The 72089-nt window shown below is 38.8% G+C and overlaps 2 protein-coding genes across 4 annotated transcripts in view; both read left to right on the top strand.

Moving 5' to 3' along the window:
* NFIL3 (nuclear factor, interleukin 3 regulated) overlaps positions 1-403 on the top strand; it is a 15272-nt gene extending 14869 nt beyond the window's left edge. For all 3 annotated transcript variants that reach the window (XM_061368678.1, XM_061368677.1, XM_061368679.1), the window contains one exon: positions 1-403. This exon is cut by the window's left edge and continues 3571 nt beyond it. The gene's annotated coding sequence lies outside the window, so the exon portion shown is untranslated.
* Positions 404-27452: 27049 nt separating this feature from the next.
* AUH (AU RNA binding methylglutaconyl-CoA hydratase) lies at positions 27453-69229 on the top strand. The gene is made up of 5 exons (XM_061368683.1): positions 27453-27724; positions 32714-32781; positions 32879-32966; positions 60250-60336; positions 68659-69229. The coding sequence occupies exons 1-5, from the start codon at positions 27511-27513 to the stop codon at positions 68667-68669; spliced, it is 468 nt and encodes a 155-aa protein (XP_061224667.1). The 5' UTR covers positions 27453-27510; the 3' UTR covers positions 68670-69229.
* The last annotated feature ends 2860 nt before the right edge of the window (positions 69230-72089 follow it).

Raw genomic sequence — 72089 nt, 5'->3', positions numbered from 1 at the left:
CTTGCTTGCTAAGTATCTTCTCTAAGCAACAATAAAATTCTTTAAATATTTTGCATATTATTTATCACATGTAATGTGTTCAAGGAGAGGACTTAAAACTCTCAGTGTTGCCATCTGTGTAAGCGTAGATCTGTTGGGTTTTTTTCCATTTCTTGTTCGAGTTGTTTGTCATAATGGAAGAATGTTGTCCTCTTTCTAGCTCATTATATATTTTGTGTATCTGTTTTGTGCAATTAATACTTAACAGTAATGATGTAGTTAATTTGTTGAAGGATGTCATTGCAAGAAAGTTATAGCATGGAGCTTAGGAGCACAATCAGATGTTATTTATACTCCCTTTATACCTTAGTGTTATGCTTCATTTGAAGAAAGAAATAAATAATTTGTCTTTTGTTCAAAACCAGATGTAATGAAACATGTTTTTGTGTTATGCTCATCATCCTAATCCAACACGAGGTGTTAGCTACAGTTAATGACAAATCTCCCTGTGCTGAAGTTACTGTTTCTGCAGCTAATAGTTGGTGTATCTTCCACAGATGATGTGAAGTGGCACAATGTGGGAGTGTGGGTGGTAGATGCCAAGCCCCATTCCTGGCTGCAGTTGCAAACTGGCCAGATGATACTCTCAGCTGCAGTAAATGCAGTGTTGGTAGCCTGCTCACCCAGAGACCCTGGCCCTCCTCACCCTGGCTTCAGGGTATGGTACTCCTCTAGTTGGAGGCCTGTATCTAGTGGAGTGCCTCAAGGGTCGGTACTGGGACCAGTATTATTTAATATATTCATCAATGATTTAGATGAGGGAATTGAGTGTACTATCAGCAAGTTTGCTGATGACACTAAGCTGGGAGGGGTGGCCGACACGCCAGAAGGCTGTGCTGCCATCCAGAGAGACCTGGACAGGCTGGAGAGTTGGGCGGGGAATAACTTGATGAAATATAACAAGGGAAAGTGTAGAGTCCTGCATCTGGGCAGGAACAACCCCAGGTTCCAGTATAGATTGGGGAACGACCTGTTAGAGAGCAGTGTAGGGGAGAGGGACCTGGGGGTCCTGGTGGATGACAGGGTGACCATGAGCTGACACTGTGCCCTTGTGGCCAAGAAGGCCAATGGCATCCTGGGGTGTATTAGAAGGGGGTGGTTAGTAGGTCAAGAGAGGTCCTCCTTCCCCTCTACTCTGCCCTGGTGAGACCTCATCTGGAATATTGTGTCCAGTTCTGGGCCCCTCAGTTTAAGAAGGACAGGGACCTGCTGGAGAGAGTCCAGCGCAGGGCAACTAAGATAATTAAGGGAGTGGAGCATCTCCCTTATGAGGAAAGACTGAGGGAGCTGGGTCTCTATAGTTTGGAGAAGAGGAGACTGAGGGGTGACCTTATTAGTGTATATAAATATATAAAGGGGGAGTGTCACGAGGATGGAGCCAGGCTCTTCTCAGTGGCAAACAATGATAGGACAAGGGGAAATGGGTACAAACTGGAACACAAGAGGTTCCACTTAAACTTGAGAAGAAACTTCTTCTCAGTGAGGGTGATGGAACACTGGAACAGGCTGCCCAGGGAGGTTGTGGAGTCTCCTTCTCTGGAGACGTTCAAAACCCGCCTGGACACGTTCCTGTGTAACCTTATCTAGGTGCTCCTGCTCCGGCAGGGGGATTGGACTAGATGATCTTTTGAGGTCCCTTCAAATCTCTAACATACTGTGATACTGTGAAAGATAGTCACACTGAGTGGGGGAAGGGAGAGAAGCCAGTGGGACTCTGTATGTGTAAGATGGGAGATTGGGAATTGGATATTCATGTCCTCCCAGCTTGCCTTCCCTGCTCTGCAAGAAATAGTAAGCCTCTGTGAAAAGAATCCCCTTCGCTGGTCTCCTGGTCTCTCTCCTGGAGACTGGAGAATTGATTTGAGTACAAAGTGGGTATCACATCCTCCAAGTTATAAAAACTCTTGTAAGCTCAGTGATTAACTGACAAAACAACATAAAACATAAAGTCCTCAATCATGGAAAGTGCTACAGAGCAACAGCTAAAACATCAGTGTGTAACCAGCTTTGTTCCCAGACTAAAGCCAAAACACAGCACTGCACCAGCATGATTGAAGAAAAATAACTCTACCCTAGCTGAAACTAGGACACTGCTGGACTAGGCTGGCTAGTCCTGAACGTATATACCTGTGATATTTGTTGGTATGAAGGGCTCCATAGAGAGTTTTAAGAAAAGTCCATGGCAAGTAACTGTTCATTAGCTGGGTAAGTTTTTTCCTAGTGACATCAACCAGTGACTAAACGATGTGAAGAGTGTTTATCAGGTCCTCTTAAATCTGCCCAACCTTACGTGTAAACACAGTAATATGTCCTCAACGTTCTATCATCACCTGGATTTTGGCAGGTATAATGGATGTGGATATGCCATCGCATATATTGATTCATTTTCTGAGTCCCCTCGACTTTCTGCCTTCAGAAAAATTTACATACGGTGTGGGACATACTTAAATTTTCTTAATATTCTGTACAGCCAAATATCCCCTTGTTCATGCTGAAAATAGTGCAGAAAACTTACAGAGAATACAATTATTAACACCTGATTGTTTTAAAAATAATTTTACAGTTTGTTGCACAATAAGAGCTTGGAAACAACAATTTTTTTGTATTTATTGCATGAGTAGCATATATTGCTCCATTACAGTGCCAAATTTAAAGTTAAAAATACTAGGCCAATTCCTAAGGCTTTGACTCAGTGATAGACACTGCTTTTCTTATGAAGTGGACTTTCTATGTGTGCTGTAAGAAATTTATTCAAGATGAGTAACATTACCAAGACATAATCTTTTCACTTATGGCACAGACTCCTACTGATTTTCCCATCTCTAATTCCCTTCTGACACAACAGTGATAGTCACTTTATTCGTGTCACTGGAGTTCATGTACAAAAGAGATGGCAGCCAAATACTTAGCTATTGTTGATTCAATGGCAGGTTTAACAGGACTTGGTGAATTTTAAGCAAAATCTCAGAGTAGCGGTACAAGTGTTTATTTGCATGAAAGAGAAAGCATCAGAAGACATTTGGTTTTAGGAATTAAAAAAAAATACCAGGAATGCATCTACACTTTTTATTATTTGAGGAGCTATTGCCTGTGTGCCAATGGCTCTGACTAATGTTATGGTAATTTCTCCTCCTTAAACACTGGAACTCCACAGGATTACAAACAGAAGTGCTCAGAAGAACCACATTCAGGGCCTGCAACACTGCCTTGATCCTCTTGTAGGTTTTAATCTCCTGCATGCAAGCACCATTACTGCTTATACTGCATTTGAGACAGATGTGATCCGAGAGAGCCTGCATCAGTCCAAAAGTTCTGGGAACATATATGGCCATCAAATGCTACTGACATTCAGATAACATTGTCAATTTTTCCTCCACTGTCCCTTCTTCCCCCCACAAATGGAGGCACAACTTAAAATGTCAGACAGTTGTTACACTTTTCTGTGCTATTCATTCAGATTCTTGGATGTGCAAGAATCGGATGCCTCAAAGGGCATCAAAGTTAATAACTTACGTATGTAAATAAAATCAGTCTACCCTGGTGTCTGTCTGTGCCAGACTGGCACATACTATGTCTACATTTTTGACGCTTGATTCTAAACATGTTTCTTTCTAACAATTTGGGCCTCTAAAAATGCTCTTAAGTTTTGTATATAAGTATACCAAGGGTATATTGCATTGATTTCAGTGCAATTTGTGCTATGCAGCCCTAAAAGCCAGGATATTAATGGTTTGTGTAACAATCAGAAAATACCAAGGCATAATACTGTACCACAGAAAATAGCTGAAAAGATGATAACATACGAGGGTCACTTTAGCAGAACGCACTGTCCCTTTCTCTGGGCCTTGTTCCCATTAAAGATTTGGAAATACTGGAGGGAGTTCAGAGGAGAACAAAAGTACAATAACAAACTCTCAAGGAGTAATCTGTGACTTAAAAATAGACAGAAAGCTAGAAGTCCACACCGCACACATCAGTAGCCAATATATGTGCACAATTTATTTAGTACCCATTCCCAGCTCTTGATGACACATCTGTTTTTAAAAGGCTGCTGGGGTAATGTAGAGAGCAGCATCAAGATGCAGAGAGCCCCTGGCTGGAAATATCTGCCCTTCCATCAGCTAGAGAGAAGCAGTGGTGGAGCTGGGCAGCTGCTCTGATGGCCCAGCTGACGGCCCTGTCTGGGTTTGCCTGTCCTCCGAGGCACCCTTCAGGCTCACAGACGTGGTGGTGGCCTCTTCTTGGCCAAAGGGGTTTCATGGCTGCTGGTCTTCCTTTTAGGGGGTCGGCGTCCCCTCCCAGTGGAGTGCTGGCAGTGCCTGCTGGGAGCGGAGGGCCCGCGTGGCCTCCTCTGGCTGCTGCTGGGGCTTTTCTTGCTCCACAGGGGTGGCACTGGGAGCAGAGGGGTGGCTGCTGGGACGTCCACCAATGGGGCAGCAGATGAGGTGCTGGGAAGCTCATCCCTCGTGGATCTTGACAGGCTGCTGGAGGTCGCTGGGCTGGGGGTGAGATGCCCCTCTTGGGTGCCCTCCTGCTCTCTGGCAGCACGGGTGCCCTGCCTGTCCAGGCGATGGTTGGTCTCTCTGCTGTGTCTGACATCTCCTCCAGATCGCGAGGACCACAAGGTCAGGAAGCGCATCAGCTCATGCGGTAGAAAACGCAGCCAGTTTGGGATCCAGAAGCTGACCATGGAACCCGTTGGCACCACTTCTGCAGCCCGCCGCTGGAAGTCACGGGTGGGTGGGCGTCTGGCAGCTCTCCTCACCTGGTGGACAGTGGCTGAAGATGCTTCAGATGGTGTGATGACATGCTCTACATAGTCATCATCAGCCCGCACCGAGTGCAAGATGGACTGGATCCTCCCCTTGCAGAGGGGGCACTCAGGCTTGGTCTCAGCCCACTGCAGGATGCACGGGTAACAAAACAGGTGGAGGCATGGCATCACATAGCTCATGTCTTCCCAGCTGCCCAGGCAGATGGGACAGCAGTCCTCGAGTGCCATAGCCATGCTCTCCACAGGCTGCAGCGGGTTGGAGGGAGCTGGTGATGTTGAGCTGCTCCCTGTCTCTGGTGCTGCAGAAGCAGGTCTTGTGCTAGGAAGAGAAGAGAGGCCACAGTCATTGGCTGGGCTGGGAAGGAGGGAAGAAATGCCCAGGTCCTTCAAGAAGGAAACCCTCCCACCTCCCCAGGGTGAGGTGTCCCTGCACAGCTCACCTCTGCTGCTGCAAGCTCAGCTCTGGGGTGTCCTGGCTGCCTGAATCTGGCAGGGCCACAGAAAATCCTTCAATAGCTCTAGAGCTGAGCCCTGAGAGCTGCAAGTTGCAACTCACAGAGCACAGCTCCAGGACCAAACCGCTGCTCAGCACACCAAGCCTCGTGAAGTCACTCAGCTGGTAGTGTAAGCATCTGCTGGCTGGGAGACTTGGTACCCACTTACATGCAGTGGGGGCATCTGGTCACAATCCATCGCTAGGTGACATCAGTCCGTCCCTTGGAAACAGCTCAGTTCATTCCTCGGTGACAACAGAACCCATTGCTTGGGGATGTCACTGGCCATTGCTCAGTGATGTCACAACATCCATCCAACCCCATGCATCTGGGGTTACCACAGCACCAAGGCCTACTTCTTACCCCATGTCTTGTGTGCTAAGAATTGATGTTTCATGCCAGACACTGCGGGTGTGTGTGGCTGGGGATGGTTCAGTGTCCTGGGTTTAGCAGTAGCAGTCATTTTTCTCCTTCTTGGTAGCTGGTGCAGTGCTGTGTTTTGACTTTCAGCTGGGAACAGAGCTGAAAAACAATGATGTTTTGGTTTGGCCAAGGACTTTGTGGGTCTCATGCTCTGCCAGGGAGGAGGGAAGCCGGGAGGAAGCAGAGACAGGACACCTGACCCAAACTGACCATAGAGGTGTTCCATACCACAGCACGTCATGCCCAGAAGGTAACTGGGGGAGTTACCGGGAAGGGCTAGGTGGACTGCAGGGTTGGAGGAGGTATCGGTCGATGCTTGGTCGAGCTGGGGGGGCAAGTTATTGGTCGCCTGGTGATGGGGTGTTGTATTCTCTTCCCTTGTTATTTCCTTTATTGTTACTATTATTGGTGGTAGCAGTAGTGATTTGTATTATACCTTAGTTACTAAACTGTTCTTATCTCAACCCGTGGGAGTTGCATTCTTTCTGATTCTCCTCTCCGTCCCTCCAGGAGTAGGGGGAGGGCAAGAAAGGGGGGGAGTGAGTGGGTGCACAAGCTGTCTGGGTGGGGTTAAACCACAACATTCAGCATAGAGCAGAGACGGTGTTGGGGCACCTCAGAGCATATCCTGGTCTCTATGGCTTAGGCATCAAAGTGCTGGGGATAGGCTTTGCCCAGCACTGCCTGGTGGGAGGGTGAGAGATAATGGCAGCTCCTGAAACAAGAGGTTCAGGCTGGACATATGGAATCAAAACCAAAATCCATGTGAGAAAAACGAAGCACTGGAGTGGGCTGTCCAGAGATGTCGTGGCATCCCTATACTGGGAGGTTTTCAAGAAATGAGCGGCCACAGCAGAGAGCACAAGTGTCATGAGTCTGAAGGGATGCTTGCTCCCTAGGTCGCAGTGTCCCTGCCCAGCTCACCTCTATCACACGGTATCATATGGCAGTTCTACTCGGAAAGGACCCACATCAACTTTAGTTCAACTCCCTGACAAGTTCAGGGCTGTCCAACAGTTAAAGTCTCTTATGAAGGGCATTGTCCAAATGCCCCTTTTGAAGGCATTGATGGGCACAGGGAATCAAACACCTCTCTAGGACACCTGTTGCAGTGCCTGACCACATTCTTGGTAAGGAAATGCTTCCTAATGTTCACAGGCCAGTTCTTCTCCCAGCTCAGTTTGCACATGCTCATTTCACAGCTGAACAGCTTGTCATGAAGGATGCTGTGTGGGACAGTATCAAAAGACTCAATAAAACGCAGAAATGCCACATCCAGTGCCTCCACCCACTGGCTGAGTGACCCTATCATAGAAGCATCTTAGGCTGGTGACACACAGCTTTCCTTTGTGAACCCATGCTGACTGGGACTGATGATGGTATTATCCCTCAAATACTGTTCAGAAGCATCCAGTAGGATCTTCTCCATTTTTCCACATACTGAGGCTCAACTGTGAAGTGTGTAGTTTTGTACCTCTTCCTCATGCTTTTCCTATAAATTGGAATAATGACGGCTGGCTTCCAGTCAGTGGGGACCTCCACATACTCCACAGACCTTTGGCAGATTTTTGAGAGGGGCCCTGCCCTAATATCTGCTACCTCTTTCAATGCTCTGGGATTAACCCAACCAAGGCCCCATGGACTTAGGAACATTCAGCTGATAGGACTGGCCTCTTACAATTTCCATGTCCACAGGTGGAAGGTCACTGATCCCACAGTTGTGGTCTTCCAACTCAACGGACCAGACAGCACAAGGTCTATCATTAATATTAAGGACTGAGGCAAAAAAAACCATTGTGTGCCTCTGCTTTTTTGCATACTTATTTGCCAGGGGACCATCTTCGTCAAGCATGGGTCCAGTGTTTTCCTTGGACCTCCTCTTGCTATTAACATGAATAATAAAATCTTTTCTTGCTTTCTGGCAAACAAGAGCCAGTTTTAACTCTAGATGAGCTTTGGCCTTTCATGTCATCTCCCTGCACTCACTAACCAGAACTCTGTAATCTCCCTGTGAAGCGTGGATCATCCAATCTCTTTTTTCTCCTGAGTTCCAAGACAAATTCCATGTTGAGCCAAGCTGGTCTTCTGCCTCACTCGATTGACTTGAGACATAATGGGATGGACTGCTCCTGTGCTTTGAAACAGTGGTTTTTCAAGACTGACCAGCACTTGTGGAACCCTAAGCCCTCAAAAGCAGATTGCCTGGGGACACTGAGGTAGCTCCCTGAGTAGCTTAGATTTTGCTCTCTTGAAATACAGCATAGCAACTGTGGTGAACTTTTTTCTCACAACAGTGAAAATCTTAAACCATTTTGTGATCACTGTGGCCAAGAAAACCTCTACCGTCACATCTCCCATGAGTCCTATCTGTTCACAAATTACGTGTTTAGGAGGGCACCCATCCTAGTTGGCTCACTGAGTACTTGTGACAGTAAATTATCTTCAATCAACTCCAGGAATTTCCTAGACTTGCTCATCACAGTAGTATGGTGTTTCCATGGGAAGTTGAAATCTTCTGTAGGGACAAGGGCTACCAATCTGGAGGTGTCTCTTAATTGTCTATAGAATAAACCATCAGTGCTAGTGTTTACAGGTATGGAAGTGAGGTACAGTCTTTTGGTTTACGCAATAATCTACCTCAATTTCTGGAACAACAAAAAAAATTAATTGCAAATCTTAGCAACACAGTGAGAAATACATGGAAATTAAAAAGCATGTCTTGTATCTGGGAGTCCACTATGGAAATTTCTATGTCTATACTGAGTCCCTGGTATGTAGTTTATGTAATAGCTAGGCACTAGTCTCTTCAGCTATGGAAAAAAATCAAAGTCTGCCCTGTAGATGACATGCAGAGGGAACAATAACTCATCTGCAGTCTGAATTCCTTATAAACAACTCTGTTTTGACAGAAGTTTCTCATTTTCAGAAGAAGTGCAAAATTACGGTTGAGAAGGAAACAGTCTTCCCTACCTAAAAAAAAATGCTACAAGCTCCTCACTTTTATGTATTACGATCATGCTTGATGTGATAAACAGGTAAGTAGCATGTCAGATTGTACAAAGTCAGCTAGCTCTCAGAAGATTACGAATAGGAAATGATATAATGAATTTGAGTAGGAAGAAAAGCCTGATTGCCTCCTGGAGCCATTTTATCACTATCTATTACAATCAGCCCATGTGACTTTGCTAATCTGATGCTTTCATTTGCTTGCTTTCATGAAAGTCTGCAGCATTTGTTCATGTTTTTCTTCTGATAATCCTGCTCACGTTAAACTCATGCAAGAATGCTCCTTAATGAAGACAGTCTTTCTGTTCACATGTGCCTCAAGGGATTATAGAGACTCCATGACAGAGTTTCCTCTCTCTACATCACATCTTTATAATGTGGCTGGCAGCACACTTCTTTGCTAAAAGAGCATTGGAAGGTATCAGGATGACAATGGCCCAGAACAGACTGCTGCTCAACAGTGATTCCTGCACGTTCTAGCAGCCATCTAGTTGAAGCTGTTTCTTTTTCCCATCTATTGCAGTTAGCTCAGATTCCAGATGCTCAAATTTTCTATAAGATGCTGAAGCTATCTGCTGAAATAGGGAGATAATGGGGTCATTAATTCTATCTCATGAGCAACCTTGGACTAGTATCTTAAACTAGCCAGTTCTCTTGACTTTGGCATTCTTGTTTAGTTTGAAACCTTTCTTTTTTCAGTTACCTGCACCTTTATTGTGTCTATCTGTATCTCCTCAAAAAGCATTTATGGGTATCCAAGCATAAATGGGTAATCCTAACTAAATAAAAAAAAAATATAAAAATTTAGAACTGAACCTAAAGAAACTTGACCTCCTTGTTTACTGCTGCCCTCCAGACTGTATCTCTCAATATCAATCCAGATATTATGTTTTTTCTTGTATACACAAAATAATTTCCATCTGATTTTTTTTTTTTCTGAATCCTGTATAGTGAGATAATCTCAGTTCTACTACCCTACTGTGGCCTTAGTTTGGCATAAATTTTCTGGCAACGTTGGGTTTTTTTGTATATTTACATCAGATGAAGGAAAGAGGATCCAGCCTTCAACAATGATCTCATCTGGTTACGGCAGGATCTTTTTGTGCAATGTAATAGAGGTGCTGGCAATAGAGAGAACGTAAAAAGGCAAAGCAACAAGAATGTATTCTTCATCATGTAACTGTGGTTTGATAGCTCAGACCATAGTTGTTATCTATTATACAAGTCTTTCCTGTATAATAAATGTGCTATAATAACTAGCTTTCAGCATTATTTTCTTGGATTGTCTGGCTCAGCTTTGTTAATATTTTCTGCACCATCTCTGAAAATGCTTGGCTCCCAAAACTAGTTAATTACGTTGTCGTTACTTCATAGGAAAAGACCTTTTTGTTGTCACTTGAATCCTTTAGAACAGGAATCAAACATGTTCCTTAGAGAGGTTCCCAAGTGTTGGGACAAAAGACAATTTGGTTGGATTTTTTTTTTTAAGACCACATAGATGCACTTGTTTTCCTCACTGTCTTTCCAAGTACCCTTGATTCAGCTGAAGCCACAGTCCTAAAATATCCAAAGAGCAGCATACGCCTGCATATGGCAAAATGCTGATTTTCCTGAACTGCAGGAGATTGTCTCATTAGAATTTCAACTAGGACCATTTGTGGTTATTAAGGCATTTAGGTAAAGGAAAGAAGAAATAAAACTACAGTTGCCCATAATTTTTATTTAAATTCAAGGATGACAAGAAGTCAGAGGACAATCTGCAACTCAGTAAAAAGATTCCCAAATCTGAGATATGAAAAGAGGGACAGGTTGCTGGAATATAAAATGTTTTTCTTGGAAATGATATGGTATGTGTTTGCCTGTCTATTTATAACATGAAACATGACCCAAGCACATTTTTCCTGTGCAACATGTGAAGTGTTGCACAGGTTTTGAATACATATGTAATGATGAAATACACTCAAATGGTGAAATACACTCAAATGCTGTTATGAACTGACCCAGTTTTCTCTCAAAACATGTCAAAACCCCTCAGGAAACAGCACTCATAATTAACAAACAGGTTTGTATAACAGGTTTAAAAACTCGGTTGAAAATAAAATGTTTTGCTTATGGTGCTGAGCAATTTTTGTAGCACTGAAAGTGCATTTCTGTAGCACTCCAAGACATTTTTTTTTGTTTGTTGCAGGAGACTGTGTCTGTTCAAAGCTTCTGCTAAATTTATGACTTAGTACATTTCTGAAGGATTCACTAGAGAAATGGGAGCTCTTCTGTTCTTGTCTGTAACCATTTTACGACTCAAAGGTTATGGGAAAGAACATTAAAATGGGGTAAAGAGCAAAGAATATCCAATGAAATCAAAAGAATTTCTCTCAGTGCAGCTGATAAATACAGCATCAGGCAGAAAGTTAAGTAAACATACAGTTGTAGAAAAAAAATCCAACACTTGGGGAAAGACTCCTTTGGTTCTTCTTATAAGAAGAAGAATTGCTAGATGGCAAGACTAATGCTCACAAGAACTTTGTTGCAACTTTGTACTCAACATTTGGAGCTTATCCTGTCCAGCAGAAAGTACAACCACATGCAGCATGAGAGAAACATTTCAGTTTGTATGACAAATGTCACTGGAAAATGGGCTTTGCTTTTAATTGTAAACACATCAGGAGAAACTAGTTTTTGATCATTTGCCAAATATTGCACAAGTATTTAGACTAATAAATAGACTTCTGTAACAGGAAGTGTACTGTATATTTTATGTGTTCCCACAATTTTTAAGAGAAAGTCTCATCCCTTCTGTTTCACAGATGTTTCTAAAGAAAACTATATAAAATAGCATATATTATTATAAAAAAAACCATTTCAATCACCAGCTAAAGATTTAGGGAACATTAACAGTACGTTGTAAACACGATTATACTTTAATTAGAGGATTTTGCTCACTGATTAGTCTTTCAGACCTCAGGTTAAAGTCATGCCTTACTGAATAATATATGAGTTATAGTTAAGAAAATAATCATGGGGTCTATCATCTCATTTTCATTGTGTAAATTACAAAGTAAGGCATATTCCAGCTGTTAGGAAAACCAACTGGTCTAGTTTCCTACAACATTATTAAACCAGGTGGATCAGATCTATGAATGCACAATGTAGCAAATATTTTGTCTCTTGCTGTTATCAAAGCTATGATATGCACCAAGATCTAAGAGTTTTGTTCCATAAACTTAGCGCTGGAGTCTCCCTTTTGTATCCAAAATGTTGCAGGAAGGAAGCAAGCCCAAACAACATTCACGCCTTTTAGGCACTGCAAAAGCTCTCTTAGTAATGTTCCCTTATCATCCTGCTTGACAGACTGACAGCATGGAACAAGCAAATATAGTTCCAAACATGGAAAGAATAATTCTGCTTCTAACCCTCCGAATAAACTGCATGGGGGGTGGGTGGGGTGGGGGTGGTACGTTAGATCAAGGAATGAATAATTATCTTTATTTGGGTTTTCACAGGAGAAAGATGTTCTGTGGTTAACAGAGGTAACTTCAACTGAATTCCGCAGAAATTTGGTGTGACTCTGGGGAAGGTAGGGGACAGTACACAGACTGCTCAGTAGGTTCTTGCAATGAGTTAGTAATAACACTTTGATGCACACATCCAAGTATGCAGATGGTGGAAGATTCTTCAAAATTGGTTTCTAACCAATGAGTCTGAGAATGTTGAGAGAGTGCAAAGTGGGACAGAGTGACCATGACATGAGAGCTTTTAAAAAGAGATCACTTTTAAAAAGAGATTGAGCAGTGCAAAAGAAAACCAACAGACTGAAAAAATGCAGTAATCAGGAAGACAAGTCAAAAACCTAGGTGCTTTAGGAGAAGCAGCAATGAAGTGACATTAAGGACACAAAGTAGGGGAATGCAGAAAGGGAGCGGTTTGCTTAATTATGGGTTTCACTGGCACCAAGCATAAGCCAATATACAGACGGTGGAAACTAGGTTCAGTTAAGTAGTATGAAGGTCTGAGGTAAAGATGCGCTGGATACATCAACAGGAACAAGAAGCATATATGCACACCAGCACTGTAAGACTGAGACAGGAATTGCTGCTCTGCTACAGGAGAAAAAAGGAGGAACAAATCATAGATAATGCACACAAAATGTAAAGGTTTAGTATGTTTGGATTAGCACTCTCTAATAGAGTTAATGCAAGCATATGGCCAAGATAGTACCTGTATAGGACAGCATAAAAATACTTCAGCGAGTGGAATACTTTCAAATTTGCAGAGAACAAAAGAGTTTTAACTTCAGATTCTTAACAAATTCAAAGTAAGGATTTGTGAGATTCTTCCTTAACAATCTTCTGAAACTATCTCAGATATTGTAGTAGCTGTTCTTGAGAAATTGGACTATTTCTCCAGGGATGCTCTGGGGCAAAAAAAAGGAAATACATGGCTTCTTTTAAAAATGGGACGCAAACTGAAAAATTATGGATCAATCTATTTTTAAACACTTCAAAGTTAGTGAGGAAACAAGTGAGAACAAACAGGAGTTCACAATGAACACATTAAGCTATCTTATTCTACCACAGGGGCACAGGCCAGGGAAAGAGATGGTATATATCTTGACTACTGTAAGGGTCTTCTGTCTCACGTAGCAGATGCATAGTCAGCTAGAGAAGTGTGATCAAGATGAAATTGCTAAAATGAGGATGCAAAGGCAGTAGTAGGACAATACCTCATCATGAGTTGACTGTTTCATTGCTAAACAAAAGCTAGACCAAGTGGGATTTTGCAGTAGCCTGTGCCCAGTTTTATGTGTTAAATATTTCCATTAAAACTATGAAAATGTAATAATGTATTTATTAAATTTGCAGATAATTTGGAGCTGAAAGAGACTGTCTGTAAAATGGAAGACAGGTCTAAGATTCAAATGATGCTTAGTGTGGTCCCCCTGCCCATGGCAGGGGGGTTGGAACTAGATGATCCTAAGGTCCTTTCCAACCCTAACTATTCTATGATTCTATGTTGGCAAAATTGGAGAAAGGATATGCAAACGAATGGATGATATTGAACAGTAAATGAAAGACAACATATTCAGACAAAAATGTTCAATCCCACAATTGCATGATGAGCAGCAGCTGACACAACAGGCTCACTACAGACCTCCATGCGGAGGGCATGTGACTTGTAATAGATTACCTGTTGATCATGATGCCCAGTTACTATGCTGCTGGTAAAAAACCCAAACATATTGGGATATATAAACAGGAGAATGGTTTACAATATGCAGATAGAAATTCTGCATTATTAAGGCTTTGGGTGCTTTCAGTTTTGAACATCAACTTCAAGAAGAACATGAAGCAAAATCTAGAATCAAACTATCATTCCTTACTATGAGAGGGTAAGGTGGTTGTATTATTGTCTGACTTTCATTAGATGTTTTACTCTTCTCCCCAACTCCATTCCATCAAATATTTTATCTATTGCAGCTTATCACTGCCATTACAAATAAAAGCTTACAAAGTGAAGTTTAATATAATTGGATGACATGTTTTCTTTTATGCAAAAATGGGGACGTAGCCATTATGATTTGCCCTGCATCTGACTTCAACCACTACTGAAAACTTGATTATACATGAAAACAACTATACATGAAAATGTCAGGTAGTAGTTTAGCTATCTTTGCTCATCAAACGCTTTTTTGAATTATGGGTCTACTTAAGAAATATGTGCTTATTATAATCACACTTTTTTTTGAAGGGATTATTTCACTTACAAATTATTTTCATTATCTTTTAGAATCACTATCACATTTTGACCTGTTTCCAGTTCCTATCTAATTAAACACTTCATCACCTCAATTCTTTTTTAAAATGTCAAATTATTACTACTACTACTATTTTATTGCATAGCAGTAAGAATTATATTGATAAGAAGACTCAATGCTGTCTTGAAAAAGCTTTAGCTCACTGGATTAAGATCTGCACACAGATCTAACTAGGAACTTGATTTAGTTCAAAAAATGCTGGTAAACATTTCACATTTATAATGTGAAAAAGCTGTACAATCCAGTAAAAATGTCTTTGAAACTTATTAGCTAGGCTGTAGTAGTAAAAAATGTGTGAATTTTGAAAAATGTAATTCTTAAGGAATTTGAAAGTCCTTTGACTGGACACTACTTTTTTTTTTTTTTTTTTTTTTTTTCTGAGCCTTTTCTGTACTTTGATTTCAGACAATGAATCACAGACACTACAGTTGGAAAAATCTAGTTAAGTCACATCTACCATCACTGCAAAAGAACATGTTCTTCACTGTTTTTCCAGGCTAAATTAAAAAACTGTCAAATTGTTGGATTTTTAGTAGTAGTAGTTCTTTTACTTATAAGAATTCCCTGTTCTCGTTATATGAATCAATTCATTTTCCTGATCCAACTTAAATACAAGTTTTCTCTTCCTAACTGTACCATGTACCACCATAAACTGATCTGTCATAGATTCAGTACCTTTACATTTCTTGCCACTTTTACATCTGTTACCACTTTTCAGTTGCCTTACCTTTTGAGGAGCATGGCTTTCTCAGAGTGAGGAAATGAAATCTAAAAATGAATCAGCTACAAATCCATAGTCACTTTCAAAAGGAGGAGACTGGAATTGCAGGAATTGCATTGTGTATTTCTAGTAACAAAGTTTATGAGAGAATAATCAAGCAGAAAGGCAGAGGAGGCAGAAGAAATATTCAGAATTCTGATTAAATGAAACACAAAAACCTAAGGAAACACTTTATTTTTTTTAGGACAAAATAAAATCCTGGACGTAATACTGTTAAAAGGAATATATCCGCTGAGTTCAGTCGTACCAGCATTTTACTGTTTATCTTGAAACATATTCAATACTTTTATCTGAAGACACTATAGAGGTCTTCTACTACTTTGTCATAAAGCAGAATGAATAAAAATTTAGTTTGTATGAATTGCCCCCAAATAATCCAATCACCTGCTTTGATTAGAAAGCCCAAATTAATATATTTACAGTGTTCTGTAGTAAAAATTTTCAATGTACATAAAAACTGGATATTTATTTTCTGTTTAGCCAGTTAAAGGATAGCCTTTTTTTTTTTTTTTTCCCCAAAAAATGTTGTTTTATTGCTCATCTGCCAAGTCTTGTAAAAAGAGTTATTTTCCTCGGAAATCTTTGGAAACTCCTCAGTGTATAAAATAAAACAGTTCAGTAGCATTACAGCATAACAAAAAATATGCCCAGCAACGTTCAGGCGTAACTGGGGGACTGAATATGAGCATGCTAGGAAACCATTTAAGGGAAAAAAGCATTAGCAAATGCATGTCATTTTGCTTGTGTAATTTGTCATTAAGAGAAAAATATGTAGGGCAGAGGTGAATGTTTAATTTTACAGAAAGTTCTTTTCTGTATTATTAGTACTTACTAGAAGGAAGAACTGCAGGTCCTACAAGCTCTTTTGGAATTTTCCTGCAAGAGGATGAAAAAGTATCCATTCCTTTGCAGTAACAGTCTTGCAGGGGTATTGGGAGTTGTTGAAATTAGATGGCATTTACTTCTTTCCATTTGACTTCATGGAAACCCTGTTACCTATGATTCCTGTACCCAAGGTTTTCCTAGAGATGCAGTCTAAGGCAGACAACAAGGTCACCTACAAGCTCCCTGAGAAATTTATGACTGAAAAGCCCAGCATTGCAAAGAATTAATTGATCTTGCACCTTACCACTTGAAAATTTTCATGGGGTGAGTTTGAACAACGCAAATCAAGAGTCTGAGTAAGTTTCCAAATTCTTTTCCCTCCATCCTTGGTGTCTCCATATGGATAGCCATCTCACAAACGAGATTCTTTCCATGTGAAGAAATGACCTGATCATACAATGCTGTTCACAATGTTTTTGAGAATCTTGCACAACTACATGAATGACCTGTTACTTCAGAGAAGTTCATTGCTCCACCAAGAGCAAAAAAAGCAGCAGTGTATAAGGGCAGTACTTCGGTTTGATTGTTATAGACACTGTACACAAAATGTAGCATTAAAAGTGGTTCCAAACAGAGCAGAAAAAAAAAATTCAAAAGATTTTTCAATAGATTTAATGCCTTCTATGACACTGCTTCCATATGAACATATGGAACCGCTTTTATCCAGGTATCTTGTCTTTTCAAGTTTCATGTTTTTATTTCTAAACTATAGGCCCTTCAAGATGGAAACACTGCAACTTAGCCAGTTTGCATGACTTTTGACAGAAAGCTGGAAAGTTAGCAAAAGGCACATCCTTGGCATTCCAGTGATGTCACTGACAAAGTCTAGCTCTCTCTAACATGACACAGAGATAATACATAAGGCTAGCTGGCATATCTTTCATGACAATTAATTTCCTCCAAGGCCGATCTTAGAAATGGCTGGGCCATTCCAGGTTAAATTTAACCAAAGCCTGAGGCGGGCATTCAGATTGGCAAATCTTAGTCGGAATGTCTACATTTACTACAATTGTAAACTCCTTTATGATGTAGGCAGGTGGACAAATGTACATGGCTCCTACTATAATATGAAATAGCTTTCTGCTTTTGCCCCTCACATAAATAAATAAATAAAAAAGAAAAACAGTCGGTCTGGATGAATGGCTATGTGCCAAAGCCAGATTTCAAGTAGTTAAATATGTCTGATCTATTGTGCAACTCACAAGTGTGTGTGGAACTGCTTGTAAATTTAATGAAGTGCTGACTGAAAGAAGTTTATGTCTGGCTTCCAATTAGATACTAACAAGGTAAGCTTAGGTAGCATAAACTCTGCCTTATTATGAAGATGAAATACGTGAGCTATAAGCAACCTCCCAATGCCAAACTTTGTAACACTGGCTTTTTTTTTTTTCCATTTTAACATCTTGGCTCAATTCACTTCTTTTTCGAAATCAGTGTGACTTTTCCATTTATTCCAATGGGTTTTGGATTGGGGTCTTACATGAGCAGCTCTGGCGAATACAGGATAAGCATTAAAATACCACACAAAACGAGTAACAGGAAGTGATTATAAATTCATCTTGTGCAAGAATCTAACCCAGGAGACAGAACAGAGGACGATACCTATTCCTTTTTCGTAGATCTCTCAAGGCCATATGTAAGTGGTGGTTCTCTACCTATTTGGGTCTAGTTGCATGTTCCAGCTATCTCCTGGTTCCAAGGCTAGGCAAGATTTGGGCATATTTGTCCCTCTGCTAGAAAGGAGACAGAATTGAAAGGGTCTGGAGTATACTTCACCTGCATCTTTTACAAGGTCCGCCTGCATGATGCATCTTCAGTGTAAGCACTTTGGCCTCTGCTCCTCTGCACAGTGGAAAACATCAGTTTTCTTAGGCATGGAAGGTGAATTTTATTGCTACATTCTTCAAAAAGTGAGCTGGGTGTCATGATACAGAGCATTTCAAAGTACAACTTTCAGGACACCTAGTTGCTCTGCTGGGCTCTAAAGGCTTTTGGAACTTACATGCCCACGAGAAGAGCTGCATGCTTCAGAGCAGGATATTCAAAAAGCAATGTGAGCGGCAAATAATCTAAGCTAGCCAACTGGGAAATACTGAGGCAAACAACATATTTTTTTAATTTTATCCTATTCATAAGGCTTCTTAGTCCTATATATTAAACAAATTGCTTTGCCACTTACGGGGATATTTACTATATACATATTTCGAAGGTTGCAGCACCTCCTTTATATCTTTTTTTCCCCCAAAAACTGCTGTCTTCAGATTCTTGTAATTAATCTGGTATTTACCTTTGTTGCTAATTTTCTATTAATAATAATGTAACAGTTGGTTACATTCTATACTGTGAATGGAAAAGTAGCTCAGTCAGTGCCACTGAGCATCCTGTAACTGCATTTTTTCTCCAAAACATGCTCTATCTGACAAGTCTGACAGACCACATAATAAAACCAGTAAGAAGTTTTCAGTCAGTCCATGACATCGAAGTCTTAGATACAGTAAAAATTACTAAAAAGATGCAAAATCGATCTCAGAGAAATGTCACTTTTTATGTCAAAATTAATTTGAATAAACTTGTAAATGGTTTTCCCAGTAATTAATAAAGATTATATATACCATCTCTTAATTATTTATTTTCTTACTCTTTCCATTAAGAAAACCCACCTCTCTTCACTTCTTTTTCACTACTGTGGCTATTTGGTAAATTTCTGTTTTGGAATATACAACAGTTCAAGGTGTGAAAGTTTAGAAAGCTCAGGTTTATGACACACTTCTAAATGTTTTTTGTCTATCTCTAGAAACATCAGTCTGTATTTGAAAAATTTAAAGGGGAATTTTCCTTCAGCAGAATTAAATAATTAATCGCCTTACTCTTTGTATATCCCTATGCACTTTCCCCTTTCAGCTTCTTACCTAAGCTTTGCTATTTGAACAATGGTTTTCTTCTTCTCTAGCCACATTTTCTTTTTATATTTGATCCTGTCATGAAGTTCTAACTAAATTTGTGGCATCAGTAATTTCCATGGCAACAGACTGACGCTTTAAACATAGGATTATGATGAATTCAGCACATGATAAATTAAAAGGAAAACAAGACTATGAGCAAGTAAGATTTTATTAGAACACAACTATGTTCTGCTAAAAGGGTGGAGAAAGGAATACAAATACTGAATACACTTCCATTTTTAGCATTATAGTTCTGTGTGATGGTCCATACATTGTGGTTATTTATTTCAGATGTTCACAATATTTGATGTAACATCTGTGGCACTCAGACGCTGCCAGAAGTTTCAGACATATTTTTTCTTATGTATCTAATACAAGACACAGTGGGTTTTCATGACTACTTACAACTGTAACTAAGCTCAGTAGAGGTAGCAGGTTCTCATCACCTCTGAAAAATCATACTTAAAACATATCAGGTTGAACTCTGAAAAGCAGGAACACAGGCAACCACTAGGAAATACGGCTGTACATTGATGTGCCTTAGTTAAGTTTCTGTTAAGAAATGCCATAGGTTTAACATATGTCATGAAAAAAATAAAAATCCTGTTTTCTTTAACTGACATTCCCTTTAAGTGACAAAGGGTGCAGGATGAGGGAGAAGATGCCACAGGTATTCTGCACTTCTGTTGCAAGAAATAGAAATCCTAATTACACTGGTGCATTCAAATAGAAAAAAGGTTATGATGAAACCATTTTAACAAAACACAGAATCCCTACTTTATGTGGATTACATTAATACATGGATTAAAAGTAACATCAAGAACTGTCCCAATATACCCAATTGTATTACATGTGTATTCCACTGTGCAGTTTACTAGCTCTGCTGAACACCTTGGGAATTTCTTTTGTTAAGCAATTTTAAAATCCTACTTCAGAACATGGAAGCATCCCATTCTTGTTCATATTTTTACTTTTTCCACCTATTGTTAACTGCATAATACCACAGAAAAATGGCATGTTTGAAAGACTTCGATGAAGGAAACCATATACTTTTTACTTTTTTTTTTTTTTTTTTCAGGTATGGTGTTGAAACAGCACAAATACTATCAAGTTCTGAAAGTTGTGGGCTATTTCTGAAGTAGGCAATTGTGGGCAGTATTAGCCTCACAATATGGCTTGGAAACCTGGTTTAGGTTTTTTTAAGTCTTCCACTTTACTGAAGTGCTTAGATACATAAACTTTTGTTTTGCCAGTAGGGCTGAGAAGACACAATTTGCTGTGTTGTGCTTAGCAAATAAAACATACTTTACAGGGCATAAGGTAACTGAAATGTAGTTTCATCTTCCAGACAAAGTGACATACACAAAAAGATACTCTCTATAAAGAAATGTTAACCATGACTCTGAAGACAGGCTAATTTTTTGTAGATAGTTTTTCTTTAATTGATGACTGATTTTCACAAAATACAAAAACTGATTCCTAGATGAGATTCTAATTTTGAAGAACTACAAAAACATGCCTTTAAAGAATGTTCAGAAATCAGAAATCTGAAAATTATTGTGCTGGAAATGGTTCTTCACCAGCATTGGTGAATAACTCTGTTTTCAGTGTGTGCCTAGGCACATAAAATACTAGCCATTCAGGATATATTTTTCTTTTATTTTCATATACCAGTTACTAGGTTCATTGCTCTTGATCTTAAGGATCTTGCTTTCTTACATAGACAAATGACTTAAATGGGGTGGCTAAGTAGAAGATGGGTTACAATAAAACCATGTTGACAAATCATAAGAGGCCTTAGCTTACGTAGATGCCAAACCATCTGTATCCATATCTTGTATCCATGTGAGATATGAAGACTGTGAGTACTTAACCTTTTTGTTCTACCCTGGAAATTCAGGTCATAAGGTCACTCAGATTCTTTGATATGACAAGAGTTCTCCTATATGACAGATTAGCTTTCAGTGAAAATGCTCGCTCAGCTTATCATACTGTCTTAATTGCATCAATATGTAGAGGGTAAAGAATGCAGGAAAATACAGTTAAGGTTAGAATGTGAAATATAACCTAATCCAATGAAACTGAACAGAAGATCAAAAAAGTCCTCAGTATCTTCCCCATATAGGGTGAAAATGAATGTGAGGCATTTCTTAGATCTCTGCATGACATACAGTTAATTATAAAAGACTAAAAAAGAAAAGCAAAGAACATAAATACATTTTAAATCATAACAGCTTAAAATTTATCTTCAAGTGATTTGTCCATAACGTGTCATATTTTTCAAGCAGTAACCATGCAATTACTTTCTTAAAAATTGCTGCAGCTTTTACAAAAAAGGAAAACAGTATCTTAAACTTCACGTACTATCTACAGTACATCCACTGTAAGCTCAGTTATTGTGTTCTGACATAATAGGAAAAAAAAAGAAAAAAAAGAAATTAGCTGAACAGAAGGGAAATATAATTATGCCATTCAGAAATCTAACACATCTGAGCTCCTGTCTTGCTCATGAAGACTAATAAACAATTACATCTGATAAAAACAGTCTATGAAGTACTTTTGATTTTTCTATAACATTTTATGGCTTGAGCATAAAAGACCAGTTTTCTCTTATCTCTTAGTAAGGACCTGGTTTTCATGACAAATGTATTGCCTTTAAATAGTGCAGAGTCTCTTTGTAAGTTCTTTTCACTAGAAATCACATTATACCAGGACAGAAGCATTAAAGTATTTTTCATCTCCTGACTGCAATGATGACAGTCATTTTTGCTTCATTGCAAGTTCTACTGAAATATCCTTTACTGCTTTAATTAAAAAACTTTTAAACAAAACATTATCCAGATGAATTTTCCCTTTATTTAACCAAATGATTGCTTGGAAGGAAACCCCATTCACTGTATTTAGATATTGTTTTTATTAAATTAGTAATTCTTTGTTCCAAAGTGTTTCCTTCTCTGGGCTAGTAACTAGTTCTATTGCATTCTTCTAGATAGCATAGATTTGACAGGATTGTTTTACTGCCTCCTCAGCAGCAGCCCCAGCAGCTTTTTACCACACAGGCACCCACCCCGATAAAACTGGTAAATTTATTTTATATTACAATTTCATATCAACTATCTTAAATCAAATGCCAATTACAGCAGTTACAGCAGTAGCGTTCTACTTCGTTTCTGTGCTTCTTGTGCAGCTTTCACTGACTCCCCTATACCATATTAGAGCTTCCCTTATTAGCTGCCAAAGCAAAGATCCTCTAAGATACAGTTAACAATATTGTTGGCTCTGGAGTTCTTCAAAAGGACATAAAGATGGAAGGGGAGTACTGCTTCACACAAAGGCTTGTGTAGAAGCCTGATCATGAAGAAAATAAATGATTTTAACAACATTTATAAATAGCCAAACAGCATACATTCACTTTAAGGAAAGCACTCAACGATGTTGCAGTTTGATGGCAATTTGCCTGAATGCAATGTTATTTATACAAGCCGGTGAATATCTGTTCTGTTGAGCTATGTCAAAAATACAAGAAAGCTTTTTAAAAGCTTTGGCAAAAGAAGACCTATATCACAATCAAAGACTTGGAGTTGTAATTAGACACAAATATCTCATTTTTTAGCAATCTCTGTTGTTCATCAATTCTTTATTCCCACTATCTTTGCTTACATTAAATACCACAGAAATAAATACCTTTTTTTCATGCCCTTTTGGGATAAACTATGTGCCTTGCCCCAGAAGAAAACGTTCTGTATTTTTTGTTTACAGAGTATCTGCCAAATTCCTAAGTACCTAAGGCCCTCTTAAGGGTCTGATCTTCCAGTATTACATGTTTGTAGGTCTGTGGCAACTACTGCCAATTTACCCGTGCAAGAAGCCTTGTTCGGCACATTTATGTTCCTGAAATCGTTTTAGCATCTACCTTGGTTGTGATCTGCAGAGAATGGTCATACAGTGTGGTTTATGCTGCCTTCCATGTCTGGGAAGCAGATACGTAGTAAGCAAGTAAGAAGTCCCTTGTGTAGTTGGCGTACATATGCCAGGATGAACTACAACAATTCAATGCAGTTGTCTCAATTTTAAAGATGCAAGATCAGACACACAAATAAATGGGGTTGACATGAACGCAAAGACAAAATCTGTCCTTTACTCCAAAGCATGAGTGACACACAAGTACGTTTTCATCTACACATGCTGGAACATGGTAATAAGTGCCATGTAAGCAAACTTGTAAGCATACCCAATTACTCTGAGTTTAATAAGAATAATTTCTGAAAAGAAAAAGTAAACTGTAAACCCATCATAGAGTTTAGCATTATAATCTCAACACTGCACTGAGAAGAAAGAAAACAGACAATCTAAGGAAACAGCTGCCTGCAAAACATAGTGAATAGGCGTGGTGCCAGAAAGGGGAATATGCTGTGTGTACTACATGCTTAATAATACATAACAACGAACTTGTCTTCACAGTATCAGTGTTTAAAGAAGATCAAAAAGGCTTTAAAAAAAGTTAAAAATCAAGATTGGAAACGCAGGTGTGCTAACTGGATAACATAATAATCAGAAAAAATTTGCCATTAATAAAAAGGAAAGATGTGAAAATTAGAAGAGACAAAAGTTCCTGGTGGGTGGTGTGAAACTGAAACCACTTTTATAAACCAACTTAGAGAACAGGTCGCTAAACGGATCTTGCTCTCAAGTATCAAGTCACTTTACAGAGACAAGTGATTCAGCCTGAAAAGCCACAATTGCGTGCTTCATTTTTCCGTAGCATGTGTTGCCTTTCATTTGGTTAAATGCTGCCACTGACGTGCTCATCCAGGAAAAATGAAACTATTCAATGCACCTCATCTACATGCACAATGTAATAAAATCAAAGCCACTTAGAACCAGCTGAGATTCCTTTCCATCCTTACTCCTGCTGCATTGTACATACTGTCTGTACCTTTTCATTGTCACCTGTAAAGTAGCAAATTAGTGTAACAGCTATTCTTCTGTCTCATTTCAAATGTCTTATTAGTATTTTTAGTAATACTAGATGCCTAACTGAACATCCACAAGTACTTTTCACTCTCCCTAGTTTTAGGTACCTAATTCAGATCTTAAGAGGCCACACTCACCCATTATACTTAAAGAGTGATATTGTAACCCTGAAAGTGAATCACGGCAGGTGCCCAGCACTGAAGCATGCTGAACAATAAACTTCTCCTCACTAACCATGTAGGCCATCCTCTGATTTCTGCACATACAAGCTGTGTTGCCTAAGTTGCAACAGAATGTATCAAAACCAGAGAAAGGACACCATTCCCCTACCCAAATTCCTGTCCCTTCAGGTTGCATTTTCAAACAAAAGCTGTGAGCAAAGCTAAAAAAGGGGCTGTACTTTTCGCTTTTCAGTCTCAGTTCCGTACACTGTGAGAACCTGCAACCTGATGTGAATGTGGTTTTCAGGGTAATTTCAAAAGTAAAATTAATTAAGGTGAAGGACCTTCAAGTTTTTTCCCTTGAATTAGATTATGATTGACTGACCATATTAAAAGTTAGAGCTGAGTGCAGAGAACTGCTGAGCTGTTCTCCATCTACACTGGCTCTACATTCATGCTCACATTGCTTCTCTGGGCATAAGGGAGGCTGAGTCAAGATTTATACAGTTGTGCTATATCAATTCAGTTTACTCATCACCAAGTACCAATATTTGGATTTCCGTGTGCAGCAGGAACCAGGTTACCAAGCAATGTCATACACTATTAGGTTGCTGCTTAACAGTTCTGTTCCAGTTGCTCCATTTTTTATTTTTTTTCTTATTAGTATATATGTGTAAATAACAGTTTGCATGCCAATAGACTTTCCCTCTGTAACTAAATGTGCTTTCCATGTACTACTTTAAAGTTGTGTTGTTAGAACTAAACTTCAGTGAAAAAAAAAAACAGCAAGAGAATTGGAAAACTTCACTTGCATCCAAAAAGTTTTGATTCATGCCTGTATGTCAGTTCAGTGAAAGGAACTAACTACACAGTATTACAAAATGCACTGTAGTATTGAATTACCACAACAAAACACACTTAAGACAAGTATCGTGCTGTTTTAAACATACAGAGACACAGTTCAAAGAACAGAATGACCCACTGTAGCTGGCATCTTGCTCTTGCTGCCAAAATTTAAAATTTCATTTTTAAAAACATTTACTCTGTAGCACGCAAAAGACCTTTAGGAATTCTAACTTTGTTATGTTACAATTATAGTTTTATTACCACTCTTCACAACTATTCTGTTTTCAGAAAACACTGAAGAGGTAATCAGAAATGAAAACTTTTTTGTATAGCTGTAAACATGCCTTAGCAACCTCGAAGTGTGAAACTGAAGCAAAAGTGAACAGAAATTAACTTTCACTTCTTACACTAAGAAAATAAAACCAAACAGTGATGGCATACAAGAAAATTGTACTGCTAAAATTCTTTCAGCTTTAACCATGACTGTGCGTGCTTTACAACAGATGAGGCTATTCTGTTGGGCTTGATTCCATATACTGACCTCTGCCCAGGAAAGCATCCACTAGTTCTTGAGTCTGGGAACCACTGCAAATGACACCACATCTGCTCAGTTTCAAGGCAACGTTATGGTACTGTAGTCAATCTAGTTCTGCTTTTAATGTCTTTTCACCTTATTCTGTGCCTTTTAGAATGGTGCTGTCCCTGTTTCTGTTGACATAATTGGGTGTGGTATTTCAAAATTTGTTCTCATAAAATAAAATGTTCTTTGACTGTGAACAAAATTTCCAGGTCAGGCATTCTTTATTCCTTTCTGCTGGCAAAGACTTCAGCATACTGCAGGCTGTATTGGCACAGGCTGTTAATCACAAAGCTATAGTCCTGTTTAAATAGTAAAACATAATAAATGCAAGGCAATTGTCTGTTTCTCCCCCTACATTTGCCCTTCATGGTGCTCTAGAAGAACAAAGAGGTCATTATTTTTAGGCTTTCATTTCTCCAGAAGAAAAGCAGTGGAAGAGCTGCTGAGCAACTGCATGAAGGACAGGAATGCAGTAGCTGGCTTTCGCAGACAACCAAAATGGCTGCATCTGACCCTCGGCTCAGAACTGGAACAGTTCTGTCCCCCTGCTTAATTAACACTGAGTTTTGAAAACGACAGGATGTGGCTCACTGGCATGTTTTCAATTCTCAAAGCCTATTTTTTTCAGGTTAATAAACCTGAAGAAGACAAACTTTACAGCTTTTTAAGTCTCATTACTGTCTCAAACTAACCACAGCTATGGCAACCTTTCTCAAGTCCTGCATAAGGAGTCAAGTGAACTGATTTAATACGTACATACTCTGGTCCATGTAAATGTTACGGTATTGACATATGGATAGGTGAAATTCTACTGTCCTGTTGAAACAGGTCATAGTGGTCTTGTAACATCTGCATTTGCAATTAAAGATGGAACCTATCTCCTATGTGCACCATAATCACTTACATCCTTCGACTCGCATCATGTCAGTATGCCTGTCAGTATGCATGGATGGCAAGGAGACCCCGTGGCAGGGTTTCTAAAACAACTAGACTCAGTTCTGAATACCAGGCCACATTAGTCTGACCCTTACTTTTGCAAAGAGGCAGATTTAGGTGGAAAGCAATTCTGAGTACCTAGAAAGAGGAGGGTGGGCATACAGCAACACAAGGAAATCAAGCCAGAAGCCTTTTATCTCAGCATGCAGAACCAGGTGCTACCTGCTGTTGTGGTTTTGACCCCAGCCTGTAAGTTGTACCATGGTTATGCTATTAACTTTCACTGCTGTAGTCAGTGCTGATGCCATTGCCAGGCCTGGCCATGGCTGCAGTAGTTGCACAGAAGCTACTGTAGAGGAGCCTGTGCACATTTACTCTGGTGTCACAGAGCCCCAGCATGTTGCTCATGAGATGGGGTCTAGGAATGTTCACCACAAATAGATACGTGGTAATTTCCACGAACTCCCAGTAAAACTGAACAGCAGGTTTTCCCGGTGTGAGACTTTTCTATGTGCCAGTGTATTTCGCGCTCCAGGCGCAACATCCCACATCTCTCCCGGCTAATGAGCCTTCCCTCGCCACCTGCGGCTAGGAGAGCAGGCCCCGGCCCGCTTGACGCCACAGCTAGAACCGCCAGCCCAGGCCCAAGCCCTGCCCTGCACCGTCCCATCCCGTCCCGTCCCACAGCCTCCCGCGGTCCCGCCTGCAGCCAGCGGCGCCCCGGGGGGCCGCCGGTAAAACGCAGGGCCCTCGCGCCTCGGCTGCGGGAAGAGGAAGGAAGGAGGGAGCCGGGGGTCACGTGGGTGGCGGGACCGGCGCCGGCGGTCGCGAGAGGCTGAGACGGCGCGGGCGGCAGCATGGCGGCGGCGCTGCGGGGCCTGGGCCTACTGCAAGGCCGAGTCAGGCTGGCAGCCACAGCCGCCGCGATCTCTTCCTTCCGCCGTCCCAGCCAACGGGCGCCGGTGCAGGGAGGCGCCGCTGCCACTGTCCCCTCGGCCGGGAAGAGCTACGGCTCCGAGGCGAAGGAAGAGGAGGAGCTGCGGATACGCTACCTGGATGACGAGCACAAAGGTAACGAGCGGAAGGCGGCAGCGGCGCGGCTGCCCCGCACCCACTACCCCGGCTCGTGGGTGACCCCTCCGCGCCACCGAGGCTTTGTGGGACGGCCGCCTAAGGTGGGGCAGGGAGGGGGAGGTCCCGAGGGAGCCACTGCCGGTCGGGGGCGGGAAGGGAGCGGCAGCTCCTCCTCCTTACCCTGGCCGGTGGCTTCGTCGCAGGGTGGGGGTTGTGGCTGGTGTGGCAGCTGCAGAGCTGGGTCTGCTTGGGGTCTCCTGGTTTTTCCTTTTCAGTGTGCTATACTGTACGTAGTCTATGTTCACCCTTTTATAAGCGGACATGTGTTGGCCACTTTAATGGGAGAAAAGGAAGTTTAGCAGCAAACTGCTAGAGTCGTGCTGCTTACCTCTTTTCTGCTTGTGTGCAGGGTAGACAAGGGCACAGAAGTAGCTTCAGCCTTTTCTGTTCTGGGGTGTGTGGCTACATCAGTCTTGCTCATCTCATGCTGCTTTCCAAGTAGCCATCTTACTCTCCTCCTTGTAGTGCTACCAACTGCTGCTGACCTTGCTCTGCTTAGCTATACCAACAGTCTTGTTTTAATACAGCTGGTTAGACAAAGGAAGTGAATCCATGCTCTAGAGTGATCTGGAGCCAGTGCAACACAACATGGATGCTTTGTGCTTCCTCTTCTGGTTTGATGCTGAACACATTTTAGAGGTCTTCTTCCTTTGGAGGTGTTTCATCTCCCTTGGTGTTTGTCACTTCCTTCCCATTTAGAATCCTAGAATCATGGAGTAGTTAGGGTTGTAAAGGATCTTAAGATCATCTAGTTCCAAGCCCCCTGCCATAGGCAGGGGTTTGGGTGCAGCAGGGCTAGGAATGGTGGGGAAATAGTAAGTGCAAGCTCCCTTCCTGAGGGCTATTATTTTAGAACCATGATGCTGTACCTACTTTTATGGAGAGGGCCACAGTGTAGAGCTCTATTCAGCTGCAGCGCATTGTCTTTATGTAACTGCTGTGTCTTGGAGTAACCGTATGTTGTGATGTGCAATTCAGTTTGTGTCTTTCAGCATGTTAAGTCAGTTATTTTGGACTTGATGCTAATTCAGGCGAGCACCTGTGACTTGAGTATGCACAGATACAGTTTTGTATACATATGCAGAGAGGCAACTTTAAAACTTTGAATTTTATCATGATTCTTTTTCAAAGGAGAACTGAGGTTCTACTTTCATTCAAGCAGAAGTTTTTCTGTCAGTGTTAAGGGTCAGTAAAGTTGTTGATATCGAAAGAATCATGACCAGGAGGTCAATGGAGGGGATCCTGCCCCTCTACTCTTTTCTTGTGGAACCTCACTTGGAATATCGTGTACAGTTCTGGTGTCCTCAGCGCAAAAAGGACACGGAGCTGTTGGAGCAGGTACAGAGGAGGGCCACGAGGATGATCAGGGTACTGGAGCGCCACCTCTGTGAAGACAGGCTGAGAAAGTTGGGGCTGTTCCAGCCTTCCAGTATCTGCAGGTGGCCTACAAGGATGGTGGAAAGGGACTCTTCATCAAGGACTGTACCAGTAGGACAAGGGGTAATGGGTTTAAACTTACAGTTTAAACTGATACTGTAAGATCAGTTGGGCATAGAATTAAAGGAGGCTTCTGAAGAAAAAGTAGAGAGGTAGCTAAAGTTTTGCATGTCAGTAACCCAGTTTTTATTTTTTCCCTTGAAAAAATCTTTGTGAAGTTATTTTTTCTTTCCTTCTGGCAATATACATCTTTGTTAACTGTGGCATTAAAAATGCTCCAAAACATGGAGATAACATTTGGAGAGTTAAATCAGCTGTGGCTATCATAAAGAGGCATTTAATCAATCTATTTTAAGTTCATTAATTCTTTTTAGGAGAAGGGATTTTGTTTGGCGTTGCCTTTCAGAAGAACATGGAAAAACATACTTGTTTATTAATAAAGGATAAAAACAAGAGCCTCAGATTTAAGCCTGGAGGAGACGTAAGTTTCCTGTGAAAGAAACGTCTCTGCTTCCTCTCCATCCTGGTACTGCTCACCCTCCACCTTGTATTGTGTGACAAGTTTGTCTGTCTTTATCTGCTTACAGCCTGTAATAACTGCTGGATTAGTGCATTAACTCCATATGATTTCCTGTGTTCTTTTTTACTCTCCTCTAATCTACCATTCCTTTTTTCCACCAGTTCATTTTCTAGACCTTCTCAGGTGCTGTTGCCTCATCCGTACTCTTCCATTACATACTTCTTGACCACACACAGGTCTAGTCTCTGGGACTACCTTTTACAGCTCACGCATTCTTGTTTATGCTGTGAGTGTTTCTGTGCTACCTGGAGAAGTTGTTTTGTCCCGGGGCTTTTACAGCTGAGGATGCTGGGAGGCAGGAAAACTGAATGTAGCTGCCTTGCACAGAAGCATGTATTTTGTAGCTCTAGACAAATCCTTCCCTGCAGGCAAAGTACCAAACTGTCCTGCTTCATAACACTTTGACCTGAGTTCCCACATTTTTGGGAACTTATAAACATAAACTGAGAGTATATTTGAAAGGGGTCATTATTAAGATTTTAACTCGACACTCTTCAGCTTCCAAATTTGAACCCAACTAGAATACAAAAGGTGTGAGATTTTTGAAGAACGTGATTGTAAACTGCCTGTGTATTCTGAACAGTGTTGCAACTTGTGTAGCTTTTTATATCAGTTTTCTGTAAGTATAGGTGAATGTCAGTGCGTTAGTATTTTTCAATTAAAGACATAGCTTTTACTTTGAGATTCTAGGGCTGAAATGTACTACAGCTGTTGACATTTCAGAACTTTTAGCCAAGTTGCGTTAGTGATCCCATTGCAAATTTTAAGGCTTTTGCACTTCAAGTTACAGATGGAATCAGGAGAAATATCTGCAGTCTTGACTCAAGTATTGTAGTGTCACTTGCTGGAATGCGATAAAAATATTTGTAAAATTCAGATTTTGCACTAGAATGACTCTTTGTGCTTATATTTTCCAGCTGTTGTTAGTTGAGTTCGAGGATGTAAGACAGCTTTTTGTCATCCTCAGTTACAATTTTAACATATATAGAATAGGCAGAATGAATACAGTCTCAGTTGAAGTTGTTTGTTCAGAGGTTGGAAACTGGTCACTAGCTGATAAATTGCATAAGCTTTCCCTTCTTTTACTCTCTTTAAATAAAGCAGGGGTAAGCAGATATGCTAATTTAAGAAATACAGGAAAGATTTTTAAGTGGTTTTTTAAGTGCAGATGAGGGATTTGGAAAAGTGTTTTTGGCCTTTTTGAAAAAAATACTGCCTAGTATGCACCTGTATGATTTTGCACTCAAATATTGCTTGATAAGGTGATCAGTGTAAACTACCAGAAATGTACATGATACACTCCCCATCGATTCTTGTTTTGCTGAAAAACCTATTCTATAATAACAAGCATCGAAGTCAACTTGTCTACCTTGGTTTATCTCAGTGCTTTGAGACAAGCTTAAAAATAGCTTAGCTCTCTTTGATTCTTCCTCTGTTTTGCAGTGCATATTTTAATTTGGGGTTTTTTTTTAGTTTTGAAAAGGTACATTTGGATAGATGATTTGTGTGAGTATACTTAATACAAATAAATGTATTATCATAAGTACTTTCTATACAGATTTAGTGAATCTTTCTAACTCAGAGAAAATTACTAATGAGTGTAAAGACAGGATTTTTTTTGTAAGTAAATGTTAAATGTGTTCGCACCAAACATTGAAAATGAGTATTTTTTAAAAAACTAAGAAGTACAAGATAAACCAGATAAAAATCATATTTTTGCTATCGCTCTTAAAAGTACAAGAACCTTTCAGTATGAACTGCATATATGCAAACCCCAAATTTAGTCTACACTATGAAATGAGGATGTTTTGGGGAATTTAAGTAGCAAATACCTGGGCAAATACTGAGTTTCTGGAATTTCCTTTTTTTTTTTTTTAAATATATATATATATATATATATATCTTGTAGATGGCAATACTTTGGGCATTTTTGTTTGATGTAGAGAGCCCCCTTTTTGTCTTTCGTTCCTCATCCCTGTTCTAGTCTTTTGGCTTTGTTCCCTTACCCCTGCATTCTCCAGGTAAAAAAAAGTCCTGTTTGATAAGAACTTACCTGAGCTGCAGCCATTTAAGAGAACTGTATGCTGGTGTTTAGAAATCAGAGAATTGTAGTGCGTTCAGGAAGTAATTGTCTAAAAGATTGCTGTAGGATTGGCAAGCTTACCAAGATAAGCTTCTCAGAATTTTATTGTTTGATAATCATGCCTGTTAAGATTAGGGCGAAATAAAGACAAATAAGTGATGTTTCTGCTGCAACATTCATACTACTGCACATGTAATCAGTCAATGAGACAAGTGATCTCTAAGTGGGCTAAGGAAGCTGTGAATGTGTGATTGGAGCTGTATAGCAAACACTGAGTGCAGCTTTTGTGTGTTAGGGAGAGAACTATTACATATATTTTTCCTTTTAAACAAAAGGTCAGGCTTCCCATTGGTAGCATTCTTTCTGTTTGTGACTTCCTCCTACCTGTATCAGAGGTGCTAGTCTTAGGTGTGTTAACACTTCTTACTTTAAGAATTCTCTGAAGGCAAGCTGTCTAAAAAAGAAACCTAGTGCTTTACAGTTAAGTATCTTTCCTGATTACATATCAGCACTTCACACACAAACATGACATTTGTGCATGCAATTGTGTAATTATACATTCAGCCTTTGTAAGCCCTGTTTCCATGTGAAGGTATTAGGGGCATACTTTCTTTCTTACAAAAAATGTAATTTCTTTTGAACACTGAACTTTTTAACATTAGAAAGTGTAAGTCGATTTATTTTCTTTCAAGAACTCAGTATTTAAGTGATTACATTAGCATTTTCTGCAGTCCTCGATGTTTCTTCTATAATTTCAAAATAATTTACATAGACAGTATATATTTTACTCTACTGTAACAATGATACATTTTTTCTTCCCCTCCAGGAATTGTGGTGCTTGGATTAAATAGATCTCATGCCAAGAATGCGCTTAGCAAAAATCTTTTAAAAATGGTAAGTTAAAATAATAGTTTTTAGTATAGAAGTGAAGTATTGGTATTAAGCACTTTAAAAAGTGTTTGGTTATTCCCCTTCCTCATTTTCTCTGTAGATGTCAAAAGCTGTGGATGCTTTGAAATCTGATAAGAAAGTACGAACTGTTATATTCCGGAGTGAAGTCCCAGGGATATTCTGTGCTGGTATGCAAACTCCATTTTCCTGAGAAGCTGAAAATCTGTATCTCATATTGCACAAAAAAAGGCCCAGATTCCAAGGAAACATGTCTTTTGTGTATATTCATCTCAGTAGCAAACAAAATATTTTGTATGATTTTCCTCAGTTACTAACAAGAACCAAATACTGGTTTTATTCTTTCTGTGTCATAAAGTATTTAAAAATATGTAACAGATTATTCATGGTGCTGAAAAGTTATTTGATTGAGCTCCTAGAAAGTCTTGTGTGTACTTCAGAATGAGGACCAAATAATGCTGGAGGCCTGTGTAGGAAGCTGTATCAACACTATGTTTTAAGCACATTAGAATTAACTTTCAACTGAAAAAAATACTTAAAATGTATTATGAAAGTAACTCTCACTTCATGCTGCATGAATTTTAAAAATATAGTTAAAAAAAACCCAAAACCAAAAAAACAACATGTGTCTTGCCAAGTGCTCAGGAAAACAAAAGCTCTCAACTATGAAACACTGGGAAAAAGAATTTGTCAACATGTCAAAATCAATTGAGGCAACTGTCTTTTGTGGATATAAAGTGAATAGTTTCCTTATTTTCAGATACCCCATCTAGTTCTTACTTTGCTCAAACTTAATTTAAATATGCTTGAAACCGAAAACTAAAGTCAGTTTCCTCTTACTAATATACAAATAGAACTGTCAGGAAAGAAGAGATCAGTTCTAAAATCTTTCTTTTCACTTATGAAGGCATTAAACTTGCTAGCCACACATAACGTAGTTAATTTAGATTTAAATGCAAAATAGTTTTTGCGATTTTTACGTATGTAACATACCAAAGTGCTTTTAGTTGAATTTTAAATTATTTTTGTTGCTTTTAATTGTGTTTTCCATCCAGATACAGTTTGTAACTTCTAACTGTGAGAAGCATTGTCCTGAAAAAAAGGAAGTATGAATTCAGTATTTAGTAATACATATAATAAGTTAAATATGCTTGTATTAAATATATTACTCGGTATATTTAATTTAAAGGTTGTATCTTGTTTTAAAGGAACAACTTTTAAAGATCAATTATTAATAATAATCTCAGGGAAAAAAGTTTAAAAGCTGTGTTTTTTAAACTGATGAAGAATGCAGCATCAGAGCAACACATGCAAATGAGGTTTTAAGTTACATGTTATGTATTTCATATGAAAAGATGGTCATTGGTTGAGATTTGCTGTCAACTGTGTATTTTTTTAGGTAACTTTTTTATTTAACAGTCATAAATTTTATCATAGTGTTATAGGGAAATATGAGAGCAGAAGTACTGATTTTGAGGGAGGGGATCTCAGTTGTGCTATTAATACTGTTCTTCTCCAGCATTCTTTGTTGGCTGACTTTGTAGAGCTGTTTTGGTATTGAGATTTAACATAGGCATTGTTGCCTGTTTGTCTGGCTAAAAAAAGAAAAGCAACTTAGAGAATGACAACTGACTCAGCTGACTGTAGACAGGATGCAAGGATGTTTATGTGTGGTCATTAGGATGGGACATAAACCCTGAAAAGAGGAGTGTGAAGGACTAGGTCTGGATAGCAAAGCCAGATTTTTAACCAGGGAATAGAGATAGAGTGTGGACCAGGGGTCTGTGGTTAAAAAGTTACGTGAAAAAGGAGGGTCCTAAGAAAGGAAACACCTGCAGCTGAACCAGTGAAATAAAGGATGTTCCAACAGTGATAACTGAAACTCAGGGTGAATCAGAAGACTTGAGGCAGAGTTTGTCAATGAAAATAGGGAGAAAGAGCTCAGTGGCTGGAGGAGTTGCTTCTATAGGTGGCTGTAAGAGTGTCTGTGAAGAGGATGAAATTAGAGAAGGCACAGTGGGACATGAAGAAAACAGGTAATGGTTTAGGGAAGTAGGATGGAGGGAGGAACACTGGATGTAACAAGGCATTTTCTGGAGGGTACTTAGGAAATTTGGTAGAACAGAAGAAAGCATTTTCAAACTGCAATATTGCAGGACAGTGTGTTGTTTCAAGAGCACTTAATTTCCTTAAAATAATGCAAGTATCATCTTGTGAAATGTCACATTTTCTGATGTGTTACAGTGCAATTCAGTTAGGATAGACTTTGAATGTTTGTTTTATTTTTTGTATTTCCTCAATTGTGTTTCCTTTCTTGCATGTGTGGGAATGTATGGTTTTTAAAAATACATTTTTATGATGATTTTTTGGACCACCATCTGATGTTTTACAGACCGCAGATTGAGAAACTTTTGTCCTAGAATGTAATTCCCTCTTATGTGAGGAATGAAATCCAAGATCCTTAAATCTTGCCATTCCTCCACTGTGAAAAAAATCTGTGAAAGCCACAAGCCAAGTGTCTTGTTTCCTTCTAAGGGCTAGTTCACCAAACATGACATCCAGCTGTTTTTCACAAAATGATGGTGTGGTTGATCAAAAGATTTAGACTGTTGATGACTGTTGTGGATTTGAGCATGTTTCCAAATTATGGAATTTTCACATGTGAAATGGATGAAAAAAACCAGGAATTGTATAAAAGAAAATAGAGATGTGCCAGCACTCATCTAATTTCATTTCCGCATAAAGATTTGCTTTGAATCTTTTTACTACTGTTGTCTTGGTTCTTTCTTATGCTCTATGCATCCCTGGGTGCAGAAAGGTCTTCATGAATGCTCTAGTGCTGATCAAAAGGGACACCCAGAAGTCAAAGAACAGCTTGGCTGGTGTTAAAGATGCATGATGTCCATGAGGCCACCTTCTGCTTCCATGAGAAGTGCTCTGGCTCTGGCTCCCTCCTTGAGGGAGGTACAGTCTCTGCATGGGATGAGGCAGGTGTCCCTAGGTAAAAAATCTGTGATCGAATAGTTTAGAGCTGTGCTGTGTCAACACAAAGGGCTAAGTTACATGGACACAGGCAGTTTAAATAGCTTCATTTTTAATTATTAATGTAATGTTAACGTATGTATAATGGTGATATTGCTCAGGTAGCTTTGTGAGTAGATTTTGAGGATTTTTCACCTTAAAAAAAACCACTGGAAGTGTGTGTGCATAGTACTGTTGGGAGATACGGTGCTGTGGGGAAGGGAAGAAGGACCGTCCACGATTCTTGCAAAACTTCGTGTTGGAGTGGCAGTGTGTTCTGGAGACATTCTTACAGCTTCTCTTCTTAACTACGTGAGGTCTGAAAGAAGGTACAAGTAAAATATATTGTCCAAGAGCAACTTTTTGGTTTTTTGGTTTTTAGATGGTGTTCCATAATGTTTGTAGTCCAAACAGCTGAACAACCTAATATTGCACCTTAAAGCTTTTGTTGTTCGGTTTTGTAGCCTTTGAATAGAAGGCAGAATAGTACTTATACTTCTTCTAGTTATTGTTGAATTTTGCATTTGGAAATGTTTTGGCAAACTGAAGCCTGCTGCATGATTCCAGGTCTTCTCCTACCCCTTTTGTTTCTGTGTTTGGTCACATGAGATAGTGATCAATTTTGCAATTACAAACTATGGATATTTGGGATCAGGTAATACTCTTTTCTTTTTAAACAGTTTTATTTGTTGGTGATTAGAGTAATTAAAGAAACAGACTCCTTTTATATTCTTTTCGTTCCTCCTTTTCACCTGCTATTCCTTGTATTACTATTTCCCATAGGACTTTTGGGTGCCTCCAGCCCTCTTTGCATGTCCTATCAAGAAGGCACTTGTATGCATTTAAAAAAAAAATAATTCCTTGTGTTTGTTTCAGGCAGTATCTTATTGGCTCATAGTCCACTGGTCTATTAACTCATACTAATAAATAGAACTGCATGCTACTGTATACAGTTTAGAGTAGTTACTCTTTTATTTTCCTTGCTTAGTGGCTGGTCAGCCAGGACAGTTGCTTAACTCTAGCTGTCCCTGTCCAATCATAGGTAGTTTCTTTCCCAGAAGTCCTTATGTGAGTCGTGAGCCTCCGTGCATCCATCTGCCCTCTGTTGATACTCAGAAAAATTCTGCCATCTCTGATGGGAGGAGAATGAAATGCTGTCATTCCGTAGAGGAACAGATCACTTCTGGATTTCTTTTTTCATGGAAGAGTTAAAAGGAGAGCTTTTAGGGGCAAGAGCCTCCTACTTCTTGAGATATTTTGGTGACTGTGTTTAGAGTATAATTGTTAAGAACAGTCACTTCAGTATTGCCTCTCTAAAGTGAACTGCAATAGCTGAAATAGAGGTTGTGAGATCAATGAGTTATTTTCTTTGTATATATGTGCACAAAAAGAAAAATAGCTTTGGGACAATTTTTAGTTGACAGATTAAAAAAATGTTGTTCTTTGGAGATCTTATTTCAGAAATATTTGAAATGTATCAGAATGTGGATAGTTAACTTATATCTTATAATCAGCTTTCAAGACAATTTGGAAAATTTGGGTGTTGGAACTTTTCACACCTCTTTGACCTAAAAGTTGCTGCAGCTTGGCCAATAAGGCTCCCTCTTGGAAAAGCAGAAGTAATCTTTCCGCCAGCAAAAATTCATCCTTTGGGTCTGTGATGTGAGTAAAGCCAACACAAATGTTTTTCCTGTTGGCATAATTTGTCTAAATCAGAATTTTGTTTCCAGCGCAGCTGAACTGGCTGTATGGTGTGTGGTTCCCAGCTGCCATTTCCAACTGGTGTAGTTTTTGTGGCAGAAGTTTATGAAGGAGACAAGCCTGCTACAGCAGAGCCTTGAAGGCTTCTTCACTCATGAGGTTTTCATATGGAGGAGGAGAGCAGTTTCATAATAGCTCTCAAATACTTGACCTACACTTATTTTTGTAGAACTATCAAGAGTAGTAGGGAAGTATTACTGTAGGTGTCGTTTTCTTCTTCTCTCCAGTCTCTGTTAAGCAAGCAAGGAGAGAGGGTATATTTTTCCATAGTGTATTTTGGTCCTCCACATTCCAGCTCCTGCACAGGACCTGAGAAGAAAGTTAATGTATTACTCCACTGTTCCCTTCTCAGTGTTTAGATCACATGTGAAAAAAATCGGATGTCTTCCAGATATTCTTGTTGCTGTACATACATTTCATTCCCCCAAATAAATGACTTTAGCAATAGACAATAGCTAGGTTCTTTCCTCTTTTTTGATTACAGACTTTAATCAAGGCTCAGATTCACACTGATGCTAGCTGCTGGTAGGCTGCTAAGCTCAATGACAGTTGTATTCCCCCTAGAACAATATGATTTACATGAAATCTGCCAGCTTGGTCAGCCACGTGACAGCTGTCTTCAGTGTGTGTGCGCACAGTAACCTGTTCAGTTTGGATCTGCAGCTTGCATTTGTCCAACATTGCTTAATTATACTTGCTAATTTTGTTTCTAATGTTGTTTTTATGAGAGAACTAGTAGCCGTCAAGATTTTTTATTTTGAATACCTGAGCCAATAAAGAACATAGTTAGGGTTGTGGTTTGATCTCCTAGTCGTTGCAGAAAAAAAATGCCAATAACAAAAACTGGTTTAAATGTCTGTCTTTTGGGAGTACCTCAGATAACTCCAAGTGCTCCTCTGCCTTTTACCTTGAGGAGGAATGCTGAACTTCAGAAGAAATTGGAAGGACTGTGGGTTTTTGAATGCTAGAAAAGCCCATCTGAAACAAAAGTTTGTTCTTGGCCTTACATGTGGCAGAGCTGCTATGTTCCTAAATGATCACTTACATGATTCTAGTATTGGAATGTAGTTCGTACGAGTTCAGCATGCTGTTTCATGTATGTTATCCTGCCCATGTTTACCATAACCTTGTGACTAATTGTAGAACAAGGTACTGGAACATGATAAAAAAAAAATTGCTTGTAGTTAGAGCAGCACATGGTGGCACAGTAGATAGCTGCATGACTAGTTGATGCAGCAAAAATAAAGAAATATACGTATGTCTTCTAGTTGCAGAAGAAATACATATGGGAGCTTTCCAAGAAGTTTTTCAGAAAGAATGTGAGAATTTAGCTATGTTTGTTGTCTTTATTTCCAAAAGAGCGATCCGTTCTTGTTGAGGATACAGGCACATGGGTAGGGGTAGGAAGTTGGGTGAAACTGTCAGGATAGTGGAATCTTTAAATAATCTCTCATCAGTAATGAAACTTTCAGCTAAGAATCACTTGTCTGCCTTCTCTTTGGTAATTACAATGCCTTGTATAGGAAAGTTGGGTTTTTTTTAATATATATATATGCATTCAGTTTTCTTAAAGTTACTCTGTAGCTGGGAATAGAATTTTAAAACCATTATATTTGGTTTACATGGCAAGGTTTTTGTGGCAGGGGGTAGGTTCTGTGTGAAGAGACTATGAGATGTCCCGGTATTGGACACTGTGAGCTCCAGCCGGCTCCAGAATGCACCCATGGTTTCCCAAAGCTGAGCCCTTTCGTGGTGCTGATAGCACCTCTGCATTAACATATTTAAGAAATAGTAAAAACCATATGCAGCATCTGTGAGAGAGAGAGGAGTGGAAAAAAATGTGAGAGAAGCAACACTACAGACACCAAAGTCAGGAAGAAGGAAGGAGAGGAGGTGCTTCTAGTGCAAGAGCAGAGAACATGTTGAACTCGTTCTCTTTGCAGCCCATGGTGCAGCCCATGGTGAGGCAGGCTGTTCCCCTGTAGCCTGTGGAGGTCCATGGTGGAGCAGATCTTCCCCTGCAAGCTGTGGAGAACCCCATGCTGGAGCAAGGGAACATGCCCTAAAGTAAGCTTCAACCCATGAATAGCTTTCTCAGGAGCAGGTTCCTGGCAAGAGCTGTGACAGGCCTGTGGAGAGTAGTCTATGCAGGAGCAGATTTTCTGGCAGATGTGACCCAAGGGGTGTGACCTACACTGAAACAGTGTGGTCCTGGAGGACTGCACGCCATGGAAGCCTATGCTGAAGCATTTCTTGAGGAATTGTGGCCCATGGGTAGGGACACATGTTAGAGCAGTTCATGAAGAACTCTGTCCCATGGAAGGGGCCCTGTTCTGGAGCTGGGGAAAAAGTGAGGAGGCAGGAGTGGCAGAGAAGTGTTATGGCCTTACTGCAACCCCATTCCCCATCCTGCTGGCACTGCTCAGCAGTGGTCAAAGAGGTAGAAGAGTTAGTGAAGTTGAGCCAGAAAAGAAGGAAGGGTGGGAGAAGATGTTTGTAGATTTATTTGTTTTTGTGAGTTTCTCACTATCTAACTCAAATTGGCAGTAAGTTAAATCTGTCTTTCCTAAGTTGAGCCTGTTTTGCCCACCATGGTAATTAGTGAGTAATCTCCCTGTGCTTATTTCAACCTGCAAGCTTTTATTTTTATCTCCCATCTTATTGAGGAGAACTGAGAGAGCGGTGTGGTGGGCACCTGGCAGCTAGCCAAAGTTAACCCACCACATCCAGTTCTTAACGGATTTTCCAGGAAAAAATACAAAAACAAAACAACAACAACAAAACCAAACCACACACAAAAAGACCGAGGAAAGACCTTTTTTCTTGAGGAACTATGAAATTGTGGTTGGACATGTCATATGAAGTCTTAGAGAGACTTGCTTAAAAGATGGGCTAGATAAAAGTAGTCAGAAACATTTCTCTCCAGTGGAGTGAGTAGTGATCAGTACTGTGTAATTAGTACTGTACTAATTACATATTCTAAAGTGGATTACCTTCAAAAGAAGATACTAAATCTGTAGCTGCTTGGTTGTTTCTTCCATCCCTTACTTAAGATGCAAGATTCTTTTCATCAGGCTTGTGCAGGACATGTGTTTAGATGTCTGTTCCTATATTGTGTGCTCTAAGCAGTTGTCTATGAAATATTGTGTGTCTGTTTCCTGTAGTTCGTAAGTTCTGTAATGATAGCTTTAGTTTAGTTATTTCTTCAGTGCCAGGAGCAATTAATAAAAACATTATATTTCTGTCTAAGAGAGACCGTTCTTCACTGTTTGCAGATTATTTGAATTGAAAGTACTTTCAACCACTGTGTGCTTTTCTCCTGTTTTGCATGGGCTTTAGTGGAAGTGGAGACAACTTTACTCATAGCTAATATTGCCATAGCATAAAACTTAAAAGTTTCTGGTAAATGGTTGTGTTCAGCTGGGGTGCTAGATATTTCCATGCAAGTTTTCTTCCTTTTTTGGTCTTGAATGAGCTGTAGACTGTAGCTTACTGTGATTTGTGAGCACAAAGCTGATGAGTAGCAAATTAAATTATCAGGGCATTAGTGAAATTATAAAAGCCAGCTAGAGAGCCATCTTTTTAGCAGTATTTTCCCTGATTGGTGTAATTTTGCGATACCTTTTCAAGCTGATGAAACAGAACATCTAACCATTTCTTCTCTTGTGTGGCTTGTGACACTGGTTAAAAAATGGAAATATAAAGGATTCATTTGTTTCTCTTAATAATACAAGCATTCTTCTTTCTCCTTCCCCATTAGAATGGAAGCCCTCTTGGACTTGAGATTTGTATTATTAACGTAAGATTTACCTAAAACCCCACATCTGTCTGAATTGGTCCTCTAGTTACGTGGTAATTCTTGCCAGGTAGAAGCAATGTTTTTGTGGACAGTGGCTTAACAGGAATGATCAAGCTAGTGCTTTAGTAGTGTAAGAGTTAACTAAGGCAAGACTTTGTAATACAAACCAGCACAGTGGGCATGACAATGGTGTCATTCAGGTGGAAGGTATAAGAGCAGAATTAAAAGTGTGTCTTTGGCTGTTGGAGAATACAGGTTGTAAGTTTTAATTGCTGAAAAAAAAGGTAATTACTATGTTTAAATAGTTTAATAAATTGTCTGAGGCTTTTAACCTGTTAGAACAATTGCACACAATGGATGTGGCATTTTTTGGATTCTTTTTTCATTGGAAACAACCTAAAAATATAAAAAATACTAAATTCTAGGTAAAAGATGTATTTCTGAGAGAGTAGCATTTGATCAGTTCTGTAGTTTAACTGGTGGAGGGTAATGGGAAATAAGGATGACTTTCCCAAAGCCCTTAAATAACCTTAAAATGTGAAAAAAAGATCAAATTAGCATGCCTAAAACTAATAAATTGAAATATTAGGTATGAATTTTTTTTTTTTGTTATGTTCTGGAGAAGTAGTCACAAAGCATAAATATACTAGTGAAAAGAGAAATTTATTTCTTTGGATTCTGTGTGTGGCAGTCAGAGTTGTACTCCAGGGTATCTTCTTCTTTGAGTAGCTGTACAGAAAACTTAGGGAGACACATGTCCCATCCCTGGAAGCGTCAGTGCCAGCTTGCTTGGGGCTTTGAGCAACCTGATCTAGTGGAAGGTGGGTTGGGACCAGGTAATCTCTAAGGTCACTTCCAACCCAAACCATTCTATGATTCTTGACCATTTTGAGTTCCTTTCCTCCAAGTTGTACATACTGAGTTCATTAAAAATTCTGGAAGTGCAGCTTGCTTTTTTAATGGAAGATAGAGAGTTTTGAGCCTAACTTTAGAGCTAAGGCTTCTATAAGCAAATGTTTCGAGTGTCATTTCTTTTAATGAGAATAAACATAACCATATAGCTCATAAATAAGCAAAATAAATAGGTCCTTAACAGCTGGAGAACTGCAGTTTTGTGAGATGTTTGAAACTGACACAGTGCCCAAGTTCTTTTGGTTAGTTATGGAAATGATACACAAATCTCCTGAGTAAGAATTTGTAGTGACTTGGTTTGCAAACGTGACACAAGCAGAAGCTGTGGAGACACTTCTTCAAGTGTGTCCCAGAATTTAAATGAAAGTGATGTCTTGTAAACATGATTAGGAAGCAGTGAAAGACACCTCTCTTGGGTACCTAGAATAATGAAATGTGCATGGAGATGGAGAGCTTACTTAAAGTGATATAATGAATTTTCAAATAGTGAAGTCTTTTCTGGAGTGGATTTTACCAGAACAGACTAAATTAAAATGGAAATGATACCAGATGGATGCAGAACATTTTATATTGGGAAAACTATGTTATGCAGTGGATGTCCTTAGGTAGTTGGACAGTTTGTTTTCCCACTTACTGCTATAAAGAGGCTCTGCTTTCTGGATATACAATATATCCAAGTTTTTTATTTCAATATCTAAAGACTAATTGGAAATAGTTTTGGTATGTATTTGTCTTTTTTTTTTTTTTTAATATGCTTCTCTAAGGCTTGATCTACAAATGCCTTTGGTGATGTAACTGGCTTATTGCTGCTTGTATGGATTGGAAATAGATCTCCAATAGCTATATTATGTATCTACAGCCACTGCAGTGCATTAAATTTTGCCTTAAAAATACATTCTATGGTATTTTCATCAAGTTTATATAAACACACTTTTTCTAGGTTACCCTGTGTAGATGACTTCTTGCGTTTCACGTGCTTGTTGAATTTGACTTTTGGAATTTGTCCTTGTGGCACTGCTTCGGAGATGTGTTGAACTTTGTGTGCAGCTACTTGCTTAAATGCATTGCAACTTTTTTTTTTTAATTATTTTTTTTTTACTATCCTGTATCATTGAAGCTTGTAATTAGATGATTATCAATGTACATGACACCATGGAAAAAAATTTGGTAATTACCTAGATGTGTGATATAGAGATGTGCAGATGAACTTGACTGTAGTAAAAAAGACTTAACTAGAAACTTGCATAACCATTACCAGACGTATTCTGGTATCTCTGTGTGTATCAAAGTATGCTCTTGATTCTCGAGTTCAGGAAACCCCTTAATCTGGCATAATGTGTCATCTTTGAGCAAGCTATAGGCTGTGTCAGTTCCTGCAAGTGAATTAGAGCTAGGTAACTGTTGATACAGTATCTAAAGCTACAGGAGTATCTGTGCAGTCTTCACTGGTATCTTTAGGCTGTATGAAGTCACAGGGCAGTTCAAGTGGGTCCTCTGATATCCTTGTATGTATCAGCTTCCGGTAGCTCTCCATAGGTATTTTGACTTGTTTCACTTGTGGTTGACCCATGTTGCTAACAAAGGCTTTGCGTACTAGTAGTTTTATCTTAAAATCTTGTACTGGGCCTGGCTGGGATGGAGTTAATTTTTTTAATAGCATCCTTAATAGTGCTGTGTTTTAGATTGCTGACCAAAACAACATTGGTAAAACACCAGCTGTCACAGAGCAGTGCTTGTGCAGCATCAAAGTCCTTGCTGTTTCTCACTGCCAGTGGGTCACCTGAGGGTGGGCAAGAAACGAGGGGGGACACAGCTGGCACAGCTGACATGAATTGAGCAAGGGAATATTCCATAACAAGTAACACTGGGCTCAGCAATAAAACTGGGAAGTTGTTTCTCTTGCTTAAGCCTGGCGAGGCATTGGTCTGCTCATGGAGGGTCACTGCTTTTGCATCATTTGTTTTATCCCTTTCTTCCCCTGTACTTATTAAAATTTCTCAACCATGAGGTGTTTCGCCGCCTCTCTTGCTTTTGTTGTTACTCTTCTCTTTCCTATTGATGGGGAGTGAGCAGGTAACCGTGGCAGGCTTACCTGACAGCCAAACTCAAACCCAGTACAAAATTCTAGTTTTGTATGAGAACAGAAATGAAATCAATTAGCTGTGGGAACTCCAAAAATGTCCTATATAGTAATGAATACCAGTGCTACTATAATGTTACCATACTTCTTTTTAACTTTGCTAATGGGATGCTTGAAGTTATTTTAAGTCTGTTCCAGCAGGTGCTGCCTCCCTAGAGGGTTATTCTTCTTACCCATTCTATTTTCAGACTGCAGTGGTGAATTCTAACTAAAAACTTGGTATTTAGGTAGGTGTTATTTAGCAGTTTTTAATCCAAAAATATCTTTGGCACTCTTCAGGTATAAGCATAGATTTTGGGAAAAGATTCTTTCTGTACTTCTCACCCTTCATGATTGCCAGTGTGTGCAGACTTTAAGAGGCACCTTATGTGGATTGGTATTCTCACTGCTTTACCTGAGGATGGTTGGCAGTTTTTTATGGGAGTCTGGAATTGCAGCACCTTAGGGAATTAAGTTTTAGATCACTGGTTTGAGATACATTACTAAATTAGAGAATGCAGTTTGGCTGTCTTTTTCTATTGGGCTGCATCACCAGTGTGCTTTTGCTTTATGTCTTTCATTTCAGATCTTGGGATTGAGAAAAAGTTCTCTGTATGTAGGAGTGAAGCCATTTATTTTCTTTTAGGCTTTCTTGAAAGATGGGTTAGTATCCTAACCTGCATTAAGACAATTCAGGAACTTCAGCTACCTCTCCAAGCTGCTTGTACTTCTCTAATAAATATATTTTAGATGCTGAAGACATCTTTGCATATTTTGAAATAGAATTTTATTTATTGCACATTAAACACAGCACTTTATTAGACATAATTCTGTCTTTTAGTAATACCAAGTTGTTCATGTTTTGGTGATGATAAGAGGGTCTGTAGTGGTGTTGAGCAATTTAGTTGACTCCAACATGATACCAAGCTCATTTGAACATGATTACAATGGAACGTTGCTATTTTAGTTAATGTCATTCTCACAATTTTAATCATCTTTGAATCCTGGTTAAAAGAAAACTATCAAATCTTTATTATGTGTAAATTCTATGTCTGTCACAGAATGTCCTACATCATCTCAAAAGCTGCAAACTTAGTTTCAGATGTTGGTTAAAGTTTTTGCTACTATTTCAGGACATGCATATGGATCCATTTTTTTGTCAGAAGTTACACTAACTGATCTATACTTCATATAAAACGGTTAAAACCTGTGTGGTTTTAAAGTGGCTAAAACCAGGTGAAGAGCACTTTAACAGAAAGCTACAGGTTATCAGTTCACCTTGTTAATACTGAATTCATAAGGATAACTTTTGGCTAGGCCTCTGCTACCCAGGGCATTATTGGTAAATTCGTTTGTTCTTAGATGATGAGCGTAACTCCTTTTAACTTTGGTTATGTAAACCTGACCATTTGTCTTTCTGCTGTGGTGTCCAAGGTCCGTGTCTTTTCCATCAGTATTAAGTCAAAGTGAGTAGTCACCTCTGTTTGAAATATTCATGTCACATCTGTGGCTATTTGACATCTTGATTTGTGAAGAAAGGCTGCTGGTTTTCTTTACAGTTCTCTGAGGTGGGTTAGCTAACTAACCCTTTACCCTGGTGTACTAAGTGCCTATGGCACCTGATTTCTTTATTGGTGAGGGAACTGAGCCTGCTTTGCCTTTTATATCCTTAGCTGAGAAAATGTTCTGACAAAAAATAATCTGATCTCATGTGCTTGGTGGTAATGTGTGCTGGAAATAGAATACGTGTGTGCAACACATGACAAAAATAGTTATTGCATGGTAAAGAATTATTTTCCACTTGCTTTTGAAAAGAATAGAATGATTATGTAGCAGAAGTATTTAGACATATATGAATCTATGGCGTTTTCATCTTAACGATATTTACAACAGTTACTTTCGTATCTTTTTCCTACCATAAATGCCATAGAGCAACACGCAATGCAACTATTTATATGTGTGTGCCACAAATATGAAGAAAAAATTCAGTGCTTAATTATGTATATATGTGTATATATACGTATTTTTTTTTAACTTCTCTTGTCTTTGCCTGCTACTTACACTGGTTTCCTTCAGTGACACCTTTGTTGTAGGTTTAATGCAATAAAAGATATCCATCATCTAGACTGAATTTGCAGCTCTTTAAAGCTAGAGGAGAACAAAATAATCAATCCGTATAAACGTAGCATAGAGTTGCTTATATATTCACAATTACAATACATTCATGCAGTGATGTAATAAAAGGTGGAGATCCAGCTATAGTGAAAATGGTATGATTTGTATGTAGTTTAGTTTTCTATATGCAGTCAGTGGACATCTGTACTTTTCAAAATGTTTTCCTTTGGAAGAGTAATATAGGTAACGTGAAAAATTAACAAATTCAGAAATTTTTCTTTAGGTATATTTCTCCTTGTAAAATTTTTACTCTTCCTATTTAAATGGTGACCCTGTATGTATATTTTAATAAATATAAATATACATATATGTCTGCTTATACAGATCAGACAACTCTTTATTACCCCAAAAGAAATTTAAAAGAAATGCTGTGACTCTCAGTTAGATCCTGCCTATTTTAGTCAAAAAAAACCAGTCCCCCAGAAGTTATTTAATGATATGAAGGTGCAGGTATGTAGTTGTCATCAATGTCCAGAAGTATTTTTCAACTTGATATCTGTAGTTAATAGTGAAGCAGTAAGGTTTTGTGGGATATAAGAAATCTATGCTTAAAATATGCTATTGTTCGTATTTTAACATTTCTTTGTGTAGTTCTGTCACCAGCTGGAATGCACTGTCTGCGTGTGAATGGATATGGTTTTTAAGTGACTGAGCTCTGGGCTCAAGTATCATCAATATGTGTAATTTGCTAAGCCCCTCCAGATGGCAGGTGATATTCCAGTGTTGGATCTCCTTTCCTTTACTTTTCTTTCTCTGCAGTAATTTGCTGACAAGTCTATTGGACCGTCTTTCAAAAATAGATCAAATATCTCTAAAGTATTTTAAAATAGCAAATACTTTAGAAATAGAGTTGAGTTTGCAACATCAGTACTGAAAATATGCTCAATGGATAGGAAATATTTCTATTTGGAAGCACTTTCATTTATTTTTGTGAGGCAGTTTGAAACCTTTGGGGACACTGGGAATAAGGGGAAGTACTTCTGAGCTGCTTCACTTGATGCTTATGAGAAATAGAATTGCACCTGCTGTTTTCCTGTCTGACTTTTGTATGAACAAAGCCTAATTAAGACATGCTCCTGCTCATGGCTCGAGTGCTTACTAGTCCTTACTTTCACAAAGTACTGTATGGAATGGCAAGACTTTGGCCTTGAGTGCTGGCTCAATATTAATGTGAGCCAGAGATGTTTGTGCAGGTATGCTAGCCATTTTAATGCATTTTGGATTTTGAGTTCAAGATTCAAAGCTTTTTGAATAGAATTAAAGTGGCCAAAGCTGAGCTCTGGATCTTAAAACAGAAGAAATGTGTTCAGGGTTAGAGATTTCCTATAAAAGTCCTAGTTCTTCTCACCTGTTATAGCTTGAGAAGGTTCCCAGTCAAACTCAGTAGTTACCTCATCTACGCTTTCTAAGGCCATTACTTCAGGTCTTATCTCAGTTTTGTTTTCAGCCTGCTATATGCAGAGGATGATCATCTTGTAACTGGGAGTCATGATTATTTTAAAGTATTTTATTTTAATGTGTTTATTTTCATGTGCTACATGTATTATTTACCAGCTTCTTTAAATGTCCCACTGGAAGTATCACTTGGTACATAGTGTCATTGAATCTTGACCTGCTGAAACTTTCCAACTAATATACCAATATTACTAATACTGATCACTGTAAAAAACAAACAAGCGACCAACCAACCAAAAGGCAGCTAAAGAGATGCAGGGTGATGCGTTTCAGGCCATGGGATGGGATAGAATGTAATGAAGAAAAACACTTTCAGCGATGCCATTGTCTACATTCAGGTGATAGCACAGTTTGAACTGTGGTTTTTCTCAGGAAGAACTCCTCCTTTGTTTAATAGAATTTATGCCTAAAACTGACTTAGGACTTCTTCAGAAGAGATTCTGGCTTTCTCTTTTTTTACCACTATTTTACACACTTCCTCCTTTTCTATTTATGTATCATAAAACTGGGTGTGCTGATAAACTATTTTTGTAATTATTACTAAACAGATAAACCCTGCATTTTCAATTCCTTTTAACGTTTATAAAGACATATGTGCAGTGGTTAAATATATGGTATATACAAAAGATTTGAGTCAATTGTCTGTAATAGTAGAATGAAGATGTCCTTTTCTGATTAATTTACTAGAAATCAAAGTAGAATAAACAGCAGGTTGGTCAAAATTTTGGGCGTACTATTTATTATGTTCAACCTGAATATCACTATTCATTTAAAGAGGAAGGATGAAGAATCTTAGCACTAACAAGTTTAGGAATGCCTGCTTATTAATCAGAAGAAGTTGTGTCACTTCTCTGGCAAATAACTTGTACTAGCAGACTCATGGGAAAGCTATTGCAATTGATACAATTGAGATGTGGTATTTTTTTAAATGGTATTTTTTCAGTAGTAATGGTGTTAAGACAGCCATATATTCTTATTCTGTTGAGTTCATTGTTTAAAACCCAAGAACTCTGGTGCTGATCTCTTCAGAGGATTTTCTTATATAAGGTGCAAAATAAAAAGAAATCATAATTAATAATTTCACCATTAGTATGGAGCTAAATAGTGTGGTAAAAAAGTGAAGCTTTTATGGTTGTCTAGTTTGAACTTCGTTGTTCTGTATAAGAATTCAGTTATGTTTCATTACCAGAAAGTAAGTGCACATCACGTTATAGACACAATACAGAAGTTCTGTTATCGAAGGTTGAATCTGTAGATGAAAAGTGGTTTGGGGAAGTCAGGTAGTTGTTTTTTCAGACTACAAGAATGACTGAATTAAAAAAATATGTCTGTAATGCTTATTGTGGAAGTAGAAATACAAGTGGTAAAGGAAGTAGCTTTACTTTTTTTTTTTTTAAAGAAAAGCTTTAAGTTCTCTACTGAATAATAATTGCAACACACATTGTTTTTATTAAATGCTGATATTTATCATGACCATGATGTGAGGCGGATCTTCATGGTCTTGCCATGTTTAAGTAGCTGGGCTGTTTTATGAGGGACCATTTGAACATGGGACGAGCAGGTCTGTCATGATTTGATCGCACTAGAGGTCTGTGTTTGTGGTTCCTAGCCACTTACTGGGTGACCTTCACTGCTGCCACCATGGCCTTCTCCTTTTGTATCTTTCTGAGAATCAAGGGATGATGCCTCCTATTGGCCTGGCTTCTGCTAGTCCTGAACTGTTAGCCTGAAATAGGTCCCTAAAAGTGAGGCATAGCACATAATCAAATATTGACTTAACAAGCTGTTTGGAAGCAGGTAACTGACCTGTTCTTGGATCTTTCTACAAGTCAGTACTGGTCTCTTTCATGGACCATGGGGGAAACCACAGGAAGCCCTGCTGTGATAGTTATGCAGTGTTTTGGCTCTGTAAGAGGATACTAGGGACTAGGGAGTGACTGAGACAACTGTTGGATGATGGAAGTTGTCACAAAGAAAACTGGTTGGTGTTTGGGAAAAAAAATGGCAATTTTTTTTTTTTAAAGAGGTAAGATTAAGATCCTTATAATAATTACTTTTTTTGTCCCTTTCTGCAAAGGAAGATGAATTCATGAATAGCATGTGAGGTATAAGCTCGTAAGTTTAACAGGATGAATATTGCTGGGTGCTTCTAAATTTAGAGCTGGACAGAGAAATGGAAAAAAAGCCAGCTGACTTTGATCTATATCTGGTTTGAATTTGCATAGGCATTGAAAAGGGATTGTAGAACATTTGTATATAAAATTAGGACCGTTTATATTTAGGATTCCTGTGTTTAAGGAGGAAAACTGTCTGAATTAGCACCTTGGCCTTTTACGAAAAGCTTGGGATTCAAAATCATAACAGAAAAAAAAAAAAGTAAAAATCTCCAAAAGTTGTACTTTCTGAAATAACCCATTTATGGGAACTGATTTAGCAGCTAGTGCTTGGAATCTGCTGACGTGGGTGTAACTTATTGCAAGGTATGAGATAACTTATAGCAGTGGAGCTACAAGACTGCTATTTTTCCAGAGGGAATGCTCAGGACTGGCATCCTGCCAAAGGCTCAAACATAGAGGAATTGTAGACATTTTGTTTGTTCTCTGTAGCTGGATGATTTTCAGGAACTTTTCTCTGACATGGAGAGGTTAAGTGCAAAAGGTGCAGATATCCAAGCCATGCTGGTAAATCATGACAGCAGATCTTACATGGAAGAATATTAGTATCAGATTTTACTTTAAAAATCATATATCTACATTTAGAGAGTTTCAGGAATTCAAAGTATTGCATAAAAAAGCGTAATTTTATTTAAATTACTTCCTTATGTAGAAACACTCATAGCATCCCTCATATCAAACTGTTTTCTCCTTTACTAAAATGACTGCAGCCAGCATCCTGCTCAATTTGTTTTGAAATTTAGAATATTTTTTATCGAAGTTACATTTTATCTTGTACTCAGTTCAGGTGGTGTGTGCAAAAATTTGTGTCTATACTGGTGTGCAGTAGGTTTCATGGCTGCTGTTCATTAAAGCAAATGGGTAGTAGAGCAGTTAACTCTTAAGCTATGAAAGGTGAATTATGAAGTCTGCTGCTTAAAAAACTGTGTGATGACTATGTGTTGTGAACTAGTTTCTTAAATGAAATGTTATTTAACAGGTGATTATGAAAAATGTATCATAAGCTCCTTAATGTTTGTGCAACCATACAAAGACAGGGAGACACCCCAGTTGGATAAGGGCAGGGTCTGTTTTTTAACCAGTGACTGCTTATAGCTGTTTGGGGTTTCAGAACCAGCTTTTATGTGTATTATTAATTCACTCTTAAGCCGAAGTCCCATGGTAGTGCATTCAGTTTACTTTTTTGGTTCCTCATACATTACATTCTAAAATGTCTTCCTAATGATTATGAGCATATATGTGCTCTCACTTACATTAATTTCAGATCTTTATGGATCTTGACAGTGTACACACTTTCTAAGAATTTTCTGCATCTGAAAAATGGAATTCTGAATACTTGCATACAATTTTTGGAGTACTCCATTCCCTTTTACGTGAGAACATGTTCTCAGTGTCTGGATGGACACAAGTGGCATCCCTCAGGTGTCTGAACTCAGACCAGTACTGTTTAAATCTTCATCAGTGACATAACAGAATTGAGTGGATAGTGGGGATAGTGACATAGTGGGATTGAGTGACACAGTGGGATTGAGTGTGCTGTCAGCAAGTTTGCAGATGACACCAGGCTGAGTGGTGCAGTTGACGTGCCCGAGAGTTGGGATGCCATCCAGAGAGACCTGAACAGGCTTGAGAGGTGAGCTCATGTGAACTCCATGAGGTTCATCGGGGCCAAGTGAAGGATCCTGCACCTGGATCAGGGCAACCCCCAGTATCAGTACAGGTTGGGTGTTAAGGGGCTGAGAGTACACAAGAGGAGAAGGACTTGGGGGTGCTGGTGGATCAAAGATTGGACCTGTGCGCTTATAGTCCAGAAAGCTAACCATATGCTGGACTGTATCTAAAGGAATGTGCCCCGTAGGTCAGGGGAGGTAATTCTCACCTCTGCTCTGCCCTGGTGAGACCCCACCTGCAATACAGCATCCAGCTCTGGAGTCCTCAGTACAGGAAAGGCATGGACCTATTGGAGAGGGTCTAGAGGAGGGTCACAAAACCCATCAGGGTGCTGGAGCAGCTCTTGTATGAGGAAAGGCTGAGAGAGTTGGGGTTGTTCAGCCTGGAGAAGACTCCGGGGAAACCTTACTGCAGTCTTTCAGTTCTTGAAAGGGGCCTATAAGAAAGATGGGTAGAGACGTTTTATCAGGACCTGTTGCAGTAGGGCAGGGGGTGGTGGTTTTAAATTGGAAGAGGGAAGATTTAGGCTGGATGTGAGGAAAAGATCCTTTACAGTTAAGGTGGTAAAATACCTTCACAGGTTGCCCAGAGGAGTGGTGGACATCCCATCCCTAGAGACATTCAAGGCTGGATGTGATTCTGAGCAACCTGATTTAGTTGAAGATACCCTTGCTCATTGTAGGGGGCTTGGTACTGGAAAGCCACCATCTATCATATCTGAAATGTCATTGAAGAGTGACTGGAAGAGGGCAAATATTTCACCCATCTGCAGAAAGGAAAATTTGCGAACTACTGACCAGTCAGTCTCACTTCAGTCTCAGGAGAAATTATGGAACAAGTCTTTGCAGAGGTTGTTTCGGGCACAGGAAAGACAAGTGGTTGGGAAAACCCAACTGAAGATTTACCAAGGGTAAATTGTCTTGCCAAACTGATTGCCTTCTGTGATGAAACTACTTAGTGGATGAGAGAAGAGTTACATATACTAGCTACTTTTACTTTAACAAAACATTTGACATATTCTTCCCTAGTATAGCATAGTAAACAAGCTGGTTAGATAGAGTCTGGACATACAGATTGTGAAAAGCAGCTCACCTGCCAAGATCAAATGATGATGTCATGTTAATGCCTTAAAGCCAAACTCTCAGTGGAGTTCTTGAGGATCAGTGCAGGGTCTGGTAGTGCTGTTCAATATCTTTGTAAATATTCTAATGGTAGGATTGAACCCTCATTGAGTTTGCAAATGGCTTCAAAGTGAAAGGAGAGTTAAGTGTGTGGGAAGTAGAAGCCACCATTCAGAGGGACCTTGACTGGCTGGAAAATTGGGCCATCAGGAATTGCATGAAGCTTAACAAAGATAACTATGAAGTCCTGCACCTGGAATGGAATAATCTTAAGTAGCAGAACAGGCTGGGGCTGACTGGGTAGGGTATAGCTCCACAGCCAATGACAGCAGGGGGACAGCAAGCTTAACATGAGCTAGCAGTGTACTGTGGCAGTAAAGAAGGCAAATAGTGTCCTGGACTGCACAAGGAAGAGAACCATCAGAAGATCAAATCTTGTGCTTACTCTAGTCAGCACTTAGTAGGCCAGCTGAAGGTGATGAGACGGTTGGAGACTGCTGAGGGAGGGGGGATAACTTTTTTTCTGTGCCTGGTAGGTAGAAAAGTGCTCTGCAAGCATGTATACAGTGACAGAAGAAGAGGTAGTGGGCACAAGTTGCTTTTGGAGAATTGCATCCAGAAAAAATAAATATATTCTTAATTATGAGGAAATTAATTAAGAATTAAGCATAGGAATGAATTCCACAAAGAAATACTGGAATTTACCCTGCCAGCAGTATTAAAGACTCGAAATGACCCTGAGTAACCTAATCTAGGTTTGTGCATTTGGCAGTGTTGGACCAGGTGATATCCAGAGATTTCTTCCAGTCTAGACTTTTCTATTATCCTAACAAATAGGTGATAATCTTCTTTGTTACTTTGTGAAAGGTGGTGCAGAATAGTTAATATTTATGAAGCATGTCTCTTCTTAATTGGTCAGACTGGACTTATTTTTATTCAAGAATACAATCCATAATAGCTGTAATAGGCAGAGATTGATGATCTGAGTATCCTACATCTGGCTGGGCTGGGAGATGCAATGAAATTCTTACTGGCATGCATGTGTATTTTCTCTGCAAAGCATAAAACTTCTTTTTCTTTTTGTCTTTCACACAGGCAAGAGATTTCAGTAGTGGTTGACTTTGTTTTGTGCTGTGATTTCTCAAGCATGTAGCTTGATAAATGGTAATTGAAAGCAAACTTAATTAATCTACATGGTGACATTAATTTAAATTGTGCTTTTCTGTTTATTAAAAGGATTTTTAAATATATTAATTTGAACTATGCATCTGTCAGCAGAATAATATTATTTACTTGTTTATTACTGTGGTGGATGTATTTAACAAAACACTAATTCTATTTAAACAAATTTTTGCTTGCCTTAGACTTGACACTTTAAATAAATATATTTGTTTCATGACATATTGCAGTTTCTGTTTAAAATGGGGAATTAAGTTGTCCTGCATGTATTTCAGGTTGTAGAAGTTTAATATCTGAAACTACTGGATATTTGGAGAAGAAAAAAAATCTTTCTGAGTTTGAATTTAAATTGGCTATAGTGTTTGTCCGCAGATATGTATTAATAGCTCCCTTTTGAGGTATTCCTAACCTCATAAAAGTTGATTGTGGTTCTACTAATGATTTCAGCCAAACATGGATTTCTTGCATACATGTCCCTTTGAGGAACGGTATTTACATGTATCCTATGTGTTGATTTTTTAATTCGTTTTTTTGGCTCGTAGCTATATGTTAGTCTATAATGTATGTCAGAGGTGGCTGTTTGCCTCAGTATTTTAACTTAGTATTTTAAGTGTTTATTTTTCTGTGTAGGGAAGGAGGGATATTAATTTACAGTCTGCTTAATTATTTTGTGTCGGAATAAGCTGTGGGTACATAGCAGCTCTCAATCTTTTAATTGGTAAGGTACTGCATATTTTTTACTCCTTAACCTGTTTCTTTGGGTTATTAAGCATATTATAGGTGGTGCCTCTGTGCTTTACAGTTTCCAGTTTTCTTAGTTTTTTGCAACAAGATACAGAGGAATTGGACAGAGTATGCAAAAGGATATCTTCTGATACTCTCAGATACTACTTCCTTACTGAAATTTTGGTGTGCTGACAGAATTGGTTGATCTGTGTTTAGCAAGATCAAAGAACAAGCTAAAAATAACATTGCTACAATACTTTATTCTACCTCCAGTGCCTGTGATGTGTCACTTCCTTTCCTCTTCTCAGAGAAAAGGCACTTTGGGAACCTTTTGACACTTGGTGGAATAACCTCACACTGTTCGATTTTGGTGTGCCAGATTTCTAAAACATGTATTTTTAAATAAAAATATTTATTGAGTAAAGTTAAATTTTTAAGTATGACGTGTAAGTATGATGTTTAAATGTTTTGTGGTGTGCTTTGGAAGTATGTGTTAAAGCATAGTATGGAACAGCACTGTACAAGAAAATTTCTAGGCGTTTACGGTATTTGGAAAGTGAGGCTATACAAAGATGTTGGAACAGATTTTTCAAACACAACACTTAGCTTTTCAACAGTATATAAATTCTGTTTAGAAAGTGTGTGAAAATATCCAAATTAGGCAAGAGGCATAGGGTCAGAGTTATCACTGTAAAACTTACTTACTTTTGGTGTTTTCTCTAAGTTAAATAGCCATCCTTGTTATACAGATACATAGGCAGAAAAATTCTGGTTAATAACAGCAGTATGCCTATCTTGCTGGACTGCCCTTGGCTTTCCTGAATAAACATTTTCTCTGGCATCATTGTGAAATGTAAGTCAGGCACATGCTACAGAAACTCTCTGGACTGACAGTGTACAACAGCCGACCATTGAGTAGCAAAATATTTAAAAGCTTGCAAAAAGAGTTAATTGATTACATCAGGGTTTTTATACTTATGGGAAGTAAGGGAAGAAGTAACTAACCTTTCTGTGTTCTTCCAGTATTGAGGGGGGAAATGAGAAACAGGTTTTCGGTTGGATTGGCAAACCTCAGTAGAAGTGTAGGTAGTATGTAAAGGAGCATGCATCTTCCTCACGGTAGTTTCAAGGGTTGATCTTCCAATACCAATTTACAGACGTGCTGCTCAGCAGGTTCCAAAAGTCTGCTGTTTGTACTGGTATTTGGTAAGCAGGGAAGTGCTTCTCTTCTACCACTTTGTAAATTTGGAGGTGGTGCTTCTGTGAGTTCATTTGATTCAAGAAAAGTTGTTCAGAAGTGAAAAGTGCCTGTCTTCATCCTAATGTGGCTGTATGAGGATGTGGCTGATTGCACTGTCAGTGTACTCTTTCACTGTTACAAATCTTTTGTCATGTAGTAGCAGCTAGTAATTTGAAAATGGCCCTCCATTTAAAAGGGAGTTTGCGAAGTGCTGGAAGCAAGAGAGGTGAGAATTGCAAAGCATGACCCCTAGAATCACAGTTAGTTTTGACTAGCTTTTGGTATGTTTTTGTGCGGTGAGAATCAGTTACTTACAAAGCATCGAGACGCCAGAAATCCTAATACAGCGAAAACGATGATTCATGCTTAAGTACAAACCGGATGGATGTGGGGACATAATTACAGTTTACAATCAAATCTGCAACAGTTAGTTTGCCTCAGCCCACTGGTAGCTCAGGTTCCTCTGTCTTTATATATTTGGGTAGAATTGGTTAGAGAGCCTTGCTTTCAGTGTGGTGTGGAATCACTGATATTCGGTACAGCCCCCAGAGTGTTGAGAGTGGATGTGGGGAAGCAAATAGGCCAAATGTATCTGCACATTTCAGCTGTGGCCCATGGGAAAGTTGCAGAGGTTCTTTCTGTCAGAGTTTTGTGGTTTGAAAATCTTAGCTGTTTTGTTGCTTTCAGCAGTTGAGCAGATACAGTTTTCAGTTACTTTAAACTAGGAAATTTGGGGTGAGAGGAGGAATCTTTGGTTTCAATAGCTGAGAGCAGAAGTCTCTGGCTGAAACTTATTTTTCCTTCATGGCTGTATTCAGAAACTTGACCTTTCCTACTTCTGACTTAAGAACAGATTTTGAAGAAAACTGTGAATAGTTCCCTGCTGTGTGGATCTAGGAATTCTTCAATAATTCTTTGATCACTGGTTGATTCTTACAACAGGAGCAAAAGTATTAAGAATGGGGCAGGTCCATCTCCTATGAACCAGAGGATGCCAACGTGTGTGTTCTGCATAAAAGTTTTAGGTTACTATTATTATGCTTTGGAGGTCAAAAATAGGAAAAATTTCTTTCCTATTTTAGTAGGAAACTTTTTCCATTTCCTTGACAGTTACAAGGGAGAAATGCTTAAAAATGGAAATATAAGACTACAGAACTTGGTTAAGACACTAAGATCAGTTATTGTACTAGAAATATTTTTTCAGTGTTCAAATAATTAAGTTTGAATTTGCAGCTACCTTGTAATTATTCTTTCTTTGTTGAAAATTTAATAAATTTCTTTAAATATCTTCAAGTAAATATATATTCTAAATGAAAGAAATTGATAGCGGAATAGACTCCACAACTTTGTTTAAAGTTGTAAAGTAGGTATGCTTTATTCAGCTGAAGACGCACGGGGGATTGAGCCTCCAAAAGGCATGCGTGCCTCAGTGTTGTTTCCCTCTACATTTATCCTCTAAAGTTACAAGGTTGCACAATACGCCTATACATATTCATATTCTATCCCCGCTTCGTATTATAATGACCTAGAAAGTCCTCTGCGCCTGCGCAGTGCCCCCTCTGGTCATGGGCAGGGGTCTCAAGATGAAGTAAATGAGTCTTCCTCCTGTGGGTAGGGGTCTTCAAGATGAAGTAAATGAGTCTTCCTCTTCTTGAACTTGTCACCTTTTAGTCTTTACACATATGGCCTTAGGGTTTGGTCGGTGCCCCAGCCATAAACCATCTGCTTCTTCCCGTATCCGGCGCCTGCTTTTCCTTATCAATAGCTACTTATCATTATAATCAGGTGTCTGCTTATCAATACGACCAGGTGCCTGCTTTTGCTTATCAATAGGACTTGGTGTCTTTGTTCTGCTTAGTAAGCACTTACAACAGACAATACCTTGTCTAGGCAAGTAAATTCCTCTAACACAAGTAAATTCCTCTAACGCAAGCAAATTCCTCTAACCCCCCTGTACAACCCCCCTGTACATTGGTCAACCCTCTGCATCAAAGTCAGCAGTTTGTGTATTTTTTGTATTAGAATTTGGTTTCTATTTTAGGTTGAGTTTGTGGGTTTTTGTTTTTTTTTAGAGTCTGAATAAATCAAACCCTGTAAATTGCCTTAATCCTATCCTGACAGTACATTTTCTAAACAGTAATACTGGAGGTATTTTTTAGAGTCAGTTTCTCTCTTTTGAAGTTCTCTTTATATATTTCAAAGGGTATGCCCAGTGAACAGGATTTCAGAGTGTGGAACTTTTGAGCCAGATTGCTCAGCCATACAGTTTTCTTGTTCAGAAGGCACACAGTTTGTTGTTCTTCTTACATTGGCAGTGTTTTGGACAGACTTGCAAAAGCTAGACCCAGACATTAACAGATACCAGAGAAGTGATATCTTTTTATTTGCACGCTTGCTGATAAAGCCTTTACAGCAGGTTTTGTCATGAAGTTTTATAAAGCTCCTTTTAGCTACCGAATCCTGTACAAAAATGCATTTTGGAAACTTGCTTGCAGTTTTGTATGATTTGGAGTTCTCTCCAGATTTATGGATGCAAATTTTATTTGCTTTTTAGGCTCCTGGCACAATTTCTGTATGCATTCATCGTGAGTTACTAAGGTAGCAATTGCAGTTTTGCCACAATTGCAGTTGACCACAATAATTCTTGTTTTATACTTGCCTGCTTAACTAGCCTGTCATATTGTCTTCAGTTGTGGCGTATCCTAGAAGGTTGTTTGAAAGCTTTGGGCAAGGTCTCTGATACTGTAAATTAAACCTGACATTATTTAGTGGGAACCATGCAAATGCAGTCAGGAATGATGCTTCATTGTTTTTATATTGACAAGCACAGAAGGAGAACAAAATTCTTAATGAAATTAGGAGCTTGGCTATAGTGAAAGAGAAGAGATGTAGAGTAGCTTTATTGTGCATGTTACCTTAATTCAGTAGCTGTATGTCTGTCAGAAAATGTCAGTTTGAGATACTGATTTTCTCAGAGCTAGACGAGAGTTCTGAATTTCAATAATGCTGTCAATAGAAGTATATCTAAATGTGTGATGAAGAGGGTTAAGAGGGTCTTGCATGAGTTAAGTCCAGAAATGTTAAAGGGGAAGCATATGACTGCTTAATTTAAAACTGAGTTATGAAATTAATGATGCTTTTTCCTGAATGGGTAATAGTTTGATTCTCAGGGTAGAGAAACATAAAGCTGTTTTTTTGCATTGGTTGTATACCATGTTTAGCCTTTTCAGACATATGCCAAGAGATTATATGTTCATTTTTGCCACATGGAAAAAATATGTGCTAAGTTGCTGAGGGAATGTTGTACTTCTTTGGAGGATGAATGTGTATATGCAAATTTAGAATTTTTCATATATTCTTCATCTGTAAGGAAGATGGGCTGCCTATCTTACTCTGCATTTAGCTATTTTATTATTCCTATCTGATTCTCTTTTTCTTTACGCATTCATGAGATAAAATGTTGTTTTTATGTATCAGTGAATTTTTAAAAACACTTTTGTAACCATCTTTACTTACCGTGTGCTTTTTAAAAAGAGTTATTTTCATATAGTCATGAAGAAATAGATTAAAAATTACTTTTTCTAAGAGCAAAAAATACGTAACTTTTTCAAAAATTCATTTCAGTAAAGTAGGTTGAAAAATGGTAGTAGGTCCACTGTAGATTCTTTTTTTTATTTAGATAAATGTAGTTTGTTAATGTAAAAATATGAACCCTAGCTATTTAGTTATCTACTAATAAAATAATAAGAGCACAATATATAAAGCCCCAGATTTATCAGACTTTGTGACACAGTTGAGAAAATAAAAGTATAAATGCTATTATCCATGAACTATTCTACTGTAAGAGGAGATGTCACTGGAAAGAATATACTTAGTGAAAATTGGTGGTGGGTAATTTGATATTTTTGGGTTCTGTTTTTCCTTGATAAATAGTCCATGTTTTCCTTGAAATCTGTGGGAAATAAATGTGACCAATTTGAACTGTTCTTTTCTCAAAGTAGACTTAATTTTGGGGGGCATACAGGAATATTTTACTTGTGAAAATGTATTTATGGTACCGTTTACAACTTGCTAACATGTATGTGAAATGTCGCTTTCAGGTGCTGACCTTAAAGAAAGAGCAAAAATGCACTCAAGTGAAGTTAGCTCTTTTGTCTCAAAAACAAGAGCAACTATCAATGAAATGGGTATGTAACATCTCCCTTGAACAGTGTTATTTCAGCTGTAACCTGAGAAGGGCTAGATCAGAGGAATGACATAAGCTTGCTTGGTTGATTCTTGACAGGTATTCACAACTGTTTATATTGATAAATACAAATCATGGTACATTACTTCTTTTAAAATGTTCCTAATTGAGTTTGGACTTCTTTTCAGAATGCTAGAAAAGGCTAAGTTTCAGCTGAAAGAGTGGTGATATGCCCTGTTCTTTTCATAAAGGATGGATTTGTTCAGTGACATCCAAATACTTTAGAATTTAATTTTTACTACTGCATTCTTGTGGTTGGTATAATTAATACAGTCTTCAGTATATTTTAGAAACATGTTAAACATCAGATGTTGATACAAAATTAGCTACTGAAGCCTTCTAAAATTCTGTTTAATATGCACTTGTTCTGGTATAGTAAAACCTGTTAATAGTTTTGGATTTGAATTGTGTTGTAGCAGTTTTTAAGAATAGTAATTTCTTTGTAAATTTTACATTATGAGTTCACCATCACATCATTATGTTTCTACATCCCTGCTGATTAGCTTTAGTATAATTGTTTTTTCAACAGGCCATTGTGAATTTGTCAAAAGAGGTCAAGTGAGCCAAGTTTGAGGCAATTAATTTTATACAATTGATGTATACATTCAATTTATTTTGTCACTTGACATTCTGGCTCAAAATTGAGTAAAAAACGATTTCTTAGGGAATGTTTTTAGGTGCATTTCCTTGATAACAGTGTCAGATCTTGGTTTGGCAGAATGTTGTGAATGGAAACCAATGTGATTTTGCAGGTAAATGACAGATAACTGAACAAATCTTCGATTAAGTACTTAATGGAAATAACTTGTGTCCTTAAATTAATGTGTTGTTTCTGAGGCCAAACAGATCTTCAGTGCTTTTTAAATAAATACATAAAATTATGAAGTATCAGCAAGTGAATACGTAATTGGCTTCCTGCAGCTGATACTGTATTTCATGCTGGTGTTTGCCCTTTATTGAAATGCTGAGCAAGAGGCAACAAGTTTTTCTAGTTAGTTACTTCATAAGATTTTTTGGAGGCTTCCTTAGTTCTAAGTAATATATTTTTAGTCTGTTTTGGACTGAAGTTACTGAAAATACTTTCTGAGCTGCTATAAATGTTTAAGAAGGGGCAATGTATTTTAAGATTTTTATATGATCAGGAAATACATATTAAAAAAAATCAGCTATTTTTGATTTTTTTAACATGCAAAAATTTTTAAAGTCAAAACAAGCATTTGGATTCATCATTCTGTGCTAAATGACTGGAAAAGTTACACAGTGATTTGATGCTTTGTTTTGCTTCAGAATTGAAAAGTCTTTAAGACAAATGTTTGATTATCTTCAACTTCATTAAGGTTCCTGTGAGAATATTTAACTACTGAATATGTGAGCAAACTTTTAGTGTTATCTAAAAGGTTTGCAGTATGTCATTATGCTAACAGTGAATTACTTAGAGCTTTAGGAAACCAGTGTGAATACTTCCATTCATTGATCTCTAGTCTCTTTTTTAAGAAAGAAGCATGAAACTGTAAGTGGAATTAATATTTGAGAATCTAGGTCACTGAAGTACCTAGGTAGGAGGGTTTGTGAGGGAATGTAAAACAGCAATTACATGTGCTGCAAGTTGGAAAAGAAACAGAATTTGAACATAGCACTTGAACAGTATTGTAACAAAGCTTTTTCTTAGGTGGAGTGCCTTTCTCCCCTTCCGCTTCTCCTTTTTCTCCCCCTTCTCCATCCATCCTTCCTTATTCCCTCTGTCCTGCCATTTTGCCATTTCTGCTTTAAAACACTAAACAGAACGGTCACTAGAAGATTCTTTAATGGTCACATGATATTTGAGCATCTCCCAATTCATTTTTGAAAGGCTTTTTTGCAGCATTAGAGAATCACATTGAGATATCACTTGTAATGTCATTGGTCAATTTTCATATCATATAGGATTGGACATACATACTATAGAAGTAGCTCTTATTTTTCAGTCACATGGTATATGCCAACAGCATACATTTTTGAAATATTGTTGGGTTTGAGTACATGCAAACAGTAGATGTATTTGTAGGATGGTTCTAACATTTTAATGAAGGGCCTTTGCAGAGCAATTTAAAATGTGGCTCTAGTAGAGAATATAAAAAAAGTGGATTTTATAAATTAGGTGAATGTGCAAGATGTCACGCTGTGTGACGCCCTTATGGATAGAAGTGAAAATTAATTTTATAGCGAATCAGAGGTTCTCAATTCTTTTTTTCTTCTGAAAAAGTGACCTGGTATTACAGAATGTAATTTTTGTAGAACTAACAATACTGTATTTGTGTTTGATTACTGCAATGAATCTGTATATTTAAAATAGTAACAACCAGAATGTGGTGGGATGGTTAAAGAGGGGAAACAATTTTCAAATTATTAGTTGCCACTACAGAATGCTAGATGGCCAGTGAACAGTATTTGCAGTCTCCCACTTTATTCTTTTTCTATCCAAGTTTAATGCTGTAATCCCATTTAAGATCTGTTCTACTTTTTGCTTTTCGGAAATAGGTCATGTTTTGATAATTGCATTTGTATTCAGATGTGTGACCTAGTAAGGAGATGATTATTTTTAACAGTATTTTCAAAAAGACCACTAAGTTATCTTTCTAAAGAAAATACTCAAAAGGTTAGTTACATCTTGGACAACTTGATAAACTTACCGTCTTAGAACTGGCATATTTTGGCTTTCTTTAGTTCCTGTAAATTTCAGTATATTTAAAATCCTTTGAATTTAAAAACCAGTGGTTTTATAAAAAACTGTAGGATCATTTTGGAATACAGCTACAGGAGAGAATTTTCTGGAAATTAAAAGCATACTGCACTTGTTTTTATGGGATTAATTTATAACTTCTTGCTAAATTTGGGTGAAGTATTAAGACTGCAGTAAATATCACTTGGTATAAAAATAAGCACTTAAAAAAGAGCTGAAAAAATTGGTATTGAGCCATTGGTTGCAGTACTTAGAGCTTTAAGTTGAGGGCGGGAAAAATCAAAACAGCCTCTATTTTTAGCAGTGGTTGCTTTTGCTGAAATTATACCAAAATTGGGGGGGTTGTGGTGTTTGTTTTTTGTTGTTGTAGGGTTTGGTTTTTTTTCAGTAGTAGGAATTATAAGACTATTTGTCCATTACTATATTCTGCTTGAGGTTCTTCATCTCTGATGAAGAATTGGCTTTACCCCCTGAAAAACTGGGAGAGAAAAGCAGTAATAGACATCTTGCATCAATGCACAGCAAAACAGTCTTGACTGAACAAAATCGCGTGTTACTGACTACCAGAAACCTTATTTTTGGTGGTTGAGGGTGTGGTGGAGGAGCCATCATCGTGGGTTAGATCTTCGGCATGTATTTTATGGTATGACTCGCATTAAGTCCATGTGCTTAATACTGGCTGTGGGGTCTGGGCTGTGATACTGCTATTGTATACATGTAATCGGTTGGGATTTCAGTTGGAAAACAAACTGAGGCCAGGTATAGAGTGAAATGCAGTAACCACTTTCCTGTAGAAAAAAAACTTGTTTAACAGAAAGAAAAAGTGAAGCTGCAGAAAGAATGTGAGCTTGGCAAAAACCACAAAAACTTGTAATTACTCAGAGTGATTTTGGGCTGCAATCGCTAATATGTGAGAAACACCATTAGTTAGCAAAGCTGTTCCAAAGAAAATAGCGCAAGTACCTGAATCCCACAAATGGGGAAAAAAAAGTGAAGATTTCTTTGTTTAAGACATCTGATTGGGTTTTGAGTCATAAGTTCTGATACAACTTTAATAAGTAGTGATATCTAGTAATTTTGTTTAGACATAATTTTCACAGATGTGATTAGTTTTGACATAGTCCAGTTTGAGTGAGAGCATCTTGAATGAAAGCACCTTGTGGTCAGTTACTTGCATTTATTTCTAATTGTGTGCCCTTTATTTTTTCGAAAGCAGATGCAATTTTCAATTTACAAATTTATTTTTTCTTCTTCTTTAGCAATTTTCTGTCATTGTGGTTTCTGTCAGTCAACACCAAACTTTTTATTTACCTAAGAGAGTGCTCTTATTCATTCGGGAGAACAGTGTCCTCTCCAAAAGGTTCTTTTTTTGACTATATAAGATCGCACATCCTTGGAAATTCTTAGGCTGTGCTACATTATGTGCTGCATTTTGGTTGTGAATACAGGCTGTCAAAACTTGATCTCAAGAGGTGCTGGGAGTGAGATAAGGATTATATAAGTCTCATTTGATTCCTGGTCTGCTAACTACCAGCCCACCTTCTGATCGTAAAGTCTCAAAAACAGGCAAGAATTGATCATTGATGAGGTCAGAGCAGTGCCTTATTTTACTATTTGAGTTCCTGGGGCTTCTGTGGACCTTTAGTTAACACTAAAAATCCTGATTTAGTAATGAACACTCCAGACCTGATTACTACTCTAAATAGTGACTGCTTATGTAACATTGACCAAATCTTCCTGTGTGTGCTGGAGGTAAATCTGGGCAGCAGTGATGGAGTGCTCTAGTTTGGAAATCCAGTGGGAAGAATTGTGGTGTTCTCTCAGGGAAGAGCAGATACAGGCTGTAACTTCTAAAAACATTCACTGGGAAGCTGGATGGAATATCACAGATAGTTATCAAATCTGAGAAAGGAAATACAGATAGCAGTGCCATGCTTAGCAGCCATTCTTAGGCATCCTGGTTGCCCTACCTTGCTGACACTGTGAAAGGGAGGTTTTTCAGTGTTTCTCTTGATGTGTTATGTTGCCTGCTAAGTGTAGAGCGTAGCTAACACAGTCCAAGACTCCTAGCATTCTGAGTGCTTACTGAGCTCTTGGCTGTTTTGCAGTTGTAGATTTACTGCTTCTCTTAACATTGAATTAATTTAAGATACCCTTTGACTAAGTATTGTCTGTTTCCTAAATAGACAGTACTGTCTTTGCAGAGCTGAAATTATGGGCTTTGTCAAATTGCATTGGATTGTTTTTAATTAAAAAACACAATACTAAGCTCTGTACCATTATAGAAGCAATGAATGCAACATAAAACCTCTACCAAGATGTTTATTAGCTATTTATATGACAGCATTGCTTCCACAGTTGTTAATACATTTTTTTCCCGCATAATGGTAACTTTCTAAAAACTGTTATAAAAAATGATGAGAAACGGAGGACTGGAGTATTAGGATGAGACGATAGTCGTTCCTTATAGAGCTGAAAATTAGGGAAGGAGGTGGCTTTGCATTGCCAATTCATAGCTTTGATCTCTGGCACTGCTGTACAGCCTTGAAAAAGATTAACATAGCCCCAGCTGTAGTTAAGTTTTCCTTCTGGTAATAATTCCAAATGCTGTTCTATGAGGAAAAGAGGCTGCACTCTGGATGTGGCTCTTTAATTTTCTTCACACAAGAAGAAGCTGTACCAAAAGAAGGGTGCTGCTAACTCACATAGTTTCTTGATATGAACGTAGCCAGTTTGCACATTGTTAAAACCCGCCTCCAGTATGACTTCCTATCCAAGGGTTCTGTTCCTTGTCTAGGGAGCTACATTGTACATGTTTGCTGCACTGTGAAACTCTACCCTTTCCTTGCCATGTGCTGGTTTGAAATTGTGTTTCAGCCTCTGAATGAGGAGGAATAGTTTGTTAGCTTTTGCTTTCCTTGCTTCAAGTCTCTAGCTCAGTTCCTAGAACAAATCAGTATTCAAAAGGCAGCAGCTCCTGGCATGGTAGCGAAGAAATCCTATGCTCATTGCTTGGGCCCAGCATTAGACTATGACTTCAGAATAGCATGTTGAACTCTTGTATTGAACATAGCTTTTGCCTAGGTATGTACTGCTTTTAGAGATCATGATTGTGCTGTTGTTCAAATTTTACTTAGTGTACTCTCTAAGAAATAAACAACTTACATAGAAGTAGAATGTAAAACTGTGACTGAAATGGTTTCTCCTTGGCAGACTAGGGATAATGAGGGCCTTCTCCAGAAGGAAACTGGAACACTGGCTACGTTGGATTTGGAGAAGGCTGTGGTTCTCAATGACTTCTCTGCCTCAGTTTTCTCTGGCAAGTGCTCTAGCCACGCCGCTCAAACCTTGGGAGATAGATGCAGGGACGGTGAGAATGAAGACCTTAGGCCCACTGTGGGAGAGGATCAGGTCTGAGATCATCTTAGGAACCTTAATGTGCACACATCCATGAGACCTGCTGAAACCCATCCGTGGGTCCTCAAGAAGCTGGCAAATGAAGTTGCTAAGCCACTGTCCATCATATTTGAAAAAAACATGGCAGTCAGATAAAGTTCCCAGTGACTGGAAAAAGGGAAATATAACCCCCATATTCAAGAAAGGGAAAATGGAAGATCCAAGGAACTACAGACCAGCCAGTCTCATCTCTGTGCCTGGCAGGATCATGGAGTAGATTCTCCTGGAAACTGTGCTAAAGTACATGTAAAATAAGAGGATAGTTGGTGACAGCCAGCATGGCTTCATAAAGGGCAAATCATTCATCACCAATTTGTTGGCCTTCTATGATGAGGCCTTGGGTGATATGGTTTAGAGTGAGGTGTCCCTGCCCATGGCAGGGGGGTTGGAACTCGATGATCTTAAGGTCCTTTCCAACCCTAACTATTCTATGATTCTATGATGGGGCTACAGAACTGATGGATAGGGGCAAAGCAGTTGATGTAATCTACCTGCACTTGTGCAAAGCGTTCGATGCTGTCCCGCACAACATCCTTTTCTCTTAAGTTGGAGAGACATCAATTTGATGGATAGACCATCCAGTGGATAAGGAATTGGCTGGATGGGTGCACACAGAGAGGTGCGATCAACAGCTCAATATCCAGCTGGAGACGGGTAATGAGTGGTGTCCCTCAGGGGCTGGTGTTGGGACTGATGTTGTTAAACATCTTTGTCACTGATGTGACTAAACTGTATGGTTCATTTGATAATGCTGGAGGGAAGGGGATGCCATCCAGAGGGACTTTGACAAGCTTGAAAGGTGGCCAGTGGCAACCTCATGAAGTTCAACCAAGCCAAGCACAAGGTCCTACACTTGGGTCGAGGCAATCTCAGGCACAGCTACAGGCTGGGAGGAGAAGAGATTCTGAGCAGACCTCCGGAGAAGGACTTAGGGGTGTTGGTGGATAAGAAACTGAACATCAGCTGCCTTCAGTGTGCACTTGCAGCCCAGAAAGCCAACCGTATCCTGGCCTGTATCAAAAGGAGCATGATCAGCAGGTCGAAGGAGGTGATCCTTCCCCTCTACTCAGCTCTTGTGAGACCCCACTATGTGTAGTTCTGGTGTCCTCAACATAAGAAAGACATGGAGCTGTTGGAACAGTTCCAGAGGAGGGCCAAGAGGATGATCAGGGGACTGGAGCACCTCCCATATGAAGACAGGCGGAGAAAGCTGTGGCTATTTAGCCTGGAGAAAAGGCTGTGTGGAGACCTCATAGCAGCCTTCCAGTATCTGAAGGGTGCCTACAAGGATGGGGGAGAGGGACTTCGTCACAGACTGTAGCAATAGGACCAGGGGTAATGGGTTTAAACTTAAACAGGGAAGTTTAGATTGGATATAAGGAGGAAATTCTTTCCTGTTAGGGTGGTGAAGCACTGGAATGGGTTGCCCAAAGAAGTGGCAAATGCTTCATCCCTGGCAGTGTTTGAGGCTGGGCTGGACAGAGCCTTGGGCGACATTATCTAGTGTGTGGCATCCCTGTCCATGGCAGGGGATTGGAACTAGATGATCTTAATGTGATTCTGTCCTTTTGTTTTGTGAATTCAGTGCTTGAATATGTGCTGTGCTATTTGTGTGTGTAATAAGTTCTTAAATGTACTTAGTGAGCATAGGAAATGTAAGAAATAATTTCAGTTTTCTTCTATCCAAAGCTTTTCTGAATTTGCACAGAAAGTAGGGTTTACTTCATTATTGTTTTACTGAGGGCAGAGTAAGACTACAAAAAGAAACGCTAGTAAATATGAAGAAACTGAAAAATCTGCTTATCAAACTGAAGTGTTTCACTGAAGAAATATCCAAACTACTTTATATAGTACAAGAAGAGAATCATAGCAGAGTTGGCTACAGAAGACTTTAGCTAAAGGGCTTGATTAGAGTACCTCTCTTTCATTCCCATTAATTTCTCAGACTGTGTTCCTATTATCAAGAATATGAAACATACTGCCCTATTACCTCTCCATAATAACATACCAAATAGAAAATCTTAAAATTAAGAACATAATATTCCTGCGTTAGGTATTTATTTATTAATTCAAGCATATTTCTTCCAGGTCATTCATAAGAGTGAGTGAACACTGGAGGAAACTGAAATTAGTGGGATTGAGGGACATGCCTTAAGAAAACCCTGTCATAATAAAGGGAAGATAAACTTTACTAATATCTTGCACTTAACTGTACAGTGTGCAGCAATCACTTTCATTTAAAGCAGAATTTCTTCACAAGTGCTAAAAATATTTTTTTAATGTAGCTCTTTCTTTTAACCAATTGTCTGTCTGAACTTTGAAAATATTAAGGCAAAGATGGTAATGTTCAAATAAATCTGTCAACAGTAACAGTCTATTATTAATCTCCTTATCCAAAGTGGTGGAATTGGAGGGTAGCTAAAAACCTTTCACAGTTGCAACTAACAAATATATGGAAAAGAATTGTGTGCATCCAAATGCACATGTAGACCATTCAGATTTAAAAATGTGGTCATGTTTTTGCAGATCAAAGTATTTTAAAAACCTAAGTAAATATTTAAGTTACTTTGAATAACCAATTTTCATTCTTGTTGCAGTAATGTTTGGTAAAGCTTTGTAGTGTTTAATAACTTGCCTTGAATAAAAATGGTTTGACCTATCTTGTTTGCCTTCAAGTTCATATAGGAAGGTTTGACAGTCCCTGCCATTTTTTATGTTGCTACATAACGCTGGTTGGTTTTCATTCTGTTACAGAATGGATGAAAGTGCTTGTTGAAGTATTTGGTTTCTTTTATATTTTTTTTTTTTTTTCCCTACAGAAAGGCCTTTTTTTTTCATGAGGGTGCTTGCAACTGAAAATGCAAGTGAACTGTTTTAGTCACTGACTTGGTAACAGGTTTTACGAGGCAAGGGAAAGCCTGAAACACGACTGACATTGCAAATCTCATATGACGTCTTAATGCTACGGTTGTTCTTAAGGAAAAGATCACAAAAGATGAAACCACGATATGGTATTGTGTTGCAGTTATTTTTCTGATATTCTATGACATAACTGAACTTAGGTGAAAGTGTAATTTTGTGAATAAAATGTTCCTACTATAAAGAATATGTCAGTTACTGTAATTGCCCAGGGGCTGCCTCTACTTGACATGCAAAGTGCATAGTTTATGCCCTTTTATTTTTTGAAAATAATTAGCAGCATGAAATCTACTTGGAAGTCCCTAGCCAGCAATATCTATCTCAGGGGCTAGTACTGGTTCCAGTCCTGTTTAACATCATTAATAATGTAGATGGTGGTGTCTCAGCAAATTTGCTGATGATAGAGAATTGAAAGTTGTGGCTGATGCACCAGAGGGTTGTGCATCATTTGAAGGACTCAGTGAGCTGGAGAAATAGGCTGACAGGAACCTCGTTAAGTTCAACAAAGTAAAGTGCAAAGTCCTGCACCTGAGGATGAACAACCAATACATGCTGGGAGCTAACAATCTGGAAAGCAGCTTTGCAGAAATGGTCCTGCAGGTCCTGGTGGACACTAGGTTGAACATGAGCCAGCACTGTGCCCTTGCAGCAAAGGATATTAATGGTGTCCTGGGCTGCAATGGGACAAGTGTCACCAGCAGGTTGAAGGAGGTGATCTTTCCTCTCCATTCAACACTGGTGAGGCCACACTTGGGACTACTGTGCCTAGTTCTGGGCTCCCCAGGACAGGAGAGAAATGGAGCTACTGAAGGTAGACGAGTGAAGGGCCATGGAGGTGATGAATAGACTGGAGCATCTGTACTGTGGGGAAAGTTGAGTGAACTAAGATTGTTCAGCCTGGAGAAGAGAAGGCTCCGGGGGTGATCTCATCAATGGGATAAATACCTAAAGGGGGGGTGGGAGTGTTAAGATGAAGGTAGTCCCAGAGGCAATGGGCACAAATTGAAACATGGGAGGTTCAGGGAGCATTTACTGTGAGGGGCATTCATGCAGGTCGCCGTTACGTGATTTAAAGGTTTCTCATGAACTGCAGTCACATGTAGGCAGATACTTGCCAAACTTTCTTTGTCTGCTTTTAGTTAGATAATGAATTGTGGAGCTTTTTATAAATCCCTTACTTTTTATAACATACTTTCCTTTGGTAATATATGTGATACAGTATGCAAGGTATTTTTAAGCTTTTCATCCTTCTTGCTTTATGTTTTATGAAATCCATTATTCAGAAGGAAAAAATGAGCTGCTACAAATGCCCCCTGAAGTTGGTAGTTGTAGTAAGCTGTGCACTGATCGCCCTTAATTGTCAAATAATCAGAAATTTATGTGTGGAATAAATAGCTTGGACAATCTATTTCTTCGTTCTCTGGGAACTCTTTTATATTGTTGGAGACCCAGTTTTTGAGAGGAGTACTCTCACTACTTTCTTTTCCTTTAGTACTGGGAAATAAGAATTCTGAGGACTAATGGCTGGCTGTTGGTAATAAAAGCCAAATCAAGCTTATGAATCTAGTTCAGTAGGTGCTAGAGGTAGTGACTAGCTTCTGATTTACATCTGAATAATTGTTCTTTCCAAAGATAGATTGCCAGAGGTCACTGAAGTAAGAAGAAAGATGAAATATAGGGACTTTTTTCAATGTTATCCAGGTACAGGAGGGCACCAGAAGAATAGTAATGGCAGTTAAGATGACTGTCATTTTAGTCTTTCATATCGAATACTTGAAAAGACATACTTTGAAGTGGGGCCTCATTTGAATGTTCCTAAATACCAACTTCTGACTGCTGTGGTTAGCTGAATTGAAAGCACTTGTCTTTGTGTGTGCAAGAGTATGTCAAAAGTAGCAGTTAATTATATTTTAGGATGATATATAATTTGTGCATTATTGAATGAAAGGTCTTCCAAGGACTTCTCTCTCCTGCTTCATGGGAATCATGAAGTGCAAGTGTTGCTGAAGTAACAATGCAGACCTTTTGCTTTAAGAGAAATCGAATCCTAAGACTGTTGGATTTCCAGATCTTTAATGATAGCTTCTATACCCAGCTATAGGAAGCAATACTGGAGGTGTTGTGCAGGAGTACAGAAAGGCTGCTAGATAGTTATGAAGAAAGTATCAAGTGTAATTGAATTTCCTCTCAGATGGTATCTTACATATCTGTAATTTTTTAAGAACTTTTTTACTGAATTAGTCAGAGGATTAAATAGTCATGTACATCTCAGGTCAGTAGAATCCAGGCAACTTCTGCTTTCTGTTTGATGAGTGTCAGTGACTGCAATAATATGAATCAGCTGTGTGGTCTTTGTGACACACATCTGAGAAACCATTTATTGATCGAATCCTCCAGACCTGGTGCCTGTATTCATATGCTGGTCTTTCAATTCATCATATAATCATCTCTAAGCAGAAGGGAAATCCCTTGTTAGTCACCAGTAGCGGGCATCATGTGGAAAGTTACTTGAAGATGAAATAACAGTTACCTGCTTCAAAAATAGTTGTGATTCTTTGAGAATGCTTCCCACATCACATGTGGTTTTATGTGCTTAAGTG

Source organism: Neopsephotus bourkii, unplaced genomic scaffold (genome assembly GCF_033783945.1).
Source record: "Neopsephotus bourkii isolate Nb327-2 ecotype Australia unplaced genomic scaffold, CSIRO-AGI_Nbou_v1 NB_1441, whole genome shotgun sequence".
Lineage (NCBI taxonomy): Eukaryota > Metazoa > Chordata > Aves > Psittaciformes > Psittacidae > Neopsephotus > Neopsephotus bourkii.
The sequence above is the reverse complement of the archived record's forward strand: the minus strand, read 5'-3'. Positions and strand labels throughout refer to the sequence as shown.

Coding starts and splice junctions, on each gene's coding strand:
- AUH (XM_061368683.1), top strand. CDS start 27,511: ATGGCGGCGGCGCTGCGGGGCCTGGGCCTACTGCAAGGCCGAGTCAGG. Junction 32,782..32,878: donor GCAAAAATCTTTTAAAAATG/GTAAGTTAAAAT, acceptor TTTTCTCTGTAG/ATGTCAAAAGCTGTGGATGC. Junction 32,967..60,249: donor CCCAGGGATATTCTGTGCTG/GTATGCAAACTC, acceptor TGTCGCTTTCAG/GTGCTGACCTTAAAGAAAGA.